General features: G+C 37.4%; 6 protein-coding genes across 6 annotated transcripts in view; 3 read left to right on the top strand and 3 right to left on the bottom strand.

The window, feature by feature from the left end:
* The window catches only part of LOC116306143 (uncharacterized), a 14,111-nt gene extending 10,513 nt beyond the window's left edge, over positions 1 to 3,598 (bottom strand). The window contains exons 1-4 of the mRNA XM_031716189.2: positions 3,419 to 3,598; positions 2,092 to 2,402; positions 1,105 to 1,243; positions 1 to 325 (exon numbers count right to left, since the gene is read on the bottom strand). The exon at positions 1 to 325 is cut by the window's left edge and continues 7 nt beyond it. Coding sequence (XP_031572049.2) covers positions 1 to 325; positions 1,105 to 1,243; positions 2,092 to 2,402; positions 3,419 to 3,521 — 878 coding nt within the window. The 5' untranslated portion in view covers positions 3,522 to 3,598. The remainder of the gene's footprint in view (positions 326 to 1,104; positions 1,244 to 2,091; positions 2,403 to 3,418) is intronic.
* Positions 3,599 to 19,120: 15,522 nt separating this feature from the next.
* On the top strand, positions 19,121 to 31,278 carry LOC116306152 (uncharacterized). The gene is made up of 9 exons (XM_089027578.1): positions 19,121 to 19,191; positions 19,330 to 19,436; positions 21,926 to 22,279; positions 22,605 to 22,851; positions 25,049 to 26,340; positions 27,473 to 27,622; positions 27,713 to 27,852; positions 28,387 to 28,549; positions 28,910 to 31,278. Exons 2-9 carry the CDS (start codon positions 19,358 to 19,360, stop codon positions 29,038 to 29,040), a joined length of 2,556 nt encoding a protein of 851 aa, XP_088883704.1. The 5' UTR covers positions 19,121 to 19,191; positions 19,330 to 19,357; the 3' UTR covers positions 29,041 to 31,278.
* Positions 31,279 to 31,483: 205 nt separating this feature from the next.
* Positions 31,484 to 36,631, bottom strand: LOC116306151 (SAP domain-containing ribonucleoprotein). The gene is made up of 10 exons (XM_031716197.1): positions 36,554 to 36,631; positions 36,255 to 36,354; positions 35,201 to 35,361; positions 34,499 to 34,563; positions 34,347 to 34,401; positions 33,970 to 34,043; positions 33,821 to 33,857; positions 33,484 to 33,552; positions 32,761 to 32,838; positions 31,484 to 32,106 (listed from the first exon to the last, which is right to left on the bottom strand). Exons 1-10 carry the CDS (start codon positions 36,584 to 36,586, stop codon positions 32,068 to 32,070), a joined length of 711 nt encoding a protein of 236 aa, XP_031572057.1. The 5' UTR covers positions 36,587 to 36,631; the 3' UTR covers positions 31,484 to 32,067.
* Positions 36,632 to 36,665: 34 nt separating this feature from the next.
* LOC116306148 (vacuolar-sorting protein SNF8) lies at positions 36,666 to 43,623 on the top strand. Its single transcript, XM_031716195.2, has 9 exons — positions 36,666 to 36,830; positions 39,658 to 39,708; positions 40,279 to 40,417; positions 41,380 to 41,432; positions 41,640 to 41,691; positions 41,930 to 41,999; positions 42,300 to 42,441; positions 43,132 to 43,206; positions 43,299 to 43,623. The coding sequence occupies exons 1-9, from the start codon at positions 36,777 to 36,779 to the stop codon at positions 43,389 to 43,391; spliced, it is 729 nt and encodes a 242-aa protein (XP_031572055.1). The 5' UTR covers positions 36,666 to 36,776; the 3' UTR covers positions 43,392 to 43,623.
* A 4,139-nt stretch (positions 43,624 to 47,762) lies between these two features.
* LOC116306144 (uncharacterized) lies at positions 47,763 to 53,034 on the top strand. Its single transcript, XM_031716190.2, has 3 exons — positions 47,763 to 47,907; positions 48,736 to 49,131; positions 50,226 to 53,034. The coding sequence occupies exons 1-3, from the start codon at positions 47,844 to 47,846 to the stop codon at positions 52,595 to 52,597; spliced, it is 2,832 nt and encodes a 943-aa protein (XP_031572050.2). The 5' UTR covers positions 47,763 to 47,843; the 3' UTR covers positions 52,598 to 53,034.
* A 41-nt stretch (positions 53,035 to 53,075) lies between these two features.
* On the bottom strand, positions 53,076 to 54,333 carry LOC116306145 (uncharacterized). Its single transcript, XM_089027518.1, has 2 exons — positions 53,834 to 54,333; positions 53,076 to 53,633 (listed from the first exon to the last, which is right to left on the bottom strand). The coding sequence occupies exons 1-2, from the start codon at positions 54,198 to 54,200 to the stop codon at positions 53,368 to 53,370; spliced, it is 633 nt and encodes a 210-aa protein (XP_088883644.1). The 5' UTR covers positions 54,201 to 54,333; the 3' UTR covers positions 53,076 to 53,367.
* Between the last annotated feature and the right edge of the window lie 8,117 nt (positions 54,334 to 62,450).

The following is a 62,450-nucleotide window of genomic DNA, read 5'->3' on the forward strand; positions in this document are numbered from 1 at the left end:
ACTCCATTTTCTTGGTATGTTGTCCAATTAATGTTATTTAGTGACACATTTATCTGGTAGGTCATGACCCATTCATGATAAAGTTCGTTCCCCTGTGTTGCTACAGCACAAATAATGTAAGGAAACCCGAGGTCAACCTGTAGGTAATCATTTGGATTGGAGTTTGTCTTTGCAGTCCATCCACGACCCTTAGAGTAATCAGAGTCACCAAGTCTACCTAAGTGTGGCCTAAAATATTCACCCTCGTAAAACGAACTTGCGGTAAAACTGCTGTCAGGTATGATGTATTTATTCTCCACACCAATACTTGTGTCCCCACAACCAGCTGTAGTAATATATTAAACAAATTTAAATATTAGATCGGTACTCTAGGAAAAGAAAAAACTATAGTAAAGCAAGCAAGCCAGCCAGCCAGCCAGCCAGCCAGCCAGCCAGACAGCCAGACAGACAGCCAGCCAGCCAGCCAGCCAGCCAGCCAGCAAGCAAGCAAGCAAGCAAGCAAGCGAGCAAGCAAACAAGCAAGCAAGCAAGCAAACAAGCAAGCAAGCAAGCGAGCAGGCAAGCGAGCAAGCAAGCAAGCAAGCGAGCAAGCAAGCAAGCAAGCAAGCAAGCAAACGAGCAAGCAAGCAAGCGAGCAAGCAAGCGAGCAAGCAAGCAAGCAAGCGAGCAAGCAAGCAAGCAAGCAAGCAAGCAAGCAAGCAAGCAAGCAAGCAAGCAAGCAAGCAAGCAAGCAAGCAAGCAAGCAAGCAAGCAAACAAGCAAGCAAGCAAGCGAGCAAGCAAGCAAGCAAGCAAACAAGCAAGCAAGCAAGCGAGCAAGCAAGCGAGCAAGCAAGCAAGCAAGCGAGCAAGCGAGCAAGCAAGCAAGCAAGCAAGCAAGCAAGCGAGCGAGCAAGCAAGCAAGCAAGCACGCACGCAAGCAAGCGAGCAAGCAAGCAAGCAAGCAAGCAAGCAAGCAAAGGAAGCTTAACAGAATCAGGACAAATATGCCACCCTATTTGTATTTTGCTGTTTTCTTCTAGTTCATATCTAGTTCATATTGGGTTTATTGGATCCGGTAGAGTAGGCCAGCAGAAAATTCAAAATGTAGGATGAATAAAAATACCTTTTTTGTGACCAAATATTCCTACTCTCATGACCTTGTACCCCTTGTATTTGGTTGGATAAAATCTAATATACCGTGCTCTGGTTCTGGTAATGGAATTCTTAACGTATGAATTATGGTTTGTGTTTGCAGTAAATATCTAAAATAACAAAAAAATGTAACATGTTAATTAGAAACATACTTTTGGTCAAATATTTTAATAATAATATATGGTTAAATAGAATTTAGGCAAAGTTAGACTCGATCTGAGTAGCAGCGAATAGCCTACATTAGCCGCTGCTTTCCATTTGTTGTCTGTACTCTGTCCACCTATATACGTAGAACATACGCTATCACAATCACACGCTATTCTGGTGTGATCACGATAGTATTTAACCTTTGGTCGGTAGTCACCGTGATATTGATCAACGCGCTATTGATTGCTTATGGGTCAACTCGAATTCACTATCCATGTGATAATATATCACGCTATGACCAACAATCGTATGCATTACGATATTCGCTATCGCTAGGCTCTGGCAACCATACGCTAAACGCTATATTTGTTTTTTCCCGTCCTCCCTCCCTATTGTAGGTATATATAGGTAAGTATTCCACTGACCAGACCAGTGTGACAGGTGCACGGTGAGTTGTGACAGTTACCATGGTAACAGGACTTTATATGCCAGACCCCTCTCATCCCACCGACAAGCACCTATAGACGTCAAGCTTATCTACTGTCCGGGCACTACCGGGAGCATACATTTTCTTTCAGTAAAAGCATTTTTACAAAACGTTTTACACAGCCAAAAAGAAGAGTTATCTGCATTTTCAGGCATTCTTTCCAAAATTTGGTCATGTTCTATTAGGAAAATAATAAAATAAAAATAAGAAGGACCACAGTATTTAAAAAAAGAATCATCTCGTGATGATCTGTGAAGATTCCTTCGACTCTATTCGCATCCTGCTAAAAATGAATTCTTTAGATCGATATGCTGAATAGAATACCTTATCGGTGCCATCCTCTTTATACGGCATCCAGTTCTTGTTGTCCAGCGAAACGGTGATCTTATACTCTGTCACCCATTCTTCGCCATTACCCCTACCCTGTGTCGCTACAGCACAGATAACGTAAGGAAATCCAAGGTCAACCTGTAGGTAGTCGCTTGGATTGGATGTCGTCTTTGGGGCCCAGCCATAACTAGCATTAAGCCTGCCATTAAAAGGGAGGCCGAAAGGATACGATGAGGACGATGCTGTGAAACTGCTGTCAGGAATAATGTGTTTGTTTTCAACGCCTATCGATGTGTTGGTGCAATCTAGGAAATAAAGTAACATTATCTAAGTCTTATTATCAAATGTATTATAATTACATAGTATTTACAATTGCAATGATTTATATATTAGCTAGTTTACTGTATTGGAGAATAAAGGTATCAATATAGAGAACTCAAATTATGATCTATATCCGGGTCTAGCTGCTCACAAAAAATTATATGTATATATGGAACTTTTTTTTCCTTTTGTAATAATTAACTTTGGACCCGGAAGTCATTTTTCCGTACCAGTAACGTACACATGGTGCGCCGCACTTCAAATTTGATATGAATGTATTGAAAGAGGCAATATAGTGTAAAGATATATAGTGTGTAAGAAGGAAAAACTATTACTTTCCACTCGGATTCGTATGTGACATTCTATCCCTCTTGACTTTACAAATGGAAATTCGTAAAACTAGAAACTTGAATGTGCAACCGGACATGTCGAAAAAACACGTGCTTCCTTGAAGCTTTGAACGAGCCTCATAGTCGGCAAACTGATCATCAAGGCTATATCAGTTTATGGGGAATATCGAAAATGATGAGAGAGCAAGATTTGACTAAGGAAGAATTTACTAAATTTCACTGAAAAACAAATTTGTTTCCGTTTCCTGTCCCCCTAAGATTCTGCTCATCAATGCTTGAGTGAGAAAAATCAATGGATTGACGTAAAAACTTAAAACTTAAAACTTGAAACTTGTAAACGAGTTTTGTAGTAGTCGCTAATCAAACCTGAAGTGATATTAAGACATTACTATTGACCAATATAAAAAAATATGATTGACATTTGGTGAATCGAGAGTGTACAGCAATACCTAGCTAGCTTGAGGTAGGCATGGTAATAGTTGATAGAAATCTCGCTTTGATAATCATTACATTTTCACACAACCTATCTTTTCAAGCAAATTCGTGGAATGTATACGACTGGTCACAAGCAATACAATACTTGTTTTGATTGTAACCAGGAATCAGGAATGGGAATTACTGATTTACTTATGCTAGCTATACGTACTTACCAAGCACAATCGAAACTCCTGGAGCGATGGAAACAAATATTAATAATAGGAGCATAGAAAAAGCCTTTGAACGAAAGACAAAAGATAGAAACGAAGCAACCATAACAGCTTTCAATGGAGACGAGGAAGAATTCGATATGTAAAGACTTCAAGCGAGAACCACGAGTTCTAGCTTGAAGAGCTCAGTGTCTGCCTAAGAGGATGGGTGAGCCAGCTTTTATATAGTTTTGGTGACACGCTTCAGTTGTCATTCATCATAAGTGGAAATACGAGCACGTTTTCAAAAGTGTTAAGGCAATGTGATGCCAATTATTAGCGTAGCAAGCATATAGCGGAAGCTGGTTTCCTTGTATTACGGTGTGTGCATGACGGAATCGAATAATACGAAAATGTCATAGCAGATTGAATATAAACTAACTCGATTTTGTTTTGTTTGCATTGATTTTTCTTTTTTATGCCATTTCATTTCATTACATTACATTACATTTCATTTCATTTCATTTCATTTCATGCCATTTTTCACTTTCCTTTCCTTTCCTTTCCTTTTGGCCTTTTTGATGGACCTTTTCTCAAAATTTTCTTGGATGCAAAGCAAACAGAGAAATACAAAATACTTTCCATCGAAAAAAAAAGTCTGATTCTTTTGTATTTCCACTTTAAGCATTAAGCATGTAGTGTATGCGTACGTATTTCCTATCATTATTAACAAACAAATTGTACAATTTCCTTGGGTGTGTCTTTGTGTTTTTGTAAGATAAACTCATCATGCATGCATAGTCAACTCAAGTTTCTTCTTATGCGCAACCGTAGGAGGGGAAGGATGCTAAGAGTTTCCAGCCATATCCAGGTGCGAAACCCTAACTTATTACGTTATCGTTAAAAAACTATCAAATCGATAGAAAATATGATTTAATTTAGCATCCTTCACAAAAAAGAAAGCATATGATTTTTAGTTAAATTTTTGCCCTCCCCCCCCCCCCCCCCCCCCCCCCCCACCCTAGTTGTGCGAAATAATTTGTTGAAATCAAAAGGAAGGAAAGAAAAAGAAAGAGAAAACGAGAAAAAAAGAGCCAGAAACAGAGAGAGACAAAGAGAGACAGAAAGAGACAGATAGAGACAGAGAAGAGTATTGCTGGCTTTCACTCAGCTGATAAAAGTTTTTGAATCTCATTGTCTGCTCCAGATGGTGGTCAAACACCTATGACCACCATGTGCTGTCAGCCAGAAAGAATTCTATTGAAAACTCGCGATTCAGCTGATTCAGCTGGAACATTCCTCACTAGACAGGAAATGATGTCAAGTGAAAGCCAGCTATTCAATCACAAGAAAACAAACAAATAAATGACCATTAGAGAGAGAGAGAGAGAGAGAGAGAGAGAGACAGATAGAGACAGAGAGAGAGAGAGAGAGAGAGAGAGAGAGAGAGAGAGAGAGAGAGAGAGAGAGAGAGAGAGAGAGAGAGAGAGATTAAGATTATCCTTGTATTACGTTTAACCCAAATTGAATATGACTTCAAGGCAGCACTCATCATTTCTTTACGGTTTTTTTTATATGTTGACTTCAAAGTTTGTCAGTCGCACATGGACATCTTTTGTTTGAGCATAGTTAATAGAGGCTAACTATGGTTTAAGTTGTAGGATTCTTGTTTCAATTGTTGAAAATTGGCATATGCTCTCACCTACACACTCAAGATTCCGGCTTTCCGTCGTATGCCTACATGTTGAAACTAAGGGAAGTGCTGCTCCTACAGACTAGGCCAGCGGGTAGAATGACAGAATTCAAGCTGTATTACGGAAAAGGCGTTTCCTAAGAAGCCGAATTCTTCGCGAAAGCGAAAGTCTACTCTGTGAAGTTTTTATATTGTGAGTTATTTCTGATAATATATTTTGCATTAGACCTTGTTATTATTGAGTTTGTATTTCATCCTTATGAGTTTGAGTAACTCAGTTGGTGTGCAAAAATAACGAAATAAAGAGGCCGCCATGTTGGATGATATAACACAATATAACATGTTTCTCGTCAAAAGCATATCGAAATATTCAGAATTAAAAAAACGTACTACAAGAGAATGCCCCGCAAATACAGTAAAACCCGAATATAATAACAAATGGTTAAGAACCACCAGGTTGAAACTTAGTCGATAAATCACCCAATATATAAGCACCAATCACTTCAGCCTGACAAATGAGACAAGTTCTCATTAGAACCATTACAGCTTGACTTGGGAAAATATTGATTCTTTTATGACTAAGCTGTTATGTTGTACTGACTCTGCCTGAATGTGAATAAATTAATAAACAAATAATAATAATTGTGCCGGTTTTCCGTCAGTTTTTGCGAGTGAGTTGAGGTATTTTTTAAAATTAATTTACTTCTTTTAATTGTTTTCTCAAGTTCTAAGCTGATTATATTTTCACAGAATTTCTATTTAGTCGGCACTCTACGCAGCCATGCTGCTATCAATGGCCATGGACATCACTTCCGGTAATAGCAGTGTTTTTAATGGCTTGTAGAATCTTGGAGGTTGTTTTGATCTCTTGTTTTCTGGTTTCATATCGTAGAAATAGTCAAATACAATAGTTTTAGGACTTATTTTGGACATGTTTCTGTATTTATGCTGAAAACAAAACATTTTTTGAAAACGAAAATCAAAATAACAAACAATTTGGCAGCAATATATATGTGGATTGTTATAGCTGAATATTATAGACAAAGCAAAAATTTATCGATTTTGACTTTAAAAAATGCCTTACATTATCTAAATTAGTTGACTTTTTCAAACGATTTACAATCAGACGAGGGTGTACAAATGCCAAATCTATGCACCGAATAAGAAAAATGGACTGTCGAAATTATAGGACAAATGTTCAAATTATTTTTTATTTCGTATAACTGAAAAACATTCTTTGGTAGACAAGAGATACCGACCAGCAAAGTAAGTTTTTCAACAGACAAAAACAACAAATTTGTCAGTGAGTTCCTTCGATAAAACTGCTCCTTTTTGTTGCACTATTATACATTGCACTCACTATTTGAATTTTTATTGGTCGAGAACCTACAGATAATTATCATATAACTATCAGCATGCGCCAGCGATTTTTCAACGGTCAATAGTTATCTGTAGGCAGTTACGGCAGAAACGAGCCTGCATTTGGTTTTGATGATATCCGGAATAGAAAAGTTTCGGATCCCAAATTACCGCTGTGTTCCTTGATTACAGACTCATTTACTCAGGGTTAGCCTCGTATCAGTGTTTAATATTCACAAATACCAACGGTAAATGCACAACGTCAACAAATTAAACACTTTGAAGCTCGGCAGACCCTGACTTGCACACTTGAATATCGGTTCAGCACAACATCGAGGCTAACCCTGTGTAAATGAGTCTGTAATCAAGATACACAGCGGTTATTTGGAACGAAACTGATATATTATCAATGTCTCGGCAAATGTTATCTTATCTTTACACTTAGCTCGACATTAATGATTCCGGATATTATCAAAACCTCATCCAGTAATTGTTTATAAGATATCTCTTCTCATGGATGATATTATTTATCCATGTTTAAATATTTTCTCTTTATTAAATAATTTTATTTACTGGGCTTCCTGTGTTGAAAATAGACTGACATGCGCAGACAGTCTTTTAGTTGGTAGAAGTTTGAAAAGGTTCGCTTATTGATCCTGGTATCTGTGTGTTGATCGTTGTTTTAGTTTGAAAACTGATGCAAAACCAAGGTAAATACAAACAGACCTTTTATGGACTTAATTCAGCACTCCAAGCCATTTGGGAAAATATGCTAGTTAAACTTACAGCGTATCTAGAGATCCTAACAAGATTGGCTTTACCGAGTCCTTCCAGTTATCACTATGCGTTATATCATTACGAAATGTATTACTTTTTTTCTTACTTCTTCAAGCCATTACAACTTTTTTAAGCTTTTTATGAGTTGATTCATTAATTTCAGTCGTGGTTAAAAGTTTTTCCATATTTTTTTCTTGTTTGTAGTAAGAAAAAGAAACCCGATTGACTTTCGAAACTTTCGAAACGGCCATATTCCAAAACTCGAATAATTCAGTCATCAGTATTCCGAAGTCAAAAAAGTGGAAAGCAAGCTTCATTGTTTATGTTGGATATAGTTGGATAAAGCATATATATAAATAGCTTTACTTTGAATAATACAATCTGTTTATGAAGAAATAAGGTCTGCTTTCTGAAAACTATGTTAACATTTTAAATTTGTTTCACAGCAGCAGCTCCTGTAATCTAGCCACATTAAATGGCGTTCTTAGGATGTTGTCGTACAGGGAACACACCAAGAAGAGATGCCTGGACACACTCAGAACCAATGTGTGGTGGTTGTACCAAGAAGTTTGCTATAATTGGACTAATAGCTTTGGCATTGATAATACTACTTTGTGTGTCAATATCGGTCCCTCTGAGCCAGACGACTTCTATAAAGGAATCACAATTGATAAGAAATCACACAAACTGATTTTAGCCATGAACCGTCCTGATCATGTAGATTAAATCTTAAGATGTTTACAAGTAAAAGGGATTACTTTGAAAAGTAAACATTAGGACTTACTGTGAAAGATGAATAACAAAGTGACAAATAAAGAGCACGTCATCGCATTTAATATATGTGTCTGTCCTCTTATCGATCATGGCTAGTATTTAAAAGGATGGTAATTGCGAACCATTTTTATTTTTTTCATATTGTGCCAGTCATCTAAATCACCCAAGAGGCCACTGGAATCCGGAAAAAAAATTGGGGGTACCCACGCATCTAAGCGAGATAATTGACGTTAAGCACCGATGTCGTAAGCACTTTTTTACGCAAGGGAAAAAAATCATATTTCTGAGTTGTTTTGATAGATTTTATCTGAAAATTGTTTCAAATAAACAACAAGTTGTGTTCTTTATATCAAATATATAAACTTGTTTGTATCATATAAAAAACCATTTTTTAAAACAAAATTTTCCCTCAAAAGTGTACAGTATGGTTCTGAAGGGATACTACATTTTTGATTACATTTGCATCCAAAACCATTTTCATTTTTGAAATTCTGGTATAAAAAATTATCTGAATATTTCTCTTATATCTTGGAGGGGAAAAAACTGGGGGTACCCACGCGTTTTAAAAAGTTATGATTTTTTAAAGTATTTTTTTGAGGATAAATCGTGTGCTAAAAGCGTGACAAGCGTGACGCTGCGTTACGAAACAGCGTGACCAGCTCTGTTTTTGGCGTGTTTGCACCAGCTCCTTCATCTCTTCGTTGTTTTATACAAGCAGGAGGAAAACTGAAGAAAAAGCGATATTTCAAGCCTTTGAGATACCAGAAAACTTATGCAATTCGAAGAACAATAATTAGTCATTCCTCCTTGTGTAGAAGAAAAGATTTCCTTGAGAAAATGGTATGCCGGTAAAAGTATTTTTTGAAGTCGGAAAAAGAACGGCTTTTCATGAATGTTTCACGGCAGTCGTGCATGCCAACAAGAACCAGGCAAAAACATTCGTAAAATAAAAACCTACATTTAGTTTAACTTCACTAGTGCAAGAGACAGATTTAATAAATCAAAAATTTTCTTTGTCAGTGTGCCTTTTGCGTGAATGTTTTTGAATATATGTTTTAGCGAGCGAAAGACAGTTTGTATAATACGAGTTCTTTCAACGACAAAAGTTTATTTTATGTAGCCATACTCGCAGGGAAACCTAAATAAATGGTTGAGATTTGGTGTAATGTGTGATTCCTTTTCAATTTTCATGTAACTTTGAAACAAACTAAGCTGTATGGAAATATTGAGAAAGTTATTATTCACTGATCTAAGGCGATCGAGAATTGCTTTTTCTAGAAAGTAAAAACAAATGATTTTTCGCCAAAAAACACCCGTATTTTTGAAGATTACCACCTTTGATTACATAAAAAGATAGTTATTACTAATTTTCTTTGCCTTAAATTTTCTTTGCCTTAAATTTTTTTAGTCTGATGGCATTTTGGCACTGGCATTGGCATACCATGTAAAATCAACCTGCAAACTTGGTTTTAAGAAATGGCATAAATAATTAGAAATTTGTGGAACGAAACTAGCCCTCTACACGTTACAGAATGTTTCGGGAGGATAGCAACAACAAATAGACCTAATCCGGCACTGTTTTCCTATTTCAGACCACGTGACACGAAAAGACACATGAATATTGATACGACTTAAAGAATCTTATTCTCAAGAGACTGACAGGTGGTCTGAAAGAGACAAAACATCTTACGCCCAAGTGTGAACTGATCCATTAAGTCTCGTCTTAGTGTTGCTGACAGACAGACAGACAGACAGACAGACAGACAGACAGACAGACAGACAGACAGACAGACAGACTTTTTTATTCGGTATCGAGTATAAAAAAAAATACATTGACATTTTACCCGAATAAACATTAACGTATGAAGGCTATAATTGTTGATTTATAGTAGTTTTTGTTTCGGCCCTCAGGCCGAAACAGTCACTACATTCGGTTTGCCGGCCCATAATAGTCCCCGTGCGTGTCATTTAGCTGTCAGAGTTTTGGACCTAATCCAATCATATGCCGTTTCCATCATAAGCAATGGGAAAATGTAAAACATTTCACCATGCGGAGCATTTCGGAGAGTTGCGGTGAATCTTCTATGAGGTAGTTGTGTAGACTATATTATGCCCTTTCGCATGACGCCATTTTTTGGGGAAAAAAATATTATTGATTAACCCTACGACAATGCGTATTTTATTCCTAGGTCAGTATCTAGGCCCAAGTCGCCAAGTAGGTAAGTTATTGTTTTTACTTTTTTCGACTTTTTTCACGACTTTTTTCTCGACTTTTTTCTCGACTTATTTCCCGACTTTTTTCTCGACTTTTTTCTCGACTTTTTTCTCGACTTTTTTCTCGACTTTTTTCTCGACTTTTTTCTCGACTTTTTTCTCGACTTTTTTCTCGACTTTTTTCTCGACTTTTTTCTCGACTTTTTTCTCGACTTTTTTCTCGACTTTTTTCTCGACTTTTTTCTCGACTTTTTTCTCGACTTTTTTCTCGACTTTTTTCTCGACTTTTTTCTCGACTTTTTTCTCGACTTTTTTCTCGACTTTTTTCTCGACTTTTTTCTCGACTTTTTTCTCGACTTTTTTTCTCGACTTTTTTCTCTACTTTTTTCTCGACTTTTTTCTCGACTTTTTTCTCGACTTTTTTCTCGACTTTTTTCTCGACTTTTTTCTCGACTTTTTTCTCGACTTTTTTCTCGACTTTTTTCTCGACTTTTTTCTCGACTTTTTTGACCACTTACTAGCTGGTATTGCAGGCTCCGTTGTTTAAGGAATACAAACATAACTCAAAATTCATTGTACGACGTACTTTATCGTTTACTGTACCATTGCTACCTACCTTTCTACGATACATATCCATGAGTATACTCATATAAGTCTCGTACGCTCAACTCGTTCCAATCACCCACTGCCTTAATATTTATTTATTTATTTTATGCTATTTATTTTTCTTTTCTTTTCATCATTTTTCTTAAAATCAATCACTTTTCACATACGTACCCCCCCCCCCCCCCCCACCACCATCTCCCGTGCTTGAGTCCGAATACCTGTGTCAAACTTAGTGTAGTTGGGTTCTTAATACCTAATAATAAATAATGTAAATATAATAATAATAATAATAATAGTTTATTATTTGTATTGCGCAATTTAAGATGTTAATATGATCAACTGCGCATTACATATAGGTACACTAAAATACAAGGCATAAAATCTCTAAAAAACTACAAAAAGAGTATATAAAAGATTTAATAACTAAGGTCCAGTTTAGACGTCGAATCCCGCACGCGCCGAATCCAATGCAGACAAACCAAACATTAGTTTGTCCATCTGCACTAGACCCGACACGCGCGAAATTCCACGTCCAAACCGGGCCCAACACGTTAAAACAAATGGGAAACTAATTTGTAAATATTAAGTAAAAGGAAATCTAATTAAGAGCTAGTCTAAAAAGGTGGGTCTTTAACAACGTCTTGAATCTATTAAAATGTCTCTCGTTACGTATCTCTTGAGGTAAATTGTTCCATAACTTCGGAGCAGCCGCCGAAAAAGCACGGTCTCCTAGTGTCTTTTTGGTCAAAAAGCTTGGCGGCTGCAAAAGCAAACCTTTAGAAGACCTAAGATTATAAGAATTGTTATCCTTAATGCTAACCAGTTCACATATATATCTTGGGGCAAGCCCATAAATTGCTTTAAAAGTAAATAAGATAACTTTAAAATCTATCCTAAATTTAACTTATATTGTAAATAATGTAAATATTGTATAATACATGTATACTACACGTATTTTTGACCTGTATTTTACCCCATACAGAACTTGCATTTGCAGCTCGCCATATTGTCCATGCTCTCAGCATAGAATGAGCCTGCTCTACTGTTGTTCAGCGGTCAAAAAAAGTCGAGAAAAGTCGAGAAAAAAGTCGAGAAAAAAGTCGAGAAAAAAGTCGAGAAAAAAGTCGAGAAAAAAGTCGAGAAAAAAGTCGAGAAAAAAGTCGAGAAAAAAGTCGAGAAAAAAGTCGAGAAAAAAGTCGAGAAAAAAGTCGAGAAAAAAGTCGAGAAAAGTAAAAACAATCACGAAATTTGCATGGCACTAATCGGGCTCCGTACAACATAGCGCGTACAGTAATGCTCATGTGCCAAAATATTTTGCACTTTGTACTCTGCTCTCTGTGATACTCGATCATTGTAATGTTTATATCTATTGTCGGATCTCTCATTTGTTCGGCGAGACGTTATATGTATGTACGTTGCCCTGATTTTCCCCAAAACACTACGATGTTTCAAAGCAAGAACGACTAAAATCTTCAAAAAACTTAATTACGATGTGTTTCGTCCAAGAGAATTTTATAACAAATGTTTCCATCGAAATTTGCGTAAGACTTTGCAACGTGAAAGCGTACCGAGAAATCGCTCTTGTCTGCCATTTTCAAAATACAGGAGACCCATTCATTTACCACAGCAAGACCAAAGTTCTTTATTAAACAATGCCAAACAATAAATAGATAACGGGCCGAAACATCATCGCTTTCGAAGCGATATAGGCTTGTTCTTATGTTATAATAGATTCACCTATTTAACCTATTTAGTACAATTACTATTTATTGCCTAGTCTGCTTGCAGTACCCCTTCCCTCCCCCTCCCCCCCTCCTAGAGTAGATCCAACACTGGTTGTTGTGGTGTGGTGTGGTTTGCAGGGATAGAACTCGATATCTTTGTCCACTTATAAACTTTTGCTGAGAAACTTCTGTCATTTAGTGGTTAACCTATTTCAAAATGTGCCAAGTTCCAGTACCTAACGGTTTGCTTATGATCTACTAGGCGGTGTTATGTAGTATGCCATGACATGTCATTATATTGTGGTTGTATTTTCTGTCTCTTTTTTATAGCTCAAATAGCTGAATAACGACGACAAATGAATCGGAGGATCAATAACAGAGTAGTCAGAATAGGGAGTATGCAGTAGGATATGTAGTAATGGTACTCGTACCCGCCAGCTTAACTGTAGCACCACCACAGGACTTTGTAATAGGATACAAAGGATTGTAACACCTATGTGTACCCAACAAGTAGGCATGTAGTATTGCATGCATGCGGTGGTGGTAGAGGAGTTGGGAGAGGTAAATCATCAAGATTAGAGACTCTGTCCTTACACCAGGTGGTTGATGCGACCAATCTATTGCTTCATGATATGCAAGCTCATTCTTGTGCAAAACAATTAGCTGGCTTTTATTGGTCGAATTATATAGCCGGCAAGAAATGACACGTGCTTTCACTTTTTCGCCGCGTTTGCGCATCCCTTCAGGAATGTGGTTTTTATTTTTTTATATTCTGGTGGGATGTTTAATAAAAACGCATTTGACCCAAATTTGCATGAAAATCGCGTGCTCAAATCTACCGGCCAAGTTCTGTTGGCGCAACAACGCTTCTCCATTCGTTAGGTTTATTTATCAAGTGATCGTTTGGTGCTTCGCGACTCGGGCAATCTCAAAACTTTGAAAACACAAGTGAAATTAATCCTTAACTTTACGAGGAACCATACGATTACCTATACGAATTTGGTGGTAAATAACCCCGGTGAATTATTTTAACGGTGGTTTTACAATAGGTACTCAAATTTGTTGCAATCCTTCTCTCCTTTTTACTATTTACTAGGGCGTGCGCTATCAAGACCAGCACTGGTAGTACGATTACCGGATCAACACAGGAAACTCAGAGTACTTTTTTGATTTATTTGTTCATGTACAGCCGGGCTCCCTGTACCTATACTTCAATGTTCTGTAAACTTATATACACGGCCAATTTTTCGTCATATCGTCATATCTGGCTAAATGTTTAAAATTCAGTTCAACTTTCCCTCAAATAAACTCGAAATATCGTATGCGAAAAGTCGTCAAAAGAGATGTATAAAATATATACGTCAAGATGAAAAGAAATTGACATGACATGGGAATGAATGACAGCTAATTTTGCAAAAAAAAATTCTTTTGTTTACGAAATTGAAGCTCACGCATTTTGACGGCGGCGTATGTCTTTAAACCTTCATAAGAGCATAGCCTTTTCACATCAGCATTTTCGTTTTGACGTCAGAGAAAAAGTTTCAGAAAATCGGAAACCTGTGGTTTTTATCCCTGAATGTTTCAGTAATCGCGGAAAGCTAATGATACAGCGCGCTCACTCGGTTTTCTTCGAAATAGTCCAGTTTTCCTCCCGTTTTGCTCAAAAAATAACCTCCATTTTTAAATTTCATTTTTGGAACTATCAAGTAACTTTATTCCAATTTATAAAATTGCCATTAGACTGACATTGACGACACACATGACTGCCTATTAATGAATTAGTCGAGTACATACGACAAATTAGTGCTAAGGGGTAAAAAGCGTGTAGGGCGCAAACAGAGGTACAAATGCTAATGGGAGGAGCTAAGAGGTTTACTTGTGAATTCAAAGCATACCATTATCTAAACTTGTGCGTGATGGTAGCCTTACTAAAATCTTATATCGATAATTTTTAATAGCTAATTGATCGTTCTTTATCTTGTTTTCATACGATAAGAAATAGTAATTAGAAAACTGATGTCTAGCTTAGTCTGTAAAAACATTAATTTTCTCTCTCATAACCATGACTGAATTGAATGGAAAAAAAAATTTGTCAGTATGAAGCTTCTCGAAGACAATCCAACCTATAGACATGTCAATCTGAACAGATAGAGAGTGAGAGAAGGGATCAGATCTTGCGATAAATCCAATTACCAAATGATGGTTGGAAATAACTGAGGAAATGATAAGTGGCACGTTTCAAGAGTAATCAAACATCAAATGTCATCTATCCATTTAATTAGACGGTTGAAAACAAATGTAATATTTCAATTGCCTAAAACATGTAAAACCCGGGAAAACAATCAGTCGGATGGAAGATTCTTTTAACAAGCAAGTGTAAAACTCCCAAACTTATTTTTTGGCTCAATAGCACTTACCTTAGTCAATAACATAACAGGATTTGCATGTCAGACAGGTGTTGGACCCCAAAAAGCATTTTAATCATTTTTATGTTTAAACAAAGTACCAAATTTCCTTCATTAATTGCCAGTACTGACCGCATATAATCATCCAACCGGTACCGGTCATTAGATCTCGCCTGAAGGTTGCCTGGAAGGGCCAGCGAGAGGGTTATGCGGGGGCCGGCTTATAGATGCGTTTTTTTAGCCATCAAATAATCTTTCCCTGCACAACAAACATTGCTTATGGCATACCTAACACGGTTTCCTTTTTCATTCATCGGATTTATATCTGGGATTGGCTCTCGTTTTAGTGCTTTTACAATGTTAGAATAATCACTGAATTCTAACCCGTTCATTTTGAATACTATCTTGTATAGCATTGGCAACCAGAGAGAAGAATTCCATTCTACGTACTAGAGAGTTCCATTGGAATATTTTGCGTCTATCTTTATATAGCATCTCTTGTTGTCTTTGACCTAATGCAATGCGTGACGCTCTCCTTTGTGGTGCGGTACCCATACTGCGTATTCAAGAATCGGACGAATCAGTGAATTATAGAGTGTCGAAAAGATTTCCTTTTTTCGCTTCCCACGGTACTTTTAAGTAAACCAAGGACTTTATTTGCTTTATGTATGGTTGCTTCTACGTGTCAAATAAGAGCGCTTGACATTATATGTCATGCGGTGTATACACAGATCTGTATACATCTGTCAGTAACCTTATACATATACATACATCTGTGTACAGAAATTGAAAATACAAGGTTTGGATTCGGTTTACTTATACCCTGCGAGCAGAGGCCCACGGAAAGTTCAGAAAAAACACTTCTGCTCGCAGGGTAGTTACTTACAACTAACTGACAAATGCCATAAAATCTAACTAAAAGCCGACAAACTGAAAATTAACATCTGGACTTCCCTCCCCTTTCCCGTACACCACCACGGTTGCACCTGACCAGCGATTATTAGATCCTCCAGTTAGCTTTAGGGCTGGTTTCTTAATTTATCTATCTACTGAACAGTTGATAAAGCTGGGTTTTCTACGGGTTCTCTCGCAAAAATCCTTAGTTAGACTGAATCTCTTGTACGATTCAGAGAACTGAAGTTTTACTTCGTGGAAATGTTAGCTAGTAGCTGCCAAGTACGTGGTGATTCCTGTTGCCCTCAGTAGCCCTCAAACTATAGGGTTTCCCCCGGCTACACTTAGTACTCTGTCTTCATGTGTTGATCATTGTCTTATCTCGCCGGTAAGACCGACGGTTTTTATGAGCTGTCACGTAATGACTACAATAAAATAAGGCAAGAAAGTATAGTAAGGGTCTGAGATATCCAGTTCACTGCACTCGTTCTATATTCAACACGACATGAGTTCCTAAGTTTCGTATAAATGTGTAACAAACGCAGGAACGTTTGATATGTGTTGTTTAAATTTTGTTGTACCGACCAAACTCTGCCTGTACGATTTTATACACATCAGTGCCACACAAATCTCTTGTCAATGGCAATCATCAAGACATACCTCGACTAACACACAATTCACCATCGAACAGTGGTATCAAAATCAATTATCTACCAAAAGTCATCAGCTATTACATCGATTTAGTTGGTTCAATATTGTGCTATGTTGCTTGCTGTACGAACCATCAGGCTCCATTAGCACAAACAGAAATGCTTTTTCATAGAAGATTCGTTATTGGTTAAGAACAGTTTATGTAAACAACTAGCCTCCGTAAACTCTTTACTTTGTATAATATTCCCTCGTTCTTATCACGTCTTTGGCACATTTGGCCATTAAGAGTAACCATAGGTTCATTTTTGTAGGTTTAAAGGTGTTGATAAAATAGATTGGTAATATATTGGTAGGTCATCTAGCTCCGATATTCGATCGATGGATTTGTGTTTACGCAATATAAGTGCATGCCTACCGGCTAATCAGATATATAGAATGTTTTGTCTTGGCTCGATCCTCGTTGGCTTTGAATCGGTTTGTCCACTTCTATGAAAAAATAAAAAAAATAAAATCCAACTCGGCAAATAGTATCATTTTTTAGTACGAAGTCCTGTTTTAATTGCAGTACTAAGCATAGTATAGTGTCCAATATTTGTTAAATTGAAGAGCGCGGACAACTGACTACCATCCTGTATGCGTAGCGTACTTCCTATCTTAAACGATTTAAAAATGAGTGATGTCTGAAGACAGGTGCGCTAATAAATTTTAAAGGTCGACCAACGCAGTCTTTTTCACAAATAGTACCTTGACCCGATCTCAAGCTGACTACTTGCTTAGCTTTGCTTCAATCGACTGCATATTGAAGGTACAATAACTAAACTGTTTGCTAACTCTAGAAAAGGGTGGCTTCGACTCGTAATATCGATAGCAGGGCTGCGTAATCTTTCCCGGCATTTTTTCAAAGCAAAAAGTGTAGTTATCGCCGTAAATTTAGCCAGTTGTTTCGCGCTTGGTTTTGTTTTCTATAAGTTTATCCTTTCTATTTCCCCCTGTTTTTACGGGCTTGTTTTTTTCCTATATTTTCAAAAACAACCTGAACACAAAAGGATATTTAAGTTTTTGATCTTCCTGAAACTGATTTACCACAATTTATTGCGTTGATTGTGTTAGTTATCGTCTCTCACTCGTGGTGAGCAAATTAGATCTTTAATCAGAACTTTTTCACCACAAATCCTAGCAACACTTTTCAGTGTTTTTCGTATACACATATTTTCAGTCAAGGGTCAGATATTCCAAGATTTTTTTCAAAAACCCTTAGTACTTTGATACTAGTTTGAGTGAAGCAAAACTAGAAAGAAAAATATCGAAAGAACTGAAGCTATACACGTTCTCGCAAGTACCAAATTAGCATGCTTATTAGATGGACTCATATCATCTGAATGATATAACTGATCATCCTTCGATTCCGTAATTACGAACACGTTTTTCAAGACATAATTTCCTTTTATTCATATTTTGGTATGTGATAAGTAACATGCATCTAATATATATTTTTGGATGGAGTTGGGATGTAACACTTGAAGATTCGCCACGAACCAAAAGTCAATATGTGATTCTTACTTCGTCAATATTAATTAACAGTCATTTCATTTGGGCACATTTTCTCATAAACAACCTTCCCTTTTTTCGTTGCTACCAACTGAGAATTAGTTCCCAAAGAAAGAAAAGAAAATGTGAATACTTAAATGATGTCATGTAAAGGATGTATAATTTGAAGTCGATTTAGCTTAAAGATTGGACTGACGGTAAATCGGCCTCAAAATGATTTATCCCCAAATTTTGGATGTTTATAAAGCGTTGAAAAAATCCTCCGATTTTGGCCTTAACTATAATTGATCGTAAAAAGAATTGAAGTGGACTTGTCATTAGGGGATTTAAATCTGTTACACCCTAAATATTATCCATATGTCCGTTATATCGCAACATGAATGGTTTGTATAAACATATATATATATATAGATATCTCATCATTCGTTCGCTGCGCTCTCTCGTGAGATATTAATTATTGAACACTCGAAGATAAAATTCGTATCTCCGCGCGCCCATGTAATATACTCTATATATAAAATAGTTAAAGACTAGACTGATAAATGATTCATTGTTTTGTTGCGAATAGCTGGTTTCGTAATGCTCCTGTTGAGCACTCTTTGAAAAATATATTATTATGGGTAATTTTCAATGTTAAAAAACTTTTTGATAAAGGTTAAATACGATATTTTCAGTGAAATATAATCATAGTGTACATTGTAATAGATATTTGGCTAACATTTGGTTGAAAATCGTTTGTTTTTTTTTTTTAAATCTGGAAATCAGTTTTACTTTATATATAGATATATAGATATACGTGACTTTTACAGAATTTTTTGCAAACCGCTGTATGTATATATATATATATATATATTGGATTGGCTTAAACATCGCTTTTCCCCCCCTCAAGACTGAATGACGTATTTAGATTAGCTATCTTTAGATTGATTCTATGATAATGTGGTATGTTGTGTTCATTTGAGGGAGATTATCATTTAAATGGTTATTAAGCAAGTAAGGAAAATAATAATGAAAAGTGCATATCAATATTGGTAGCATTCAGTCACATTGACAGTTTTGAAAGGTCATTTTATTCAATATTGCCCGTTAAAACTTCTGTTTTTATTTTGATCCAAGAGTACATTATTGAACAGGTGTATGGGAAGCACAAAGGTATAAATCTTATAGGCAACTTATGTAACAAAATCACTGATTGCCGTACGACTGTACCTTATTATGCAGTGTTGGTTCTGCGCGGGTTTGATTACTCCTCAACTAAAGCTCTTTCACTTCTTTCTCTTCTCTCTCCAGATTGAAAAAAAGAAAAAAAACAACAACTATGGCTCAATTCAATGTTATGAGTCTTGTTCGAGGACTCGTCGTTCTTCTAGTCATGAAAACGCCGGAAGGTATAGCAGGTAATCAAGATGAGTATCCTGTTTTTAGTGTTCACTTCAATCTAAACCCCAAATCTCTAAACTAGAGTGCTTGTTGGACATACCCATCTGAACTGATTTCATGGATGACCAAAAAAATATACCGCATATAGTGACTGCATGAGCCCTACGTGGTAAATCGATTCGGCACCTAATTTGGAAAAGGCTGAAATCAGTTCTTAATATTCTTTTCTACCCATAATTAGACGTTTCGCAAACATGGGGGATTTTAACTCATAAGGTCGATTCAAAAATTCTATTTCAAATTCTTTATTTTTATATTTTTCAATAATTGGAGGCCACTTCTTTTTTGCGTCATTATATTTTCACGACGCTCATTTTCGCGTAATTTCTATTTCACGAATTGTTGGAAATTGAAGTGTTGCAAAATGTCATGCAATCAGGTACTTAGTAAGAGGTTGTCGGATCGAGCCAAAGGTTTTAGGCGATAACCAATAGGAGATAGGTCATTACAAGATTCAAGACTAACAGCTGGAATGACTTGTGTTTGTTTCTGCACTTCTTATTCTCGTCAAAAACGCGGAGCTTAGTGAGAAGATTTGATTCAATTTAGTCGACGAAACTCTTAAAAGGCCTCCATTTTATAATTGTCACAATTCAAATAATTCCTTTGGTTCTGCCACAACCATTTTTTTGAACTTGGTATAGTGCCTGGAAGGGAACGCGAAGCAAGGTTATTAGTCCGTGTAATTACATATATAACAAATACATCGTTGTTGTCATGACGGTCATAACTACTCGAATAAAATGCCTACATCCGAAACACTTTTCTTAGGACATATCAGTTCGTTCGGTAGGGCTTTGTCGTTGTCATGACGGTTATAACTACTCGAATAAAATGTCTACATCCGAAACACTTTTCTTAGAATATTTCTGTTCGTTCGGTAGGGCTTTGTCGTTGTCATGACGGTTATAACTACTCGAATAAAATGTCTACATCCGAAACACTTTTCTTAGAACATTTCAGTTCGTTCGGTACGGCTTTGTCGGTAAATCTTCTTACACCGCCTTCTGCGTGGTTCAGTGATAGAAATGTTGATATTTATTCATATGTTGAGATTACCAATTTTCGCCAGTGCTAATGTCTTTTTGTGGCAAGAATCCTATAATCTGATTGTCATTAGGTTAGCATCCGTGAAAAAAGCCAAAGCAAAGATAAGTTATGCGATAGAGTCGCAGATTTACATAAACAGGAAAATAAAATAGTATTTTTGACCATTTCACCCTGAATATTCAAGGAGTTTTCACCCTTATGCCTTTACTTTGAACAAATTGAATTTCTACTCTGTACTACACACGCTGCTCGCCCACTGATTTCCTTCTAATTCATCTTCAGTAGATAGAATGGTCACCCTCTGGGTGGGATGGGGTGGGGGGAACCGCATGGGAACCGCTTCTAAACCAGGAAAGCACTGATTCATTTTTCGAATTTAGATTGGTCGAGATCGATTAACTGCTTATGCTGGATACAAGCAAAGAGGAGTTTAAGGATTTTATGTTTAAATTTGTAAGATATCATTGTTTGAATCCGAAGAAAGATATGAAGAATTAAAAAATATATGAATGAAAGAATAGAATAAATATAGAACATCGTATCTGGATATCATGGATATAGAACCGACCCTCCTCTGTTGACATACTTAAAAAATTGATGATTTATTTAAAAAAGTAATCGCTCTTTTTAAGATCCATTGAAAATATTTAAGATAAAAAGATAAGATAAGACCAAAGTCAGCCGAGAGCTAGACTGAAATTCAAATACTTGATTCCGTGCCATATTCCCGAGGTACTCCAGCGAATAATTGTATAATTTTGATGTTTTTTCTCGCAATTCGCTATACTCAAACCCTAATACGACCTCTGGGCTGATCATGTCAGGGCACGGCTAACTCACAGATCAAACCCAAAAACAACCTCTGGGCTGATCAAAGTCAGAGCACGGCTAACTCACAGATCGAACCCTGAAACAACCTCTGGGCTGATCAAAGTCAGAGCACGGCTAACTCACAGATGGCAAACCCTAAAAAGACCTCTGGGCTGACCAAAGTCAGAGCACGGCTAACTCACAGATGGCAAACCCTAAAAAGACCTCTGGGCTGATCAAAGTCAGGGCACGGCTAACTCACAGATTCTTTGCGGAGGGAGGAAAACCTGAGAACCCGCTAAGAAAATGCCGGCCTCCACTAATCCTCAATCGAACGGAGAGACCTAACAAACTCTGCTCACGAGGGATGCCGATTGCGCTGTAGTTTTAGCGATTCTGTAGAACCCAAGCGACAGTTATCACCAAGTTTCCTATTCGTTACATAAACTATGCATCCAAAAACACTGAAGTTTGACAATTGTCTATACAACTTATTTTTCATTTTCAGACCCACATGCAACTGAAAAATTTTGCTTAAACGCCCTGTGTTCAGATCCTAATACAAATGCATTTTTTGTTTTTGCAGATCTGACCTCGAGCTCCCTTAAGTTACAACCGTCTCATAATTCATGGAGTAGCCCAACGACAGTGATACACCGTACATCTCCGGCACTCAAACAAGCACCAACTAACTCACCCCCGTCGCCTCCAATGCCACCACCACCACCACCACCACCACCACCACCACCACCACCACCACCACCACCACCACCACCACCCCCGGCACCCCCGGCACCCCCGGCACCCCCGGCACCCCCGGCACCCTCATTGATATTACCACCAGTATCGTCGGCACAAACACGAATCTCTCAGTCAATTTCCCCACAACCTTCGCCATCTTTATTGCAAGAACCTTCTCAGCCCACACCTACAGAAAATGGTTAGTGATTTATGCTTTTAAAAATCTGGTCAAAATATTACATAAATGATTATAGAGGGAGATATCTCAGTGAGAAACTGTTCCAAGGAAGGTCCAGACACTGAATTAATGTGGTTAAAAAAGAGATCATCGATTGCAAATTAAATCTAAAAGATTGAAGAGCCGATAAGTATTTAATAGATGAATCCCCAGGTTAATGACGCATCTTTTAAAATCCTTAATTACTTTTCTTTCGCTATGTAAACAATATCATGGAAATTGTCTAAATCCCTTGTTAAATGACATATTGATCTCGCTCTCTTGTTGTCATTTTAAAAACCTGCAGGGCAAAGACTAGTCATAAACAGATGGATAAATCGATCAAGAGTCGAGGAAAATCTAGAAGAACAATTCTTGAAACGGGCAAAAAAGAAAGAAAGAGATGAGTATTCATGTGAGGGAAGATGTGGTAGGGAACAACGGACCCTTCCAGATCAAGACATCGACTTGTGGAAGACATATAGATCTCCAAGGTGTTTTTGTGACACGGAATGTGTATTACTCAGGGACTGTTGCTATGACTTCAAAGACAGGTTTGAGAACGGGGAATTTTGGGCGAGGTTTAATTGTAATTGCACATAGCTTTATTTGTCCTTTTTGAGATGAGGGATTAGGATTTTTTACTATCGTTTGACTAGCTTTTTTTCTTCGTTTTTTTCGACTTTACCTTTATTTCCTTTCTTCGAGCGTATCTCTCCCCTTCCTCCCTCTATCCTTATTTGTTGTCGTATTTGTTGTTGCATTTGTTGTCGTATTTGTTGTTGTATTTGTTGTTGTATTTGTTGTCGTATTTGTTGTTGTATTTGTTGTTGTATTTGTTGTCGTATTTTTGTGTTGTTTCGTATTTGTTGTGTACTTGTTGTTTGTATTTGTTGTTGTATTTGTTGTTGTGTTGTTGTTGTTTGTTTTGTTGTTTGCATTTGTGTGTCGTACTTGTTGTTGTATTTGTGTGTTGTGTATTTGTTGTGTATTTGTTGTGTATTTGTTGTCGTATTTTGGTTTGTATTGTTGTGTATTTGTTGTTGTATTTGTTGTGTATTTGTTGTGGTGTATTGTTGTCGTATTTGTGTTGTATTTGTTGTTGTTTTTGTTGTTGTATTTGTTGTTGTATTTGTTGTGTATTTTGTGTATTTTTGTGTTTTGTTGTTGTATTTGTTGTTGTATTTGTTGTGTCGATTTGTTGTTGTATTTGTTGTGTATTTGTTGTCGTATTTGTTGTGTTTGTTTTGATTTGTTGTATTTGTTGTGTATTTGTTGTTGTATTTGTTGTTGTATTTGTGTGTTGTTTTTGTTGTGTATTTGTTGTTGTGTTGTATTTGTTGTATTTGTTGTATTTGTTGTTGTTGTATTCGTTGTTGTATTTGTTGTGTATTTGTTGTCGTATTTGTTGTTGTATTTGTTGTTGTATTTGTTGTGTTGTCGTATTTGTTGTTGTATTTGTTGTTGTATTTGTTGTTGTATTTGTTGTTGTTTTTGTTGTCGTATTTGTTGTTGTATTTGTTGTTGTTGTTGTATTTGTTGTTGTATTTGTTGTTGTTGTATTTGTTGTTGTTGTATTCGTTGTTGTATTTGTTGTTGTTGTATTTGTTGTGTTTTGTTGTTGTATTTGTTGTTGTATTTGTTGTGGTATTTGTTGTTGTATTTGTTGTTGTATTTGTTGTGTATTTGTTGTTGCTGTATTGTGTCTGTGTATTCGTTGTTGTATTTGTTGTTGTTGTATTTGTTGTCGTATTTGTTGTTGTATTTGTTATTGTATTTGTTGTCGTATTTGTTGTTGTATTTGTTGTTGTATTTGTTGTTGTATTTGTTGTTGTATTTGTTGTTGTATTTGTTGTTGTATTTGTTGTGTTATTTGTTGTCGTATTTGTTGTCGTATTTGTTGTTGTATTTGTTGTTGTATTTGTTGTCGTATTTGTTGTTGTATTTGTTGTCGTATTTGTTGTCGTATTTGTTGTCGTATTTGTTGTCGTATTTGTTGTTGTATTTGTTGTTGTATTTGTTGTGTTATTTGTTGTTGTATTTGTTGTTGTATGTTGTATTTGTGTCGTATTTGTTGTCGTATTTGTTGTTGTATTGTTGTCGTCTTTGTTGTCGTATTTGTTGTCGTATTTGTTGTCGTATTTGTTGTTGTATTTGTTGTCGTATTTGTTGTCGTATTTGTTGTTGTATTTGTTGTGTTATTTGTTGTCGTATTTGTTGTCGTATTTGTTGTCGTATTTGTTGTGTTATTTGTTGTCGTATTTGTTGTGTTATTTGTTGTCGTATTTGTTGTGTTATTTGTTGTCGTATTTGTTGTCGTATTTGTTGTCGTATTTGTTGTTGTATTTGTTGTCGTATTTGTTGTCGTATTTTTGTGGTATTTGTTGTGTTATTTGTTGTCATATTTGTTGTCGTATTTGTTGTTGTATTTGTTGTATTTGTTGTCGTATTTATTGTGTTATTTGTTGTTGTATTTGTTGTCGTATTTGTTGTCGTATTTGTTGTCGTATTTGTTGTTGTATTTGTTGTGTTATTTGTTGTGTATTTGTTGTTGTATTTGTTGTTGTATTTGTTGTTGTATTTGTTGTGGTATTTGTTGTGGTATTAATTGTTGTATTTGTTGTTGTATTTGTTGTTTTTTTATCGTGGTTGTTGTTGTGTTTTTTTTTAATCGTTGTCGTTGTGGTTGTTGTTGCTGTCGTTTCGTCTCGTTTGTTTCTTTTCTTTACCGTTGATCTATTTTTGTTACAGGTGTCCAAACACAGTGACGACTGACAACATTGACCCAAGCCCACCACCAACTTGCAAGTTTCAAGTTAAACTCAAAGGCACAATGCATCTTGGATTCGTTTTAGTTAACTCATGTCCAATGTCGGCACATCAAAGACAGTCATCCAAACTCTGTAAACAAGCCAACCAATTCAACAAATTAGATATCTTGACTTCCGTGCCTGTATTTGATTTACTATCAAACAAATCATACGGGAATGTCTTCTGTGCATCCTGTAGCCAAAGAAAAACCTTGGCTATGTGGAGAGTGGAAGCTGCTTGCAACCGTACTGTTCCTAAAGAAACTTCTCAATCCGAATTGCTCAAATTCATTGTTTCCAGCCATTGTACAATCAGTTCCTCTCCGCCGAGTTCTGTTTCGGTGAGCCGACATCGTATCTGTGTGCCCAGACACAAACACAAGCAATACGCTTCTATAGATGACTCATCCCATACGCAAAAACTACGAGAGCTCTGTGATTCATATGCCTTTCCAGTCTGTGCAATTACTCCAGATGGTAACTATCTCTGGTTTAAGAACCCTCACTGCCTGCTCTTTCATGGGATATTTGACATGCAAGATGCTCATATCACATGTCCCTCTTCCGATCGTCCACTTCCGCCTCTCACAATACTCTTTGACTTCCGGTCAACAACCAACTACGTCATCAGCAGACAGCTTAAAGATCAAGACACTCCCGAAGAAGTGATGGAAAAAGAGTTGGAATGTAAAGAGGACCACGTGTTTGACGCATTCACTGGCAAGTGCCGAAGGATATTTGAAAGCAAAAGCAATTGTGATCTCATTAAACTGGAGAAGTCTGAATACAGGATCTTTCAAAATGGTTCTCTATTGTTCAGAGGAACTATGCATACAGATCAAAGTTATTCCATAATCAATGGAACTGTTTCGGTGTGTGTTAATTTAACCAAAAACTACACAGTGCTGGAATCCAGGTTTGGCAAAAGCAGCAAATTATTGGATCCAATCACTGGTCTATCCATCTCTGGCTGCGCTTTGTCTTTGATCTCCTTACTGTTGCTTATCATCTCATACTTGGTTCTGCCTGATCTGCGAAATCTGCCTGGTAAAATAGTACTAAACATTGCCGTATCGATGTTTGCGTATCTCTTGCTTTTCTTCTTCATTAACCGTACCGAACGTCCATTGGTTTGCCGTGCAATTGCTATATCTCTCCACTTCTTTTTCCTGTCGATGTTTTTCTGGATGAACGTCATGGCCTTTGATATCCACAGCACATTCACGAGGAAAGGTTAGTGTACCTGGCAGTTACTGTGATATCCACAGCACATTCACAAGGAAAGGTTAGTGTAGCTAGCAGTTACTGTGATATCCGCAGCACATTCACGAGGAAAGGTTAGTGTAGCTGGCAGTTACTGTGATTTTCCATATTCTGCGAACTAGTTATAGTTACGAGCTACAACGCTGAAATTTGCTTTTTACGCTGCCGTCGATCGAAAATAATCAGTTGGTACCTTTTATGTTCTTGGCTGTAGGCAGTAAAATCCAATTTCACAACAAGGTGTTGAAATGTCTGAGTTGGAGAGAATACATCGAAAATCGCAGTAATCAAGTTTTCAGATTCAGAATGATTATAATAATAATAATGATTATTATTATGTATAATAGCCAATTAATGTTGAACGTTATTTCAATCATTGATTCATAATTTTATGCAAAAAAGTCTATCAAATATGTATGTATTTATAAAGCTGTTTGTAATTATTATTGTTTAAAGATTTTAACGTACGCCACTTATAACCACACTAAATACCTTTATAGTTATATTTTTATATGTTTTATCAGATCTTTTTGTAAAGCGCCGTTGAACCATGGGGATATTAGCGTCATAATTTATTATTATTATTATTATTATTATTATCATCATTATCATCATCATTATTATTATTATCATCATTATTATTAATGCGTAATTATTCCGGCAGTAAGGTTACCGAGTGTTTGAAAATAGCATTTTAAAAGTAGTGCATGGTGGTTTTCGAGCTACTTAGACATTGACATCGTCTAAATAAGGCATCTCTACCGAGGTAACCAAATCAATATCTGCCCTGATTTGTGGGTAGTGGTAAATTGAAGACTGAACCTTATAGGATGGGAGGGAGGCTAAGCTGATGTTATGACACGACTTTGGGGATATATCTGCTAAATAAAGACAAGGCCTGTGATGTTAAGAGTTGTCAATAAGTGTCTTTGTGGTATATACTTGCTACCAACGACACTATACTAGGATAGTACTGAATGTACAGGATCGACGCACCCTTAGCAAACACCAAAAGGTCTACATTACTCTCACCTGTCTCCTTGTACACTTGTACGCGATTCTTTGCTTCGTAGGCTGATTAACAATCCTATTTCTTTTGCAGGCAACGTTGACTTTAAGCGTCGCTCGCCTGGTTGCTGTGCAGGTCTTTACCTGAAATACGCACTGTACGGGTGGCTGGGACCTTTGATGATTGTCGTTGTCTCGTCTGGTCTAGACATCAGCCAAGTGTACAATGTTTACATTGGCTACGGTAAGGAAAAGCCCGGTTCAAATAACTAGACGTATCTTGGTACTGCGCATGTCCAGTCATGTGATCTGTTCTTTTTTTCCTGGTTCTCAGGTTCGCGAGGTGATGAGTACTGCTACATCAATAATCCGTATGCAAAGCTCTACACAGTGGTCGTCCCTGTTGGCGTTATTTTGCTTTACAACTGCGTCGCATTGTGTCACACTGTGATTCATATAAAAAACGTTCGAAAGGTTAGTGTACTTCACATTTCTTTGCCTTCCTTCACCCTTATGTGTCCGACACATGTATGCAGTTTATTTTCAGCCATTATACGCACCAGGCTAGAAAAAACATATTTCCCACAGTTTTTTAATTATCTTATAACTGAGACACTAAACAGCCTTGATTTTGAATATAAGTTATGTAATGGTTAAATGAGTTTAATTTATTAATGTGGTCAGTCTTTGAGCGTCTAGCAGCTTTCATTTCGTCGAATTACACAGTTTAGCTGAGTTATTGTGTAATCGAGTGAGCATTCAGTCTGTTATCAGAATTTCCACTAACAGGTGATGGCTGTAGTTTTATAGCCGAAATATACAGTAAAAAAGCATGTTTCAAAATCTTCTCGTCATATCATTAACTGAGTTACGTGGTAAAAAAAGATTATAAATTTGTCCCAAAGGTTGAATTAGCTCAAGAGACCTTGAAGTCCTTGATTTATTATATATTCAGTTCATTTTAATTATTTATTGAATCCAACTTATTATTATCCAATGTTGTTTCAGCAAACATCGACAGTTGCCAATCAAAGCCATCAGCCTGGCCTGCCTGTAGTCTGCATCAAAATGACGTCAGTGATTGGTGTGTCGTGGATCCTGGGATACCTCGCCTCATCTCAATCCACCGCATTTCTATGGTACCCGTATGTTGTTCTCAACAGCCTCCAAGGTTAGCTTTTTGAAGTCGCGCACCAGTGATCGGTTCATAAATACACGAAGGAATGGAGGGATTGATAGCTCTTCATTGATGGTCCCTCTACGGCCCTATTCCCTTCTAGGATATGTTTGCAGAGCTAGCAGGTCCAAATGCTAGGTGCAATATAAATCCCACAATGCCTAATATTCGGCGTTTGACTTAAAATTTTGTCTTTTCACGTCAAATGTATTCTTTTCAATGTCATAAAAAATTCAAAAGGAACAATTTAGCGTCAAATGCGGGAAATAAGGCATTGTGGGGTTCAGTAATAAAAGGGTTTTATTCTTTTGATTGAAGTTATATATGAAATCTTATTGTCCTTTTCTCCTCTAGGGTTCTTGATTTTCATCTCATATGTACTGAACAGGCGGGTTCTGAAGATGTACAAAGCAATTTTACTGGAAATGCGAGGCAAACGCAACTCCGTGGCCAGCAAACGAAGCACAAACATGAGCCCTGCTTGATAGGAGGGTATGCAAACAATTGGGGATACTTGTTTCGCGTAAGTTAAGACGAATAAAGACGCAGCTATGCTATGCGGGTTTTGGAATGATCATATTTCATTCTTGAAGTAATGTACAAAGCCGATATCTAAGATGGACGCAGATAAATACTCTTGGTACCTTAATGTCTACATATGACTAAAGATTGAACATATATACCTGTAAACACTGATCAGAATTCTCGTGACAACATCAACAGTCCCTTTCACAGTTCCCTGCGCCCCTGTGGGGGGGACTCCCACATATGGACTGTACAGGGATGATCCGCTGAACAGGGTATGGTTTTTCGAGCTTCTTGTCATAAACAGGGTATGCAATTTCACTCAAGTTCCAAGTTCTTCCTGAGTTTCCTGTCATATTCAGGGTTTCTACTTTCGTATTGACCGAAACTGGTTATTATGGTCGTAAAAAAACGATACGCGAGATGACATGATAATTGAAACAGGAACTCAGCGCAATAAATTATATCTATTGTCATTAACAGAGTCTACAAATTTGAGTTTTTTTGTCATAAACAGGGTACCCCTTTCAGAATCCCAGCGGAACACCCCTACCCAAATTCTGGCGGAGTACCCCCCCTCCCCGGGCCCTGCGCCATCTTGAAAGGTAGCCGTGCCTTGGTATCGAAGGAGACGAACGGTGAGCTTGTATTGATAGAGACCATTTTAACACCTTGGACAATTATTCACGCGTGTCTCGTCTCGCTTCGATGCAAAGGCACGGCTACCTATCAAGGTGGCGCAGGGAACTGCGAAAGAGACTATTGGAAGTTCGAAACGTGACCTTGACTTACGTGACGTGGCTTTGTTTATTATTTCCTAGGGCTCTTAAGAGTCACGTCAGTCGTATGAAAATTAACGACTTCCGGGTCCAAAAATGGGATAAGGTTTGGTTTATTTTTATTTATTTTTTGCGCGTTCGATGAACTGACTTGGATCCAGATCAGTATGCGTCACAACTTTCAGTCCGTACCCTGATCACGTGATTTTCAGACGACTCTTAAAAGATTCATTAGCAAATCTTGCGCTTCGTTTGAAGTAAAAAAAGCTTTCATGGATATATATTGTAAACTGTACCATCAATCGCATGTTGCAAATAGAACTGCTCAATGACAAAGTGTACTTTGAAAACAAACATATGTAGGTAGAAGTTCATGCCTGATCGTTTATGTACACTGCCGGTGAAGTTTATAAGGATAGTTTTTTGCACAATAGATCCTTAAAACGTATTTATGGGATTAATACTAAAGGTTTAATATTTAAAAAAACCAAGAGGACATACTCCTGTATTTCATCTGCTCTCTTGATTAAACTCTATTTGTTTAGGTGAAATGCTTTCCCATTCCAGACCACTCGTGTTCTTTCCAAGAGTGTCATTTCTTTGTTTACAACTTTATACACTTATTTCAATAAAGTTAGTCACCTGAAAAGCTACAAAGCTGAGACCGACAAGGATTATGGGTAGATACATTTTACATGTTTCAACCGCTTGAAAACTGTTGATGGACTTGAGATCTTCTACCAGTTACAAGTTAATCTCCTCTGAGCATCCTCAACTGCTGCAGTTTGTGTCAAAAGCTTTACTTGTTGGATATAAAACATTTCCCATGATTCTCAGCGATCACAGCTTTCTAGGTTTTTGGTGACTAACTTTATTGAAATAAGTATATACAACTCAAACAGAATGTGATTCTCTAGAGAATGACAAAAACTAGTGGTCTGAAGAATCTGAATCTGAGAAATCAGAAATCTTGATTCTATGTTTATGCTCCAATAAAAATTATATTACTCCGAGCCAAAAGCGCAGGCTCTACAACTAAAGTTTATATGCGATCTAGTTATTCCGTGCTCCGTTCTGTAATAAAGCGAAGAAGAAGTGCGAAGAGACGAGCCTTAGGAATGGACCATTAGAAATGATAGTAAAAGAGATCAAGCACGCACAAGACAAATATCGCGCATCAACCTCTCCTTTCCCAAAAGAAATATCGAGCAAACACACACACAAAAAAAGGATTGCATGCAGTTGTTAGAAAACAAATAAACTGCAACATAGTTCCTGCAACCCCCCCCCCCCCCCTCAATCATCTAATGGTCCATCCTTAGATTTCGATGTGTTACAATACCTGTCTAACAATAATCCATTAGCGTTGTAATGGCTTTTGTGTAACAACTAGTGTAGAAATAAATGTGTCTAACAAACTTTTCGCCACGTGTCTTTTTTTGAGTGGTAAACGCCGTTCATCGATAATAACTCTTGCAGCTACAAGATTGAAGACTGTTAGCTCACCTATAAAGTAAGGAAGGATTTGGCGGGAACATTCGCGCCTAAACCCCCTATACCCCCAGCCCTGTAACTCTTGCTACGCCACTGAATCATGATGGTAGATTAAACGAGACATATTCAATTTGTTTTATAAAGTTTTATTTCAAGTAACAACATTGATATACGGTAAGAACGGTATGGATGTCCATTCAAGCAAAAGAGAGAGACTGGAGCCCCGTTTCTGACACATCGTAAGTCACGTGTCAGACTATCGAAAGTGGGCTATTACTCGTTCTATCATTCTCTGGAAAAAGATATCCCGTATCAAAACACTAATATGACTTAGAGTAAGGGATAGCTTTCTTCTGAGGTTTCTCCTCCAAGGTTTCAATCTTCCGTCGTGATTGGTTAAAATATAATTGTAACAGCGAGTAGCAAAAGTTTGAGAATTCTTACTGGAAGATAAAAACAGCTAATGACCCCCAGTGAATCGCCTCTTTAACGAAAACATTATTACCCGAGTTCCAGCTATCTTTGATCTCGCAGACTTTTTAACATTGAAATCGAGATATATGTACACATAAAAGATCTAATTTGGATTAATTCATCCTGTTTCCAAGGGGTGTATTGGAAAGTCCAACTTTTCCCAAAGCCATTTTCTAGATTTATGAGAAACATATTTAGAGTTGTCATCAAAAAGCTGGTATTCTTTTAGTCCGTCATCTGCTAAGTGCTGAATCGCTCTGCACGCTTTTTCTTCTTGGCCTGAAGACAAAAATGACAGTTTAGCATATATTGATCAACCAACATTTCTTCCATACACATCTCTTATACATTTATGAATAACTTGTATACTGAACAGCGCTGTTGTAGGCTGTAAACTCCTAATAGCGCAGCGCAACCGTGACGTCATAAAAACGAAGACAAAGGCGAAATTCGGACAAACAAACTTACAAGTTTACTTTCAGCAGATAATTTTCACAGCCGATCGCAGTTTATCTTAGTTTATATGGGTTATTATTGTAACTTTAAGTAAAAATAATACAATCGGTTCGTATAATCCTCGTAGCGGTTAAACAGAATGCAATGTTTGTCCGAATCTTTAAGCTATTTTTAGAATCAGTGCGCTGCGCTATTTCTAATTCAATCTACAGTAGCAAGGACCTAGATGAAAATTACTTAGCATAAATCTAATTACCCTAGCAAATTGTGTATTTTTTAAATTATTTCTTAAAGTATGAGAAGAGAACCAGAAACTCAACACAAAATAAAACTTCAGGATCTGATTCCAAGTTGCACTGGTTAGACACTATGATGAAGTGTTACTGTATAACATCCATGCTTCAAGCATGTTTCTGGCAATAAAATACATCATTGCTTTACTGTCTTCAAGCTACTGCCTGTTTGCACTCCTCTTACCTCTATAGAATCATCAGCTGTGATCAATGATGCTCCAAAACGTTCTTTTCTTTTCAATAATCTGTCCTGGTCTTCAATCTAGGACCACAAACAAAGAAAAATACAATTATCTTCAAGAATATAATTATTGACTAGTATACACCTAAATCCAAATTGGCGCATGACCAGTTGAAAATGAGGCATCCAGGGCGAAAATTACAGTTTTTTCTTATAAATTGATGCTACAAAATTGTCGCGTTCCTGAATGTAAGAAAAAAAGAAAGACAGAAAAAGTGAACAAGTGTATACTTTGCATTGACACCATATTATTTCTTTGCATTTGTTCCTGGATGCCTCGTTTACATGTAATACACTCGGCCATGTGCCATCTTGTACTTAGGTGTATTGCCATAGAATTGCTATAAGAGTCGGTGGTTCCTTTTATGACACTTTGCAACTTGTGAATAAAAACTGCATGTGTGCACTTTTCATGAAGCAATCTATGTCTGCCATATCCAGAGATCGAAAGCGTTAGCTGACAGCAAGCTGCAGCAAAGGGCTGCAAAAACTTGTTTTGAACTTTGTAAACTGAGTCTGACTAAAGCAATAAAATTACTATTGCAGTCAAGGCTACGTACATGTATTTTAGAAATGAATATATCTGGGTTTTTTTCATTATCATTAGACAAGTATCTAGTCATCAACAAACTTTGCTTAATATAATAAAATAATAATAATAAATACCTTGGAAACAACAGGTGATACTGCACCAAACCTTTCAGCACGTTTTTTAAGCTTGGCTAGGTCACCAGACTGGTAAGATCAAATGATTAAATTATACCATTAAAAACAAACATACTTCATGGGAGTTTCTCCAAGTTCTACAGGCTTCCTCCCTCAACTTCTAAATTCATATTCAATGATGAAAAAGGGGTGCAAGTTTGAAAGCCACTCACTATTAGCCGTTCAGAGGTGGAGGAAAAATCTGGGCCAAGTTGTTATTGCAGTGTATCATGGGGTTGTCCAGGGGACATATTTTCAAGATGATAAATGAGAAAAGAAAATTTCCAGTTATTCTTACCTCTGGAGAAGAAATGCTGGATGTGTTGGAACCAAACCTAAAAAAAACAATCAAAGCTCGAAAATGTTTCTTTTTATATGAGAAAAAGATGTGGGAAATGATATGAAATACTAATGACAGTAGGTAGCAATGTTTGATTGATCTTATACCTTTGGGCACGTGATAGTTTCTTGTTTTCCTCACTTGCTGGACTACCAAACCTTTTCATTCTTTGAAGTTTTCTCTAAAATTCACAACAACAACAACAACAACAAAAAGATATATGATATACACTAATTGCTAATTATCAATGCACTACACTGGAACATACTGTTCTACAGTATGTCATTAGCTTGAAAAAATGTCAACAAAAACACAAAAAACAAAAAACAAAAACAAAGAAAAATCAAAATACATAAACTTTTTTCATATTCTAGAATACATTTTTTAAGGTCATATGAAAACAATGTGATAGTCAAGTAAGATGCATAAGTTTTGCCTACCATACTACTGACATATAGTTTAAAATAGAAATGACACCATTTACCTCTTCTTCTGTTAAAGGCTTTGTTATTACAGTCTTGGCAGTCACTGCTTGTTTTCTTTATAGTCAAAAAAAACATGTTAAAATATAATCTAGATCTTAACATATTAATCTAGAGAAATGTAATGGTATTTTTAAAAGTTTGTTCAACTTACATGGGAGTTTGTACTGTCTTCTTTGTTTGAACAACTTCTGGAAGAGGATCCTTATTTTCAGCACCCTGTAATATTTGAAGCAATTAAAAATTAATATTGTCAAAGCATTAAAATACATAATTAAGTAATATTGCAAGTGTATACTGTAGCTAATATATCTCAATGCTGAAAGCTTTATAGAATGTGACCTGCCGCCTGAATCATATGCAAAGCAAATTATTGAAAGTCTTTTAGAAAACAAAATTTAAACTGTGTAAAGCAATACCTATTCCAGACAAAAAATTCTTTTTGACTGGTCACATTGACTGGTCACATGGACTGGTCCCGTGGACTGGTCCCATGGACTGGTCCCATGGACTGGTCCCATGGACTGGTCCCATGGACTGGTCCCATGGACTGGTCCCGTGGACTGGTCCCATGGACTGGTCCCATGGACTGTTCCCGTGGACTGGTCACATGGACTGGTCGCATGGACTGGTCGCATGGACTGGTTGCATGGACTGGTCACATGGACTGGTCACATGGACTGGTCCCGTGGACTGATCACATGGACTGGTCACATGGACTGGTCCCATGGACTGGTCACATGGACTGGTCCCGTGGACTGGCCCCATGGACTGGTCCCATGGACTGGTCCCATGGACTGGTCACGTGGACTGGTCACGTATATACAATTCCCATAAAATGTGAATGTAAACTTACGTTGAGTGGAGTTACTTTATTTGACTCTGGTTTCTGTTCTAAGGATTCTTCAGCCAAGACATCATCGCTTATTTCTTCCTCTTCATCATCGCCAGTTGCTGGTTCCAAGTCATCCTCAACTTCTTCATCGCCAGCATCTTCACTGTGGTCTACTTCATGTCCTTTGAAAATCAATTTAGTTTTGAGTGTATTGTAATGTGAGTGTGGATTAAGAGGGCATCTGGCTACATGTAGTCACCTTTTCAGGTTAAAATTCAACATTCATGCCTATGTAATTAATGGGAAGTATATTCAATAATTACACCATGGTATTTGTCAGGCTATCTATAGTGGAAATAATGTTTTTAGTAAACACCTTCATAATTATTATTAGCTTGGATAAACTTTAGAAAATAGGTGTCTAAATCAAAAAGTTTTTTTAATCATCAAAATCATTATGTTTCGTTATCTTAGTTCCACTTCTGGCCAGACATTACCCGACAACTGACTGTTAGTTAATTATTGAATTTTCCTTGGCTAATATGAAAAGTAGAAAGTTTAAATTATACTTTTTTTCAAAATCCACATTGGTAAAATATGGCTAATACATCCACTTCCGATAATAAAGCAGTAACTGCTTATTTTTGTTGTGGTTTGAGATATGTACGACATGTAAGACATAAGGTTAAATGACAGCCGACAATTATACTAGTGGCTCAACCAATCAAATTCTATGACTCCATTCTGATTGTATAGAATAGTCAGATATGTGGGAGATTCTTGCAGGCTCTCCCTTCTCCCTCCCTCTCCTCAATTCCGTCCTCCCCAAACCCCCTCCGAATTACTTAGGGCTACTATATATGCTAGCTGTTATTTCAAACCCTGAATATAGTATACTGTGGAACAGCCTCTGTAGTATTTCTCGTAATACAGTGAATGTAACTCTGATTGCATGATCTCCTCATAGTCATGAAAAACCATGTAAGCCGTGCATGAGCTGTAAGACAGTACTGCACATTTATTACAAAAACTGCTCTCAACAACTACGCTTTAGTACATCACAACTACAAAGTACCTTGTTGTCGAAGGAATTCTTTGAGTCGTTCTTTGAGGTCGTTTTTGTTTCCCTTTATATCTAAACCATGGACAGCGAGCTCTTTTCTGAGCTCTGCAACCTAAAACATGTAAGAACATACAAGAATGGATGCTGCATTTGATAATCTAGACACGTGTCATTAGAGTATTCCTCTTTGGAATAACATCGAAAAAAAGGATTAAAAGATCGAACCTATAACAGAGTAACATAGATTAAATGTTGGAAGTATTATATGAGAAGAATTGATGCATAAATTTAGTAGTTTAACCAAGTCTTACCTTCATTTTCTTGACATTCAAAGCGTCCGCCATCTTGATCAACAATCAACTACGCATGTGCAGTACTACCCAACGGCATCTTGGGATAGAAAGAGCCTGCGATCTTTGACAAGTGATACCGCTGAAAATGGCTGACAAGTTTCAAGGAACAGGAAACAATGGTTAAAAACTACCAATTATATTATTGATTAGGCTTATTTTTCCCAAATATCTATTTTTCACGATGAGAAGAGGTCCTGGGGGAGTAGGTGCTATCAACAAACAGCGCCTTGCTAAGGTATGTATTCAATATATTTTGAACTTCGAAATGAAATCAGATGAGCTTAAACAAGCTTACAGTACTTATAGACTGGTGGGCCGAACCCCATATCGTAAAGGTACGGGCATTTCTGTCTGATTTATGGCAACATACTTATTCTTGTTAATTAAAGTATGCTGATTTCAAAAACCAATGTTGCCAAGTTGGATTTTAACGCTAAAGCTATGTTTTTAAGCATTTAAAATGTGACGTCAAGACTGAGCATGAAAACGAGGCTTTAAAGTATTTCATGCTTTGGCCTCTGCAGGGACGACTCAGATGAACTTTTATACATCTCCAATGAAGCAAACAATCATTCTAAACAATATCAGATGCTTTTAGGCGGAAATGGCAGGTCACGTGACAAATCGTGAATGCGGAAGTAAAAATTGTTAATTCAATAAGTTACATCAAATTTTTTCAGCAGAATTGAAAAGTTTTAAACGTTTTTTGAAAGTATTGATACAATAACATCCTAAAACTTGTTTACTAAATAAATCAGACAATTACGTGACCCATGTCATCATAAGGAATTATCGATATGTCGTCTACACTTTAGCGCATATATTTCTACTTACCTGCTGTACCTAGTCCACCAGCTATTTTAATAAACATTGATGCATTCGTTACTTGTGGAATTTTTGCAACTACAAAGTCCAGTGCACACAATTTTTGACTTTCGACACTTGCATCGTTGTGTTGCACAGCCAGTCTTGCAATTGCAGGAGATCATTTCTACGCAAGCATTGGGAATCGGGTCCAAAGTCATAAGAACTGGTACCAGGAAGTCGTCTTTGATCGTCCATCCTGACTCCTCTGGTTGAGGTAATATTGGACGTGCAATGTGAGCTTGACGCCATATCATAGCTTGATAATGCGCTCTCATTGTATGGTGCTTCAATGCGTCGCTCGTAGGCGGGAGCTTGTCTGGGGCCACAAATTTGGCAAATAAGTTAAAGCGAGCCATGTCAGTTGAATCTGCCTCTGTCTTGTATATCTTACACACAAATCTCTCCACACCGTTTAGTTCATCCAGTCCCAGCGTTCCCGCGCCTAGCGGAAGGAGGAGCTCAAAGTGTTCATGAAAAACTTTCCATGCGGTCTTTTTTGAATGGCCACACAAAAAAGACGTTGTATCACACCCAGTGATTGCATGGAATTGTAAAAGAGCATGCTCTGAAGCTGGAGGAAGGTCGTTAAATACCTCTTGTAAGGGGATATACTTCGGTTTCTTGGAGGTTCCAGCCCAAAGCCAGACTTTTGAAGTGATGTGTTCATTATGAGCCAAAAGAAGAAGTAGAACATCTGTATCCCGTGCCGATATGACAATATTGTCCACTGTCCCTTCTTGGTGTATGGCATGCAAAACAAAACGAGTGTCTGCTTCTTCGTGAGTAGATCGCAAAGCTTCTACATTTACTCTACTGTCAGAACATTGCACTTCTTCTTCATCATGAAACCCACCAGAAACTATAAGGGTTTTCTGTGGAGGTGCTTGTGCGATTAATTCTTCTGAAAGAAATCGAGCTAAATTGGCTTTGTTATCGCCAAGTGCAAGGAAGTTTGACCAGTTAGTAGGTAATGGCACGTTTCTTCCTTCAATCACTCTTCGAACTGAACGTGTGTTCTTTGAACGTCGAGCCCTTGTACAGGCTTTGATGGACATCTTTCTATATCTATCAAATAAAACGTCAACTCTTTCAAAGATAGACCCTGCCTTGGCGAGCACGACTCTAACAAAAGTGTCAGAGAAGTCACCAAATGTCTTTGCTTTTTCTGGCTTGCCTATTGCTGCTACTAATGCAAAGCCATCGATCATCAACGCTGACCGTCCTTCTAGAGTAATAGAGCCTGGGCAGTCAACTCTTTCTGTGAGAACATCAGCTAATATTGATTTATTTCCAGTTCTCAAAGTTTGGTTCATCTCGGCGAGAGAGACAGGTACCGGCATTAGTTCATGCTGTAAAATTGCCTGCATGTCAACTTGTCGACCAGCCTCGTATGCTGTAACCAGTCGGTAAAGTAGAGACACAGGAAATGCGCTCGATTGCTTCCTCGTATTTAGAGTCGCTGAGGTCATATCTAGCCTTTGCAGCTTCCTGTAATCTATTAAGGCCTCTTATGGTACCACTTTGCAGATCTTCAACACTATCAGTTAAGCAAATGATGCATAATTCTTGTTCAGAATGCTCTTCTTTACGCTTACTGCATGACGCCATTTTCATTCTAGATGTAACCGCTGACCAAACGATAGCTAGTTTTTTTTAAGTACTCACTATTTTATGTCTTATGTTTAATAAAAGGTAAAAGGGAATTAAAAAGGATCTTAGCATTATCTAGTTAAGTTAGTATATTTTTATTTTTATTTTGACTATGAACACAACCGTATCTTCCAACGCCATTACTTCCGCATTCACGATTTGTCACGTGACCTGCCATTTCCGCCTAAAAGCATCTGATATTGTTTAGAATGATTGTTTGCTTCATTGGAGATGTATAAAAGTTCATCTGAGTCGTCCCTGCAGAGGCCAAAGCATGAAATACTTTAAAGCCTCGTTTTCATGCTCAGTCTTGACGTCACATTTTAAATGCTTAAAAACATAGCTTTAGCGTTAAAATCCAACTTGGCAACATTGGTTTTTGAAATCAGCATACTTTAATTAACAAGAATAAGTATGTTGCCATAAATCAGACAGAAATGCCCGTACCTTTACGATATGGGGTTCGGCCCACCAGTCTATTAGTACTTTATTGTTTTGAAATTTTTATTGAAGCTTCTTTTTTCTTCTTCTTCCTGTTTCTTCAGGCCAAGTATGCTGAAAAAAGAACAGAAATAGCAGACATCCAGCTGTCTCAGGTTAATAGGAACCATTCACGAATAATACTATGTCTTCATTAAAAGCACTCTTTTACTCCGACGAAGGACTAGCGTCCGAAACGTCAGAAAGTTTTTTCATCTTTTCACGGTGTATAATTTACCTTTTCATCATTACTGTTTCATTAGAAACACCGACGCAGCTCACACTAGTTTCTAGCTAGTTATATCTTTTCATTCACGAAAAAATATATAGGCTTGAGTTATCCACACCAACCAAATATATGTAGCCTACCAGGCACTAGGCTAGGACCAAGGCACTTGAGCTTTCAATGCAAATTGAAACTCCTGGGGAAGCATACAGTATTATCACTGCCACAGTCATGCTTGATTGTGAACAGTGGATGGGGATATTGAATGATAGATGTAATATAATAAAAATTGGGCGTTATTCCCTCCCTCACTCCCTTTCAATTACTTTCATTTTTATAATCAATAATGTAATAGCCCATAATGAAATAGCAGATCATTGGATTTCTCCTTTTTTAAATTGTTGTATATGTATCACATATTTATGATTGTAAGTGTGCTTGAATTATTCTAACTTACCAGATGGGAAAGCAGTTGGATTCGTTCAAGAACTACCTTGAAGAATTTGCAGCCAAGCATAAAACAGATATCAAGAAAAATCCAGAATTCAGGGGTCATTTCCAGAAAATGTGTGCAAGAATAGGAGTGGACCCCTTAGCATGTAAGAATCTAAAATTACTAACATGATTGAGGAAAAGGGGTTAACTATGTATGGAAGGTACATTAGGGTAGTGCACAGGGATTAAAAGCATGTATGTTCCTCTGATTTTTATCTTTAGTGCATGGAAACTACTGTGCTACTCTCCTCTCCTTCTTTCCTACTCCTAAGTCCCTAGTTCTCCATAGTTTACACAGTATCTGTGAGACCAGGGTGCTAAGGAATGAAAAATATGGAAAATACCTAGTGTTTTTGTTATATTAAAAATAAATTGTTTGGGCCTAAAGAATTGTAATCAGATAATTTGCACAGTATTATTATCATCATTATTATCATCATCATTATGATTATGTACTGTTTAAAAAACGAGTAGGAGTGTTTTATCAGGTATAAAAGCATGAGGCGTAGCCGAGTGCTTTTATACCTGATAAAACACGATCTACGAGTTTTTTGAACTGCTTAAAACACTCATGAACAATTCATAAGATTTTGGTTTAACTGTAGCCACCATACACATCACGAACATGGATTTTTATACTTCGATAGAGATTTGACGTCACGGGCATGCGCAACCAGATTCAATAGAAGCTCCCACACGTTGGATATTGCGTGCCAAGGCAAAGATAGGCACGTTAGTCAAAGATCATTAGGGTTGACTATGACCTTGATGAAGCTCTATGTCTTCATCTAAACTTGGATGCATACTTCATCCCTGATGAAGTCATCCTCATAGTATTCGAGTGGTCTTTATATAAAGATCACATGTGTCTTTATATAAAGACACATGTGTCTTTATATAAAATCACTTGAATACTAATGAAGAGGACTTTATCGGGTATAAAGGTTCATGCATGTGACATGTATGGTGGCTCCAATTGGACCATAAGCTTATGAATTATTAATGAGTGTTTTAATATCATTTATTAGTTCATTAGGTGACTTCTTTCATTTCTTTATTTCCTCAGCCAGCAAAGGATTTTGGGCAGAACTTCTCGGTGTTGGAGATTTTTATTATGAGGTAAGACATTGTGTAATATAAATTTCATGTGTGTGTTTGGATGACACAAGTCTTCCTAGGATACCAGACACAGATCAGAGATGGAAACCAGCCAATCAGAATGCATGATTATTAAGATACCGGACTGGTAACAAAAATAAATAATACATATAATAATTATCAGAAATTTCCCTTAGGATGTCTAATTTTCTCTACTTTGTCTTGTAGCTTGGTGTTCAGATTGTTGAGATCTGTATTGCTACAAGACCAAGAAATGGAGGTGAGCTCAATAGATTTCTGAGTGATAAACGAAATAGAAAAATAACATATAATAGAGCATGTGCATGTTACATCATAACCACCATGTTGGCTGATGATAACAAAGCATTCCTCATAAGCTCTTCTCTTGTTAGATCAACCATCACTGTGGTCGTTTCATTGTTATTTATATCTCAAGGAATGTTGAGTCACATGGTTGCACACACTGACAGTACATCCAATGTTTTTTTCTTAAACAGGTCTAATTGCATTAGACGACTTACATTCCAGGATCTTAAAAACAAGTAAAGCAAGACAAGATGTTACAGAGTAAGTCAATGAGATCAGTCTGCATTGTTTAGTTGAGAAATCTGATTTGAGCAATTCAAATTTCAAATTTGGTATTTCCAGGAAAGCGCTGTTATGATACTAGTTGCTGCAACGTAATGCCATTTTCATTCTATGCTAACCAGAGATAGATTTGCTGATGAAACAAAGCAACTTGGCACTAGAACTATTGTGATAATAGTTGGCAAATTAACATCACAATGCTGATGTTTATAAACACCAACTAGCGCTGTAAGACAGTTAAGTAATATTGATTGTTTTCCATATCTTTGTTTATGTTAGAGATGATTTGGAGCGAGCAATCAAGAAGCTTCATGCTCTAGGCAGTGGATTCCAGGTGATTCCAGTGGGTAAAAAGAGGCTTGTTCAGTCAGTGCCAGGAGAATTAACAATGGATGATACGGCTACTCTTCAACTAGCACAGGTTTATATTTCTTTTAATATTATTATACTTAATCCCAGATGTGCAAAGCATATCTCTTTTACCTCTGTCACCACCTAATGAACTTGACCTGTACTCCTGTATTTTAGATGACTCAGGTATACTTCTGTGGCTTAGATAGCTCAGACAGTTAGTACATTGTGCCAGTGTCACAAAGTTAATGGATTTGAGTCCTGTTCTAAGCCTGATTTTTTAAATCCTCTCTGTACTTTCAGCAGCAATGCTGCACAGCATTGGCACAGCATACTGTATTTTATGATGTTTAAATCTTGCTGCGTTGAGGATGACCACACTTATTATTATCTGTCACCTCATTTTGGAGAAAAAGAGAACATTTAAAGAAATATAAAATAGAACAAGTTCTTCAGTCTGTTTAAAAATATATTTACAATATTATAAAGAGGAAAGTTGGTGTCAAAATCAACCTTAAAGTGTAAATAAGTACTGTAAATGTGTGTTGAGATTATCTAGAGCAGAGGGTCAAGGTGTTTATCTGGTGAGAATATTGAGGTTTGGCCCTGTTATGGCTTGACATTCATACACCACGCCACAGGGTAGCACAGTTTGTCATGTTGGGTACACTACAGCAGAGCAATGACCGTAGATGACTTGCCCTTACCATTAACATGTATATATAGTATATAATATGTATATATGTGACTTGTATTTCAGGGCACTGGTTTCACATCAGTTGAAGCACTACAGAAGGAACTTGGCTGGGATGAGGAAAGAGCTGTTCGTATATTGGTAAGTATTGCTTGTAGGTCAGACTTGTATGTAGGATTGCAGTATACGGATCACATCTGGATTGTTATATTACTGTACTTTGTTTTCCCCAGGACCACATGGTACATGAGGAGTTAGCCTGGGTTGATGACCAAGCTGATAATCAGAGGCTTTACTGGTTTCCTGGCCTCTTTGCTGACAACTAATCTCATATTAATGGGATGGGTTTGGGTGGGGTGGTGAGATAAGAAAACTAAGTTCTCAAAGACAATCTGTAGCAGTCTTGTTAGTTCCAAGTTGAGTTTGCATTTATAAGGAAGATAACGTCAACAATCAGAAAATACCAGGGCTACCCAATATTTTCCTAAAACTGTGGCAAACAGAAAAGAAGTAAAGCTTACTGTAAATATTCTATTAAAATTGAAATATTGCATCGTGTTGCTATCGTTAGTAGTTTTCTTTCGGACAGAGATTCCAACAATTCCACATAAACCCATGACTTAATTGGCTTTATTTTATACATAGGGAGATGTTCTTATCAAATTTCCCTGTGTGAAAAACAAGTTCGCGACTTTTTTTAGTCAATCAGAAAAGCGAAACGATTTGTCACACGTGAAAAAAGCGTTTCGTCCAATCGCAAACCACTGTCGAAGCGAATCGTGTTTTCACGGTCGTCGCGGGTAGCTTTGTCGAGCAGCTTTCAAATACTTTCAGTGTATTCAAGTTGTTCGTAGTTCAAATTAAACTTATCTAATCAAGAGCTAGGAGATATTTGTGGGGATGGCTGAACAATCAAGAAGATTTTTGTGTCTCTTGACAAACCTATAGACAAGTTTATCGAAGACCAAAAAAAACAAAAAAATAAACAGAATTTACACTCTGTCAAAACACGAAGAGATGTAAGTTTGCTGACTGAGTTTCTCAACTCCAAAAATGAAACGAGAAGAGTCGAGAAAATCCCGCCAGAAGAGCTTAATGGGTATATCAGTGAATTGCAGTACTATCTCAAACGAACAACAGAAAAACATGTCTTTGATTCTAAGTGGAAATACTACAAGTACGTCTATAGAAAAAAGGCCAGTTTACAAAGTGCAGTGGCCAACGAGTGCCGTGAATCTTCATTCATGAAAAGTTCTAGTTTCCCTGCAGCAGGTCCTTTCAGTGGAGCAGTTTTTCAATGAGGACAGTTTGACATGACTATAAAAACTTTAAACAAGTCGCCGACTTTCACCGATAACTCATTCAAATCAACAGAGTCAACCCATTGCTTCATGACGCATCAAGCGTGTGTTTGAATCGTCGAAACGAAGACAGCCCTCCGTTTTGACAAACTAAGTTTATAAGACTTCATTGACCACTGATTTTGGTTGCTTATTTCGTTATTTTCTAAAGAACAGTTTCATATTTGGTTTAGAATTTAAACGTTTTGCTATTTACTTTGTACCAGATATGTTTTTTGATTTAAATAGTGATATTTTTACATGTAGCAAGCTTTTAGCTTTTCGGAGGAGAATTTTAAAATACAGCAGTTTCGTATTTTTTTAGAGAACCCATTAAAGGTGAATAAATAAAAACAACAAAATCTCAGTCTGTATGAACTAAATAAATTACAGCATGGAAAGCGCTTTGTACGGGATTTTCCCATTCGTTGATTTTGTATCTGAAATCTCACTCTTTCGCTTCGCTCACTCGTTCGATTTCAGATACTTCACCAACTCGTGCGAAAATCCCGTACGCGCGAGCTTTCCATGAAGTAATCTCTATGTTTGGTGCATATCACATAACGCCCGTATCATCATGTTTGGTGTCGTGGTCGTTCACGCCTTTTGTAGAGGGCTATATAATGAATTAAGAAATACACGGCAGAAACATGGCGACTCGACAAGTTGCACGTCAGTGATTTCATTAGCAAGAAAATACTGCTGCCAAAAGTCGTGTAAAGTTTTATATTGAAAGGATCATTTGGTAGACAGGGCTTTAACTTCACAAAGAAAAATTTCCAATTTAGAGATAAATATTCCAGAAATTCTTACCAATTAGTAATGCACTAGTCAATTGAAACCCCCACTCCCCGACCCCCGCGAAATACCGGGGAATTTAACATTTGAGTGGTATTAAAATCAGACATTTCCCCCGGTAGTCGGGGGCACATTCTGTCAAAACCCCCGCTATTGTGGCCCCGTTATTTTGGTTTAGTAGTCAACAAGAAACACATTTCACGCCAACTCCAAATTCTTGTGCTACACAAAGCCAATCGTTGTGTGTTCCATGCACTAAATATTCAATGCTCATTATTTTCATAAGCTCTGAACCTCAAATCGTGCGAAAACGTTTAGGTTTAGCTGAGAATTTAATGGTATTAAATTGAAAATGAACAATGCTCGTAAATATTGGGAAGCAGTAGTTTCAATAGATTAATCATGATCTGATTCTACATTCGAACTGACCGAAACGACTGAACAAAACCCGCGTATAAGAACCTGGGTTTTTTAAGAACCTGTTAGGCTAAAATTCTCACTTTAAGACCCCTCCACATAAAAACCTATTAAGGCTGCAATTTTAAGAAAGGTTCTTATCACTGTGGAGTTCAGTGTAAAAGTGTATAGGTAGAAACTGCTATAAGTTTGTTTGAGCATGTGTTTTGTGTACTCAGCATCATTAAGGCATGGCTCTCAGATGAAAAACTGATTAGCTATATCATAGCCAGTTTTCTACGAATCTTCCCCAAACTTGGCAAGTTAATGTCTTTTGTGAAAAGAAGGAACCTTAGAGCCTTGGTTACCATGGAAACTAAGTCACGTGACCACAAGGCCGCCATCTTGGATTTTTAAACAAGCCGTTTGTAAACGTACCGAAACATCTTTAAAAGTCATGAAAATGCAGATTACTATTCATATTTACGATGCCTATATGGATCTAATTGGATATCTTGGAAATTATTTTAAGTTTAATTTTCCAAAAAATTAAAAATATTCTAAAAATTAAACTTAATATAATTTCCAAGATATTCAATTAGATCCATATAGGTATTGCAAATATCAAAAGGAATATGGATTTTCAGGACTTTTGAAGTAGTTTCAATACGATTACAAACGATTTTTTAAAAAATCCAAGATGGCGGCCTTGTGGTCACGTGACCTGGTTTCCATGGTAACAGATATGCGGTAATTGCTTGCCTTGAAGAATTACTACTACGAGCCAAATTTGGGAAAGATTCATAGTAAACTGTCAAAGATATGAATAAATAAACGGTTTTTCCATCACTTCCTCAAAAGAGCCATGCCTTAATGGTGCTGAATAGAACATACTGCTCTGTGCTTGGAATCACAACGCCTTGGTATTTTTTAAGATAGCCGACCTCTTGTTTCCAGGCCCTTACATATTCAAACGAGCGTTAAAATCCGCGCTCGATTCCCCGCTGAGAAAACCATTCGTTAAATCCCCGAACCCCCGGTGCAATAATGCTCTTAAAAGTACATCAAAAACGCGTCACGTCCCCGTTCAGTGCCCCGCTAGCCGCGGGGGTCGGGAGGCGGGGGTTTCAATTGACTAGTGCATAAGCACTAATCTTGTATGCCATCAGAAATGTCAGGTTTATAAGGCAACATTGAAAACTGATACAGCCCTCAGAATGAAAGGTAGCGAATGTACAGTTGGACACGGTGATTGCACGGTGGACGCCAGACAAAAGAGTGCATGAAAAAACGGATAGAATAATCCCGCTTTCGATTGACTCAGGGTTTGAGCTCGATGTCACGTAGATCGCGTGTGAATTTAGACGCCTTTGAAGCTTATACAACATTACAACCAATATTGTAATATTGATGTTAAATTTAACAGGTACGTCGGAGAATTGTTTTGTAAGGGTTTTGAAATCAAATTGTGTTATTTCAATACAAGATCTCTTGAGGGAATTCTCTTTGAAAGTCTCACCGTCAAATGTTGTGTAGCCGTAGTGAAATGTAAAATGATTATTATGTAGCGAATATAAGTCGAAGAAATTATCTTTTTAATGAGCTTTTGTGGTACATTTTGTTAATTTGCCATGGTATTTTAGTACTAACTTCACACTTCTCCCGCTGTTTACTATTTTCGTGAATAGACAAGAAAGGTTCTGGTGACCGCTATCAGTCTCTTCACCGCGAAACTAAAACAATCAAGAAAGATCGGAAAAGATCTTGGTTCAATAAGTATTGTTAATAACTAAGTCATAACTACTTTTCATGAAGAATCGTTCACATTAGCAAAAACAACCAAAGATCTATAAAAGTTTTAGAATATATATATACATAAATAGGGTGGCTAGCTCTTACTACTAACTAAATATCTTATGTTTTAGTTGAAGTCTTGAACAGAAACCCATTGAAAAAGATGGCAGAATGAACATGTATTTCGTAAACCTAGCTATTGAAAGACCCCTCGACCAGAGTGTTCAGAAAAATCTATACTTATTTCTCAAACTGTTTAAGTATTCATGGCATGTTTTTGTTTGTTATTCGCTTGAATACTCTTCTTTTCGGTCGTCATTTTGTTTTTGGTTTCTAGATGTAAACAGGTAATTCCAAGGCAATGACAAAATGAAGCTGGCTTTGCTCTTGTCTGTCTTGTCGTAGGGAAACAAGGCAAAAAACTTTGTGTAAACTGGCAAAAAGCCAAGAATGAAACTCTTAGCGCTCCTCTTGCTTGTTTGTTTCGTTCTTTACGAAGTTCTTCAAGTAGAAGGTAAGTGTAAGCTACAATGGGTTGAACTAAAGCTTGAAGTAATTTTTATTTGAACGAAACCTAATGTAAACAAAGAGAAAATACCTAGTTTTAACCGTAAAAAAGGATAATGAGCGTTTAGTTCATGGAATCGAATCTTTTCAAAATAACGATTAAAAGATTTTGTTTTAATTTTTAAAGTTAAAGATTTTTTAAAAGGAAAAAGCAGCGAACAAATTTGCTAGTTTTCATAAAAATTGGATAACCTTGCGGGCGTTGTTGAATTTAAACTTCAAGTAAAAACAGTTAATATAGAAGCAGCCAGTCAAAAGGAGTAATTTTTTAATATTTGAAATACGAGAATTACGAAAAGCAAGCAGAACTAGACAAAGAAAAATATTTCGTTTGTGTAGTCGAGCAAGTGGCGTGTCACCTACTTTGACCACCTTTCATCAGTACGCAACCTTTGACGGTCAACGTACTTTTATCGAAAAGAACTAAAGAAGCTAATCACAAAATTATTGGCGGAGTTTGCTCAAGACGTTTTTGTCATAAAATCCCGCCATTAGACCTCATCATTTTAATAACTGACTTGACATTTATACGGTCGTCAACTGAATATTCAAACAAAGTTTGAAGTTTGTCAATACTGACGTAGTTCTGGTATATCTTGTAGTAGTCAGTGAATGGCTAATCGTGTTACTCGTGGAAAAATTTCTCGTAGAAGTATTAAGGTTTCGCTCGAGAATCAATTGACTGGAATAAACTGAATGAATATTATTGGCTGATGATGCAAACGTTTTTACAATTATTAAGTTTTAAAATATATTTTGTCTTTTGTTTTGACAGGAAAATCGAAGCAAAATGTCGTGAAAAAATTATTACAAAAATACATTCATCACCACAAGCATCCCCATCATCACAAGCATCATCACCATCATGTCCATCATCACCATAAACACCATCATCACCATCATCATCACAAGGCGCATCCCCACCATAAGCACTGGCATCATCACCACCATCACCATCACAAATCATTCCATCAGAAGCTTGTTGAGCAACTGAAGAAGGAAAAGCAGCAGCATCATGTACAGAATGCTGTCAACCAAAGGGCAACTAAACGACAATCTCTTCCACAGCTACTTGTTAGTCTGGGTAAAGGATTCATGCAGCTTGGCCAACATCTGGGAAACAACGAATCACATGCAGATGTCCAAGCCAAGGGCTCCACGATAAGACATGGTACGATATAAAATAAACATTTGATGTTGCCAAGGATATCCTTCAACTTTACTACACCGCGCAGGCTATAGTAGCTAAAGCTATGGCTGGCAGATTGATTGACCGATACTTTTATGAAAAGTATTTTTAAACTTATTTCGGCTTTTTATCATGCCTGGGAAAGGATTTTTTTAGATAGAATAAAGGCTCAGTTCCATATACGTCGAACTGCACATGAGCCGAACTAAAATGAAACAATGGAAAACAAGGCGGTCTTCCTTGCTGTTAGTAAGATTGTCTCATATGATCATGAAGTTCGACGTTTGAACTAAGCCTAAGTTGTCTTAATTATGACTCCGACGAGTATGAATGATTTGCTTGTTCTAACCACTCACAGGGCATTTTTTAACATGAATCAACTTTTGTTGCAGCATTTATTGCAGGTTTCCCTAGACTGCGAGCTAAGTCCCTCTATATATGTTTATGTTATATATGAAATATGTTTTCTTAAATGTTTCCAAAGGTGGCAGGAAACATATCGGGAAACATGTTCACTCAACATCGGTTAGCGTATGCGCACTTTCTTGTTTACTACCGTCCCCTCCTCGTCCATCATCTTGTTTTGACGAAATAGAGCAAGTGTTGCTATGTAAAGAACTTTTAGAGAATGTTGACTTTCGTAACGAGGCATCAGGAAACATAGTTTTCCATGTGTCTTGGATCGAAGCATGAAATGTTTCTGACATAAAGCTAGCAGAAAGATCTTTGCGTCTTGGAAACAAAATTTGTTGCACGCAGCAATGTTTTCCTTGTGGCTAAACTGGGAAACATCGGGGAAACATGCGCGCAGTTAACATGTTTCTGGCAACTCGTTTCTTCGTTATAACTAGGGCCTTGAAGGCTGCATGATGTCATGCAATTCTATATCAGTTGAAGACAACGGTTTCTTCCATCAGGTTTTAAATAATGCTTTTCGTCCCGATGATGAATGGTTCAAGGAGCGAAAGTTTGAATTAGAATAAACCCTGGTTAAACTTAAAGTCTATAACCATTAACATGAAGTAATGCAACATCATGCATCAATCATTCATTTTATTGTTCTATTACATTTCTAGCTCCCACTCCAAAGCCCATGGTTCATGATCAAGTTGCAACTACTCAGGCTGCCACTAGAGCCTTTGCCACGCCTTCACCTACATCTGAATATGACCGTGAAAATGATAACAGTGATGACATCGGTGGGGCTGCTCTTACGTCTGCTCCACCTACTCCAACTGTATCTCAGAAAGTCACAACCTTTGACGGGGATGCTCCACAATCAAACGATCGGGAGATGACAGTGCACATGCCCCATCCTAAGAATATAGATTCATCGATCATTACTCCAACTCCACAATCTGAACCAAGTCCAAGACCAAGTCCTAAACCACAAGGTACTACTTATGACGACATTTCTTCACCTACTGACGACAAACAAAAACCAATGAAGCCGACAGTGATTCCAACTGCCTCAAGAATATCAAAGCTCAATCAGGATCCATCAGTGAAACTTAAAATGGCTTCTGATTCAGATAAGGAGAATGAACCTATATCATCCCAAGATCGAGTAGATAAAGCCAAAGATATTGATGAACATCGAGATAGTTCTATACCGAAAATACCCAAGGTAAAAGAGGAGGAGAGTATACCAAATCCAAGCATTGAGATACCAGCAGACCAAGCACGTTCACTTGAATACAGTCCTACAGAATCAGCCATTGATGGAAGAGCAGAAGACGAGTCTTCTCACAATGAACAAGATAGTCATTTTGGTACTTCCCAAACCAGCAACGAAAATCCCAGTCCTAATCTTTTCGTTAGTGAAAAAAATATCGGTGAAAATGTAGGCCAACTGAGAATAAATGCTACACAAAATATTGACAAAGTTATGGAAACTAATACAGAAGACGACATTTCTTCTAATGATGAAACAAAAGGATCTGCAACAAGGAATACAAATGAAAGCCCCAATAAACTGGACGGAGATCAAGTTAATGGGTTATCCCAAACTAAGTCAGAAGACACAGCGAAGGTCGTAGAAACAACATCAGAGGATTCACAAGCTGAGGAAAGCATTGATGGAAAACATTCAGCAGAACCAAGTGGCAGTAATACAAACACAGAATTCAAAACAGAAGCGAACAGTACCGCTTCTAACGAGATCATGGACGGAGAAGTTCTACCTACGGAGATTGAAAGTCGTCATAATTCTATGGATGACTTAAGCTCAAAGGCTACTACGTTTTCACCAACGGCAGCATTAAAGTCAAGTATGGAATCTGTTGAAGGAAATGCTAAGCCATCCAGCCAAGATTCTGATAGCACTACAGACAGGGTACCTGCTCAACCTTTAAGAAGTCAAGACTCTGAAAGCACTAGTGTCGATGGAACCACTCAACCATCGGGCCAACAAGATTCTGATCACAAGGTTACCAATCAAGCAAGTCATGAAATTAATGGTAGCATAAATGAGGTCACTCAGTCAGCACCTCATCCTGATGACGATCTTGCAGCAAAATCACCTTCAGAAGAATTATCTGGTAGCACTAAGTATGCAGATCAAAACGCTCAACCAACAACTCAAACCGATAGTAGTAGAGAAGAACTTGCTAGACTACCAACCCAACAATCTGATAGTATCACAGATGGAGAAGTACAGTTCACAAGTCAGTCGGTCAGTAATAATTCTTTGGATGGATTGGGATCGGCCCATGGAGATGATGATATCATGGTTGGATCTGGAGCTAGTGAACCATCAAGCCACGATACTGGGGAATTAAAAGACGCATCATTATCAACCCTAGGAACGAATAACACCGCGGAAGTTACAAAATTAGTCACAACCAGTTCTGGGACAAATGGAGATGATGTCAAAACTGGAGAAAGGGTTGCAATTCCACAATCATCAAAGCAGGATAGTGAATATTTCCAAAATGCATCACAATCGGGTCCCGTATCTAACAGTACACTAGTAACTGGTGATTCTGACCCTTCCGTATCTGATTATGTACCCACACAGGAATCAAATGATCAGTCTACTAGTACTGCGGCAACTCCATTGAAAAGCAGTGACCATAGCCATTCTGATGATATTGTAGGTGGACCTCCCCACAAAGCACCAGTTTTTCAAAGCAACACGACTTTGGATGGTCAAGAATACGATGAAACTAAACTAGGGGAAACTGCTCAGTTATCAGACGTCCCCGTAGATGAAGCATTCAATCCTACTGGGGAGCACTTAGCTATGGATAACAAGAGAGAAGAGGAACAGAATAAAGTCACCAACAATGCAGTAAAGAACTACGAAGAACACCAAGAAAAAGTCAACTCTTTTCCAAGTGAGATAGAAGATGGAGAGGTCCGTCCTCCAACTTACAATACTGTGCCACCTAAGACCGAAGAAATCAATACTTACAGCAACTCGAATGTTCCTGCTATTTATAATTAGGTATCGAACAACTAGCGCAATGAAGTTGCACTGGGAATATTCGCAAGAGAAAAAAAGTACCTTTAAGATTCATGTTTCAACCTCAAGAATATGAAATATAACTTCAACACACAGATCTAGAAGTATTTTTCCAACGTCCTATGATGTTAGTAGACTGATGCCTTACAGAATAGGGAACATTTTGTAAACTCATTAGATAATATAGAACTTGTAGTCAGGTCTCTTATGGCAAAATATAGGTCCCATCGTTACAGAAGTGACAAAAGCGCCAAATTTGGCAGAGATGTTCCTTAGGATCCACTAAATAATGTTAGAGGGGGAGCCCAACGCAATTCTTACAATTAAGGGGGATTAAGGGGTTTTTAAAATTTACCTTAATTACGAATTGGGCTACCTGTGGTGGTTTGCAGTTTTCAAGTAAAACAGCGCACAAGAAATGCAGTAGTGACATTTATTGACTGAAACTATTATGCTTACTCATTTCTTCGCATATACATTACATGAGGCTTTTGGATATATACTAGTTCCCAGTCCCTTCTCGCCAAAGCTTATTGCAATTCACGTTCCCTTTCTCAAATTCGCATTTTGAACCTAAATTACTGCTGTTAGATCGATATATGTTCGCGAAACAAATGTACTTTTAAATAGCGCTAATAGAAACGCCAAGAGATAACTATATTATTTGAATTAAGTTAGGGCTACATAACGGAAACAATGTTCGATCGCTGAAACTCTTCAGATTGTCCCTTAAGCTTTATGCAATTACTTTGTTAGCATTGGCATCTACAAAGGGGGGTACATCCCAAGGAAGCCTTGGCACACTTGCATCTTGTACAGGCACGTTTGCAAGAGCACTTAATCAGTTCACTGCAAGCCTTGGATACTTCGGGAATAGTGATCCATTTCGGAGCCCATTTGCCATCAACTTCAAACCACGAGAACTGCCCTGGTGATGGCACAGGTGGCTGTGGCTGATTGCTAACAGTCCAGATACCGGCCTGGTAAACGGTGCGCCGGGCATGCTGCAAAAGGGCATGGCCTGCAAACAACAACATTGTCGATGTTATTAAGGATTATTTAGAAAGAGATTGATCCTAGTTTCATGGAAAGAGGGTGCAGCGGGTTAGTTCAAACTTGTCATTGCGAGTATGTGTCCTGTTAGCGTCCTGGACCCCTGACTCTTCCTCTCATAAGTGAATTGGAGACAAATTGTGATAAAGAAAAAAGTAATATTTACCTGTGTAGGCGGGAGCTTGTCCATTGCTCTGCTGTTCTTGCAGAATAGCTCCATCCGGGTTAGGTTGATGTCGGATAAGGGACTGAGCTTATCGTACAGGATTACCGTGTATCTCTCGATCTGTTTGAAGAGGGGCGAGTCTGTCGTAAGCTGCATAAATGGCGTTTTGGCAAGCATTTCAAATGTGGGCGTGACTTCTGGAAATATCTCCCATGCCTGCCAGGCTGACTTCTTCCCTTTCCCAAAGAAGCAGGAGGTGGTATCGCATCCAGTTAATGCGTGGAATACAGGCAGGGAAGTAGATCGTGGTTTACCAAGTACAGCACAAATAGAGTTGACGCTGACGAAGCGAAAGTTTCGACCCATACCAAAGGCAAGCCACAGATCAAGTTCCGGCTGGACTTCTCTCAGGTCATGAAATTTTCCCACCAAGATGACTAGGACATCGGTATCCACGGTTCGGACGAGGACAGTTTTCACCTCTTCAACTTGGATGGCGTGAAGGATATAGACCACAACCCTCGTATCTGCCTCCTCGTGAGTACAAACTGTCATAGCGGTTACAGAGCCAATGGAAATCACAGAAGTACCTGGAGAAAAATCATTTCGGTAGTTAACATTTTTTGTGTGATTCCAACATAGGTTATACACATTAGCATGATTGTTACCACTTTTCAATATGTCTTAGTAAGAACACTGAGGGGGGCCGCTTAGCCGAAAGATTTGTTAGTTAATTTCCTTTGTTGTATTACACATACAGCATATTTTGTTTGAGTATCATAGCTGACATATGTGTTGCATGTTACCTGATGTAACGTGGATTGTCTTCGTTTCTGGCCAGTTATGTTCAGCAACCTTCAACGATAGGAACTGAAACAACTCTTGTTTGTTTAACGGGTCACGCAAGAATGACAACCAGTTGGATGGTAGTTTAGTACCAAACCACTCAGGATCATAGAAATGAGCGACTTTAGACTTGCTGGGGTGGACATTTCTTGACAATCTGTAGTAAAACTTCCAGAAAAGTTGAATCCTTTATGCTCAAGTATGTCTCTTCTTACAATTGCGGAAGCCTTGGCCAGTATCGTGGCGTCCTCGGAGAAGTCCCTTTTAGTCTTGATTGCATCTTTAACCATGCCCTTTAATGCTTTCGTGAAAACTATGACAACATTTTTTCCATCATTTTGCTCTTGTGCATCATGAAACTGATCTAACAATGAATTCTTCAGTCGAGTCTTATTTACAGTCTTATAAACGCCCAAAGCTTCAAGACGACTTATATAAAGTGCATGCAATTCAGATAGCATAAAAAGAAGCTTGTTTTCCTTAACAGAAATCTCAATATACTCAACCAACTCAATGGATGCTTGAGATTCCATAATCCTCTCATCCTCTTCTTCACAAGATTCTTGCCGTTTTCTAGTGAGATGACTTCTATACCGATTCCTTAGATCAGTCAAACATTTAAGGTAATATTTGGCCTCAGCAGCTATGAGATCAACTCCCTAGATCTTTGGCATTAGCGTAGCATCGTTTATTTCAGTAATTATGCGACAGATATTCTGGTCAATCGAAAAAGTTGTGACCTCATGTAGCTGTCCCCCCTTACCGCAGAAGATGCAGTCCACCTTATTGTGTGTTACTGATTGTCGTCGATTCTTTAATGCAGGGGCTTTCTCCTCTTCTGGGTGGTCTTCTTCTTTCTTCCTTTTCCTAGATACTCTTTCTTTGGCTTTTTGTAGCTTCGACAAATTGAATTTCAAATAGCAAGACTTGTGCCAAGACGCCTCGTTTTTAATTAAAACTTCAGTGTCTATATCAAGAGCGAAGGGAACATTGACTGGCAGGGCACCTAGTGAGCTAAACTCGAGAACATTCTGAAGAAAAGAGGCATAGACTTATGCAGGTTCATAACAGGAACCAGATGCTCTAAGAGGACATCTTAAATCTTCTGTCAGGTAGTTGTTTGGCATATGATGCATCGATTCCAAGATATTTCCATTTCCGATTCTGAAATAAATATATTTTCGATTAATTTTAGCTAATTAATTCGAAAAACAACTTAAAATTCAAAGAAAGCCTGTTAAACCAAACTTTTATATATATAACAATATAAAAATAGCAATGAATCACGGCCTTTTAAGAGCAAAATACTTACAGGTTTTGTAGGTAAGTCTGTGGACCGCCATCTTGGAATTAGCCAATGGCCGAGTGGGATTGGCCACTAGTGTTTGAAAGAGATGCCGAAAAGTAGCTTTTTTGTTAAGATTTGGGGTTGTAATCGATAGCCATGACAGATAATGCATTCCAATGGGTAGATAGCTGTTTTAACATTTATTCAAAACGATTTTACATATTTAATGAATATATTTAAATAAAGAAGCACAGGGAGCCCAATTCGTGAAATCTGAAAAAGTAAATCCTCCGTAATTCTCCTTAAAGGACAATTTACGTTGGGCTCCCCCTCTAACATTGATAGTACTACCATAAGCTACAACTATGCCAAGTTTGGTGCTTTTGTAAGCTCTGTAACGATCAAGACCATAAGAGACCTGACTATTGACCTTTCCATGATATATATATACATAAGAAAGCTGAAAGAAAGTTGAAGAGCGAAAACTACAAGTAAAATGATAACCAGTGCCCTAGTGCTACATCAGCACTGCCGGTTCTAATGTAGTATCAGTCCATTGCTTTCTACGCCACTTTTTTACTGGACCCATTTGATTCGTTTTCCATACCTTGTTGATTCTTGGTACATTAAGGATTTGAATAAAATAGAGAGAAAGACATACCAGGCTGCTTGAAAAGAAGACAGATAGAAAAATATTTAATAGAAGTTTATTCGTTCAAATTACGGCAATAAAACATAAAAGGATGACGAACTACAATGTATAACACCGACTAGAAATACTGAATTAATATTTCACATATAACAAAATCGCATCAAAACAATTGTATACATAACTACAAGATCATTAAATGACGTTACACTATGTACCAATGCCTTAGTTATATATATTTAACGTGTAGACCCGCAGCCCAAATACTCCAAATGGTCTACGAGCCCGTAGGCCATAAAGCAAAGGGTCGAATAAACTCTATGGAGTCGTAGACAATAAGGTCGAAAGGTCTGATTATTTTAGTGTAAACCTACTAATCGGTCAAATAAATGGATACAAACAAAGATTGAAATTAAGATTTTTTTTTTTTTTTAATTTGAAACTGACACTTTTCGCTTCTAGTGGTCTATCACTAATAGACTACTAGTAGTTTAACCAATCAGAGCGCAGGATTTGTGATAGACCATTAGTGGGTTTATAGGTACTATAATATGGGTTTTATGTGCTATTGCTTAGCAGCACAATAAAAGAGACACACCCACTCACTAGATTTATCTATATACATCATCACTAGCTTGCTTGGAGCAAAGCCCCAGGTTTGATTACCGAAGCTTGGTCTGCTTACGTAACTGATTTAAGTACAGCTCTTTATAATGAATTGCCATGGAAAAGCATGTTAAGTAACTTGGGAAATTTTTTTTTATGACTCTAGTTTTTTTTAAAATACATATGTGCTATTAATCTTATGCTGTTATGCAATATATTTACGACAAAAATTTAAAAGTCCTTTTTTTGCAATGTACATAAGAATACAGCTCTAAGTGATTTTTGCCAAGAGACAGTGAAGTAACAAAAGACATGGATATCATGGCTACTGTCAGTGGAAACTGAAAGTAATAAAAAATGATTCCATGGGGCTTTTGGTCCATCGTCTATCAAACATGTATTGATACACTTAAGGCACAATATTAACATTATTATTCCATTCATCGTTTTGATCGGCTCAAAAATACACGGTACACAAAATCATGTTCCTATCATAGATAGTATAGCCACCAGCATATCGAGCATTCTAGATCATTTATTTAACAATTATTCGCCGAAGGCGAAGTGAATATCGGGGAATATTTACCGAGACGCGAGTCTTCGAGCGGCGAGGTAAATATTTCCCGATATTCACTGAGGCTGAGGCAAATAATTGTTTTGATATAAATACACAGGTGATTCTTTCAAAAAAGAGGAAAAAAAAGAAGAAAAAAGAAGATAAAAGACATTTTTTCCCGGTAACAGCAACAAAGCGGCTGGCCGCCATTTTGGATTGTCGCTGGAGGTGATTATCGTGTGATAGTGTGAGTTTCTCGACCAATCAGCGCGCGAGATTTTCAATAATCACCTGTGTATTTTTACTAAATAACATTAATATATACCACAGCAGTATTTTAGGTGGTCATTAAAAACCAAGGGGTCGATGTCCTGTAAGGAAATTGGCAGCAGGATAATTGGTGTTCATCTGAGAGAAAGGTCCATCATGGCTGCCATAACCCAGGCCGGTGTAACCATTGCTGTTGTAGCCATGATTACTATGGTTACTGAAACCATGGCTATTGTAACTATGGTTGGGAACCATGGAATTGATGTAAAGGCTTGGGGTTTGATTTGCAGAATTGGTTGATGACGTGTTGGTAGTAACACTAGGTAAGTAGCATAAGCCACTGGTTTGCCCTGATGATAATTTCATCTGTTGTTCTCCAGGAGAACTGCCTTGTTTATCAGGGGAGCCACTCTTCCTCCAGCGATACCTTCTGTTTTTGAACCATGCCTGAAGTAAAAAGAGAGATAACTCGTCGTTATTGCTCCCACCACTTGCAACGTCGTTCCCAGTATCCGATAAACACACGCTACACGAAGAATAAGATAAAATTAGGAAAAATAAAAATTTTGTTTGATTCGGGACTGATCTCCAGAAGGTGATAACTCATAGATCATCAAACAAAGTTGCTCCCGATAGTCGGAACATGCCCAATAATTAAAGAAGGGGGAAAAGATCTATTGAAAATACGAGCTGTGAAGACAGATAAATGGAAGAACGACGATGAGATCATGAAAAAGATCAAAAGACTCTATGCCATTATTATTTTATATCTGGCCGCGGTACAACCAAAAGAGTTGAGGGAAGAGTTTAACAGCTACATAGACGTAACATACGTCAGTTTATATAGAAAGAACGTTGACATATTATATAGAATGAGTGTGTCGGAATATGAATAGAAAATCAGAACAGCAAGATGTACAAAGAAAGACTAATGTAGTGGGAAGATTTTTGCAACATAAATTTAGTCACATAAAGGAATGGAAACATCGAGTAGTGCTGTTTGAAACTTGACGTCCTAAGTGAGTTTGAAGTATAACATGAAATGACAACTCATTGACCAAAACGGCATTTAAAAAAAAAAGACATCAGCCTTTGTTTCAAATAAAGAGTATCCTTACTGATTAAGAACTGATTTCTTTTCATACCTGTACTGTCTTACAAGGAAGTCTAAGCTCCATGCTTAACTGCTCTTGGTCGCTCTTTGAAATATAAGCAGAACTCATAAACTTACTCTCTAGTTGGACTCGCTGGTAAGCTGTTATCCTTGTGCGTTTTTTGAAAGTGCTTGCATCGCTGCTTTCTCGATTATTTTGATCTAAAAAAACAATATCAAATCATTCTTATAATCTAACTTCGTCATTACTTATATACACTACTCATAAGGTAAGTCTTGCTGTAAAATACCTTGAATTAGTTCGGCAGAGTGTTTCGTCTTTATATCACCTTTGTGAGAAGAACAGCAATTTGGAAACAACTGAATTTGATTCATTGTCAAAACTTTTCTTCTCTTCTTTTTCACGACGGGTTTTTAGCCTAAGCCTGCCTCTCAGAAATGTGTGTCTGAGGTGCGCATAAGCGCTTTTATAACGAACTATCTCTCTTTCAGCCAATCAGCTTTGACTTTGATAATTAAGCTTCATAATAATTACATCATTGTCCATTCTCATGCACGCGTTCGTTATTATGATACATAAATTAAATTTTTCACTCTCACGTGCACACTTCTTCCTCCCCTGTCAAATTAAAAACCCTAAACTCTAACAAAAAAATAAACTTGGGTAAAAACTAACATACATTGTCATACATATTTGCTTGAACTTTGCAAGAAAAGGTTTAAATTCTTTTGATGTTCGTTTGAGAACGATGATTAAGTGTGAAAATGTAGGTACTAATTAGGCAATATCGAGATCAATTAATTCATGTTCACGAAGGGCGTGGTATAATTACTTGCGGCAGGTTGATATTTTGATTTTCGTTAAAGACATTTAATTGCAATTAATTTTACTTCTCATAACAGAAAGTTCGAGTTATTAGGCAAGGCTTGTTTGTTTTAGAATCGCACGAAAGAAAAATATATTTTCTTGTGGTGCATGTGACAAACAGTTCGTGGTCGTTACCATGGAAATAAACCATCTGTTCGGTCACGCCCAGAAGGGTGTGACCTTCGACACGTGGCGCGGCCTTCCAAAAACTTGGTAGAATATTATTTTGCTGCCATATATGGTGTCAGAATTGCCGGAATCCTGGTCGGCCATTCCTGTTGTTTTCTTTCAAGTATCAATGTATTGGATACCGAACTGGCAAAAATGTCCATACAATATATAATCACCGCAATAATTCTCTCGCGGAATGGTCCATGTGCGTGATATATTTCGAACTCTTGTGTGAAGCCTATTTGGAAAGAAGGTTCTTTCTTTTTAAGGGGGAGGCCGGGGGGACGAAAACTAGTATTTCTTAACAACTTGGCTCACAACTTGATGATTTCTATACTGGGCCGAACGAATTCGTGAACGCTAGTAGATTCTAATAAATACTACTACTACTACTGCTTCTGCTGCTGCTGCTGCTACTACTACAGCAACATACGATATCCTATGCCGACGTAAGTTCCAGCTACTCAACCGTAGGACTCGCAGTGATGAAAGGGGAACGTTTACCTGCTATGCTGCCCCCAGTCATGACGCCTTTACGGCATTCATTGGCATTAAAGAGCTCTTTTACTCCGACGAAGGACTAACGTCCGAAACGTCAGTAAGTTTTGTCATCTTTTCACGGTGTATAATTTACCCTTTTATCATTACTGTTTCATTAGAAACACCGACGCAGCTCACACTAGTTTTTAGCTAGTTATCTCTCTTTATATTGTGTATATAGTATGGGAAAGGGTAAATGTTCTTTTGATAGTATATGGGAATACTATACTTATTATTGCATGGTTCTCTATTATATATTCACGGCTTACCAGGGGAATATGGTATAGAGATCAGCCAGATATGGGATGATCCTGTAAGTATACACTTATTTCAATAAAGTTAGTCACCTGAAAAGCTACAAAGCTGAGACCGACAAGGATTATGGGTAGATACATTTTACATGTTTTAACCACTTGATATAAACTGTGATGGACTTGAGATCTTTTACCAGTTACAAGTTCACCTCCTCTGAGCATCCTCAACTGCTGCAGTTTGTGTCAAAAGCTTTACTTGTTGGATATAAAACATTTCCCCATGATTCTCAGCGATCACAGCTTTCTAGGTTTTTGGTGACTGACTTTATTGAAATAAGTATATATGATAATGTATGAGGAAATTACCCGCTGCACAAGATACTGATGGGATATACTACAATGGCGTATGAGGAAATATAACAGCATTGTCAATATTTTTTTGTTGGTACGTCTATGCTATGAGAAATATGCCAAAATGCTGATGGCATTTAAGGTTAAAGTATCAATTAAAAAAGATGCGGAAAGTTAATTAGTTCACAGCGGTATTTTCTACTTTGAATACCCCACGAAATTCGAGCAAATTAATCTAGACTGTACAAAAAAAAAAAAAAAAAAAAAAAAAATTATGACACAACTATAGTGACAACAATTTAATACCTTAATTAATAAATTCAAATTAAAGTTTACCACGAATGATTACTTTGCTTTTTTTGTAGTCAGGATAAAAAAAATTAATTCCAATTAGAGACTTGCTTAGTTTTCTGATTCATTGGTGGATGGTAATTATCTTGAGCAACACTCGTATTAGTATAGGAAATAGGACTACATGCTGTCCAATTTGGAAATAATTGGATGAAAAAACTGAAGAAATTGGAAGAGGCCGATAGGCCGGGTCCAATTTTCCACTCAGAGGAATTTCTTGAATTCAATTGTTTCCAAATTGGACAGACATGTAGCCGGTCCTTCATCCCAAACTATACTAGATTGACTCCATAAGTCATAGTTTTCCCTCGAAAGAATGCGAATAGAAACGATCCAAATTAATCTTTAATTTAGAAAGGAACTGAGAATTTGAAAATAATACAATGTTTGCTTATATATGCATAGAGTGGTGATACAGTTATGTAGTATTCAGTATGATCTTACGAAGATGGCCAAGTGAACGAGCATGGAAACACGTTTTTCAGTTTTGAAAATTTTGAAATTTGGGTTTAACAAATTGTGATTCAAAAATTTTTTCATTGATTTTTTTCATTAGGTACGAGATGGCCACGTGAGGTGAACCTCCGCCTTCTTTGTCTGTTCTTCACATTTCAGACCATGTGATGCCACTCTTTGGAGTTGATTCTATCATGTGAAAATATTCTAACATATTCGTCATAAAAGAATAATTCTCAAGGGAATGTCATGTGATCTGAAATGGGCAATTTCGATGCGAAGCTAAAAAGCGCTCT

This window comes from Actinia tenebrosa, unplaced genomic scaffold (assembly GCF_029948245.1).
Source record: "Actinia tenebrosa isolate PJP-AT-01 unplaced genomic scaffold, QUT_ActTen_1.0 PGA_scaffold11__36_contigs__length_13525064, whole genome shotgun sequence".
In the NCBI taxonomy this organism is placed as follows: Eukaryota; Metazoa; Cnidaria; class Anthozoa; order Actiniaria; family Actiniidae; genus Actinia; species Actinia tenebrosa.

Bases quoted from the DNA above. Each gene is read 5' to 3' on its own strand.
- LOC116306148 (XM_031716195.2), top strand. From the start codon at position 36,777: ATGAGAAGAGGTCCTGGGGGAGTAGGTGCTATCAACAAACAGCGCCTT. The intron at 39,709-40,278 runs GTTAATAGGAAC...CTAACTTACCAG, and splicing joins CAGACATCCAGCTGTCTCAG to ATGGGAAAGCAGTTGGATTC. The intron at 41,433-41,639 runs GTAAGACATTGT...TTTGTCTTGTAG, and splicing joins TTGGAGATTTTTATTATGAG to CTTGGTGTTCAGATTGTTGA.
- LOC116306144 (XM_031716190.2), top strand. From the start codon at position 47,844: ATGAAACTCTTAGCGCTCCTCTTGCTTGTTTGTTTCGTTCTTTACGAA. The intron at 47,908-48,735 runs GTAAGTGTAAGC...TTGTTTTGACAG, and splicing joins CGAAGTTCTTCAAGTAGAAG to GAAAATCGAAGCAAAATGTC. The intron at 49,132-50,225 runs GTACGATATAAA...TTACATTTCTAG, and splicing joins GGGCTCCACGATAAGACATG to CTCCCACTCCAAAGCCCATG.
- LOC116306151 (XM_031716197.1), bottom strand. From the start codon at position 36,586: ATGGCGGACGCTTTGAATGTCAAGAAAATGAAG. The intron at 34,402-34,498 runs GTAAGTTGAACA...TTGACTATAAAG, and splicing joins AAGACAGTACAAACTCCCAT to AAAACAAGCAGTGACTGCCA. The intron at 34,044-34,346 runs GTAAATGGTGTC...TGTGAATTTTAG, and splicing joins AGCCTTTAACAGAAGAAGAG to AGAAAACTTCAAAGAATGAA.
- LOC116306152 (XM_089027578.1), top strand. From the start codon at position 19,358: ATGGCTCAATTCAATGTTATGAGTCTTGTTCGAGGACTCGTCGTTCTT. The intron at 22,280-22,604 runs GTTAGTGATTTA...AAAAACCTGCAG, and splicing joins GCCCACACCTACAGAAAATG to GGCAAAGACTAGTCATAAAC. The intron at 28,550-28,909 runs GTTAGCTTTTTG...TTTCTCCTCTAG, and splicing joins TGTTCTCAACAGCCTCCAAG to GGTTCTTGATTTTCATCTCA.
- LOC116306145 (XM_089027518.1), bottom strand. From the start codon at position 54,200: ATGGGTCGAAACTTTCGCTTCGTCAGCGTCAACTCTATTTGTGCTGTA. The intron at 53,634-53,833 runs TAAATATTACTT...TGTTTGCAGGCC, and splicing joins CAAGCTCCCGCCTACACAGG to ATGCCCTTTTGCAGCATGCC.